A 72,089-nucleotide genomic window follows, 5' to 3' on the forward strand; every position below is an offset into this window, starting at 1 on the left:
CTTCCTAGAATTGACGACTTGTTCGATCAATTGCAAGGTGCTAAATGGTTCTCCAAGATAGATCTGAGATCGGGTTATCATCAGGTGAGAATTAGGGAAACGGATATTCGCAAGACTGCCTTCAGGACAAGATATGGTCACTACGAGTTTCGAGTAATGTCGTTCGGGTTGACGAATGCCCCGGCAGTGTTCATGAATATAATGAATAATGTGTTCAGGCTGTTTTTGGACCTTTTTGTGATAGTGTTCATCGACGATATTTTGGTGTACTCTCACACAGAGTCAGAACATGCAGATCATCTAAGAATTGTTCTTGGTGTTCTTCGAGATCGGGAATTGTATGCAAAGTTTTCTAAGTGCGAGTTTTGGCTTAATTCTGTAGCATTCCTGGGCCATATTATTTCAGATGATGGTATCCGAGTCGACACTCAGAAAATAGAAGCTGTGAAGACTTGGCCAAGACCTACGACGCCTACGGAAGTTCGTAGTTTCCTTGGGTTAGCAGGATATTATAGAAGATTTGTAGAGGGCTTCTCATCTATTTCAGCCCCATTGACAAAATTAACCTAGAAGTCGGCTAAATTCCAGTGGAGTGATGCCTGTGAGCGTAGCTTCCAAGAGTTGAAAAACAGGTTGACCTCAGCGCCAGTGCTAACACTTCCAGAAGGATCAGATGGCTATGTAGTATATTGTGACACCTCCGGTGTGGGATTAGGATGTGTATTGATGAAGAATGGGAAAGTTATTGCATATGCTTCAAGACAGTTGCGAAAACATGAACAGAATTATCCCACTCATGATCTTGAGCTAGCTGCAGTCATTAATGCATTGAAAATGTGGAGACACTACTTATATGGTGTGCACGTGGACATCTATACGGATCACAAAAGCCTTCAATATATTTTAAAACAGAAGGATTTGAACCTGCGGCAAAGGCGATGGTTAGAATTACTGAAGGATTACGATGTGAACATTTTATATCATCCAGGGAAGGCGAATGTAATAGCAGATGCACTTAGCCGCCGATCGATTGGTAGTTTATGTGGAGTTCCTTCGGAAAAGCGAGAAATGGTTCGTGAGGTCCATCAGTTAGCAAGTCTCGGCGTACGGCCAATTGATTCAGGAGATGCAAGTATTAGCATCAATGACCCCACAGTTTCATCATTGAATCTAGAAGTGAAGGAACGACAATATGAAGATCCTCAATTAAGCCACTACCGAGATCTATCCCATGAAAAGGAAAAGTCTCCATTCGATGTTTCCATAGAAGGGGTTCTTGGATATCGAGACAGGTTATGTGTACCGAATGTAGCGAACTTGCGCCAATGGATTTTAGAGGAAGCACATTATTCCCGGTATTCTATTCATCCAGGTGCAACCAAGATGTACCACGATCTCAAATTGATGTATTGGTGGGATGGCATGAAGCGAGACATAGCAGAATTTGTAGCACAGTGCCCAAATTGCCAGCAAGTGAAGGTTGAGCATCAAAAGCCAGGAGGCTTATTGCAAGCAATGGAAATTCTTACGTGGAAATGGGAAGAAATTAACATGGATTTTGTGGTAGGATTACCCCGTACGCGAGGGAAGTATGATTCTATATGGGTGATCGTGGATAGACTCACGAAAGCAACTCATTTTCTCTCCGTTAGAACCACATATTCAGCGGAATATTATGCTAAATTGTATCTCAAGGAGATTGTACGACTTCACGGTATTCCTTTGGCCATTATCACAGACAGAGGGGCACAGTTCACAGCCAAGTTCTGGAAGTCCTTTCAAGAAGGTCTAGGTACTCCAGTGAAGCTCAGCACGGCGTTCCATCCGCAGACCGACGGACAAGCCGAGCGTACTATTTAGACCTTGGAAGATATGTTACGAGCGTGTGTGCTGGACTTTGGTGGTAGTTGGGATGAGCATTTGCCTCTTATTGAATTTGCCTATAATAACAGCTATCATTCCAGTATTCAAATGGCCCCGAACGAAGCCTTATATGGAAGAAAATGCAGATCTCCAATTGGATGGTTTGAAACCGGAGAAGTACAATTGATAGGCCCCGAATTGATCCAACAAGCAGTTGAAAAGGTTAAAGTGATTCGAGACCGACTGTTAACAGCTCAAAGTCGCCAAAAGTCTTATGCAGATAATCGCCGACGAGACTTGGAATTTCAAGTGGGCGATTGGGTGTTCCTGAAGGTATCACCGATGAAGGGAGCAATGAGATTCGGCAAGAAGGGAAAGCTAAGTCCCAGATATATCGGACCCTACCAGATCATTCGCAAGGTGAGTCGAGTAGCCTATGAATTGGACATGCCTTCAGAGCTCGAATTCGTGCATCCAGTATTCCATGTTTCGATGCTCCACAAGTGTATTGGAGACCCAACAAAGATAGTTCCGGTTGATGATGTGCAAGTAACAGAGAAGCTAACATACGAGGAAATTCCCATTGCCATTTTGGATAGACAAGTGCGAAGGCTTCGGAAGAAAGAGGTTGCTTCAGTCAAAGTTCTATGGCGGAACAATAATCGGAAAGAAATGACTTGGGAAGCGGAGGAGAAGATGAAATCTATGTACCCCCATTTGTTCCAATCCCCAGAAGAGATTCAAGACTAGACGTCGATGGTGTAAGGTATGTATGTTTTAATTTTATGTTTTTGGTCGTGTGTGGCCATAAATGTGTTGATATTGTGATATAGCCCTGTGAGGCGAAGATATTGTGGGTTGTTGTAATGGAAAGGTAGTGTCCAAATTACAAAGGAAACTCTGGCAAAATTTTTCTAGAATTCCCAAGTGTCGAACTTTCTAGGACGAATGTTCCAAAAGGGGGGAAGAATGTTACACCTCGGAAATTTCTCCGTACTTGTATAATGAGTGGAATGATGAAGAGTTTGAGTGAATGATGTTTTATTAAGTCGGGAATAGCTAATTAAGAATTTTTGGAAATAAGAAAGTCGCGGAAAATTTTTCAGCTCAGTGGTCGTATATGGCACTATACGGCCCGTAAAGTGATTTATGGACCGTATAGTACAATCGTCCTCCAGCTTGTCAAAAATCTCAACTTTCTGTAAATTGTGAAATTGGTTAAATACGACTTGGAGGACGGCCCGTAAACTGGTTTACGGACCGTAAACCTCAGTCGTAAATTGCCATAATCCCCTGCCAAACATTCTTTTTCTGGGATGATTAAAAACGACCATGGAGGACGGACCGTAAACCACAATACGGTCCGTAAACTACAATTTACGACCATTGTTCATCCCGACAAATTTTCATTAAAGACCAGATTTTGAATTATTAAAAGGGAACTTAAGCCCATTTCACGTCATTTTTCATCCAAACACTTCAAGAAGGCTCTAGAGTGTTCTTCAACACTTCAACTCTAAGAATATCAAGAAAATTCAAGGAAACCTAAGATTTTCCACACCAAATTCATGAAATCAAGTGTAAGAACACAACAAAGGACCATCTAAGTGAAGAAATTTCAAAGAAGGTGGGACTAGGGTTTTGGCTAATTGAAGTATTTCAACTTAAGGATTGTTCAACCATCATCCAAGGTAAGTTTTATGATTATTCCATGTTGTTTGAAGTATTGGAAAGCTTAGATACTCGAAATGTAGAAGAACATAAAAATGGGTCATTATTGAATGAATAGTGACATAAATGAATGATAGTGGAATGGAACTATGAATATTGAAGTGTTGTGAGTACTAATACGTTATAAATGATGTTTATATCATGAAACAAGCATTAAATGCATGAAATCGCAAGGATGAGCTAGAAGTAGAAATAAGGGAAAATTGGAGGAAAATTGTGGACTTTTCCAAATGTACGTAAATGACGATTGTCTATTATGATATTGCGAATAATATTATGAATATTTGGAGTTGATATGAAACGTGAGAAAAGTGGTATGAGCGAAGGAAGCGTTTTCCGACTTTTCCTAGAATTAGCGACGCGTTCTTATAGTTAGTTTACTAATGATGATACGAATTCTCTTATGAAGGTAACGACGTGATATCGACGGAGAACAAGTGAGCGATATCTTAGCTAAACGACCAAGGTATGTGAGGCTAGTCCTTCTTTCTAATGGCATCAATCGTTTAGCTTGAATCCCTATTACTTCCATGAGTTCTTACATTCTAAGAAGTTAAAAGCTTATGCCTATGAATGTCCATATGAGATAAATTATACGATATGATGACACTAGAATTATGATGATGTTATTCCTTGCGTACACTCACCTTACGTACTAGTCCTTTCAAGGTGAGGCATAATGTCCATAATGGTTCCATAATGTAACCGGGGGATCACGACCTTACGTCACCCCGATAGAGTAAAGTTGATCATGAGTCTTATATACGCATTATGATAAGATAAGTATTTTATGATAAACATATTACTATGAGTATTTACATTAAGCATGTCATGATTGCATTCACACCGGGCCTAGTTGGCCGGGCAGACACCGCTTCGGCGGGCGGGGATACGGATACACCACGACCTACGGGCGTGGGCAGACACCACTAGTGGGCAGCATGAGATGGTACCCTGGACGCGGGCTAATATTATTTATTATCACACCGTTCCGACATGGACGGGCAGCTTACATATGATGCATACATGTCATGATGATGAGTATGAGTAAGATAGCATGCATTACTTCATTTATGACTATCAGTCAGATCCAGATGTCTCATGTTGATGTTATCCTCATATTATTGATGTTTCCTTTCATTATGTATGCCTCGCATACTCGGTACAATATTCGTACTGACGTCCTTTCTTCGGACGCTATGTTCATGCCCACAGGTAGACAGGGAGGAGATCTTGGCCCAGGTCCTCACTAGCTGTCGGCTGATAGATAGCACTCCATTTTTCGGAGGTTCTTATGGCTATTCTTTTGATGTACATTCATATATGCATATTTTAGGCATGACGGAGTCTTGTTCCGTCTATGTATTCATTATGTTAGTAGAGGCTCGTAGATACGCAGTGTGGGTTAGATGGTCTCACTAGATGTTTTCATATGTATGTATATTATTTTGATGGCCGAGAGGCAAATGTATATAAAGTATTTATGTTTTGATTAAATATGATTTTCCTACAATTGGTATGTAAAAATTGATAAAAGAGTATTAAATGAGCAAGATAGGTAGTAGAGTGAGCGGTGCTCGGTAACTAGCTCCGGGTACCCGTCGCGGCCCCTAGTCGGGTCGTGACAATAGCAACGTTGGATATTGAATCGAGGAAGAAGAAAATTACGAAATTGGAGCAATTAATAGTATAAATTCCTCCGAGAAAATTAAGGTAAGATTTTCTTGTTTTATGGTGTAATTGTGTTAATAGTATTGTAATGGAATTATTAAAATTGGATTGGACGAAATTGGAATTTAAAAAATGCCTGAAATCGATGTTATAGGAAATTGTCGGTTGATATGGATTAAAAAAAGTTGTTGGGTTGTTAGAATTGTTATGGGCTGAATTGTGAGAATTTCATATGTATATCACTGTTGTTGGTATTTCTGTGTTGACAGGAGAATAATTGGAAATTCTGGTTAGGCAAATACATAAGGGAAATGCTGCCCGATTTTCGTTAAGGCCTTAAATAGTGAAAAACCCTAAACGAGGAATATAAGTTAAAAGAATAAGTTCTATAAGCGATGGCCTATGGATTTACGAACTAGAAAATATAGTTACTAACGATAACGTTACTCTTATATTAAATAGGTTAAAAGAGCGTCGAGGCGAACGGATTTACGAATAGTCGCTAACAGGTATGTAAAGCTGTCCCTTCGTTCTTTTGGCATGTCTTAGACTTAAGTGATGAATGATATGAACTTTGGGGTAACTCTATTCATATGTTCCGAATGTGATTCATGATTCTTATTCACTTCTTGATGTTAGAACCCTTAAGTGATTGAGTTTTTCCCTCGAGCTTTCTATGCGTTGGACAATAGTTGATATATATAACACTCTATCCCTAGAGACTGTGGAGATACTTGTATTGTTAGCCTCTTATGTTTTATGTCCATAATTCCCAGACTTTTCATGTTAGCTTCTTATGTAGCCAGACGAGTTCAGAGTATCCTTTTTTGAGTTTTACATGCATGTATATGTATTATATTATATATGGATCGGGTCGTACGTTCCTCGGCACTAACATATTATATTTATGGATCGGGTCGTATGTTCCTCGGCACTAACATATTATATTTATGGATCGGGCCGTACGTTCCTCGGCACTAACATATTATATTTATGGATCAGGCCGTACGTTCCTTGGCACTAACATATTATATTTATGGATCGGGCCGTACGTTCCTCGGCACTAACATATTATATTTATGTATCGGGCCGTACGATCCTCGGCACTAACATATTATATTTATGGATCGGGTCGTACGTTCCTCGGCACTAACATATTATATTTATGGATCGGGCCATACATTCCTCGGCACTAACATATTATACTTATGGATCGGGCCGTACGTTCCTCGGCACTATTATATTATGTATGGATCGGGCCGTACATTCCTCGACATTATTATATCATATATGGATCGGGCCGTACGTTCCTCGGCACTATTATATTATATATGGATCGGGCCGTACGTTCCTCGGCACTATTATATTATATATGGATTGGGCTGTACGTTCCACAGCACTAATAGTTATACTATAATCTATGCCTGTCACACGCCGTAAAGTAAAATTCAGTTATATAGAGTTATGCAGATATTGTCACATGTTGGCCACAGATGCATTCAATCATTGAGACTGTTTTTCATGATTCATCTGTACTTGAGTTCTTATGCTTTATATACTCAGTACAAATTCCGTACTGACCCCCTTTCTTTGGGGGGGGGGGGGCTGCGTTTTATGCCCGCAGGTGCAGATACTCGCTTTGGTGATCCGCCAGCTTAGGATTCCCTTTCTGTTGTCTTGGAGAGCTCCGTTGTTCCGGAGTCTAGACTTTTGGTTTAAATCTTATGATATATATGTATATGATAACCAAGGGTACGACGGGGCCCTGTCCCGTCATATTTCGCTATTCGTACTCTTAGAGGTCTGTAGACATATGTGTGGGTTGTGTATGGGTTCTGTTCAGCTGTGTCTATACGATGTGCTGTGGTATGTTGTTCGTCTATAGTAGCAGCCTTGTCGGCTTTCATACGATATTGATATGTGATGGCAGCCTTGTCGGCTTGCGTATTATTTCATGATATGATTAATTGTGACTCCTCAGGCGACAGTTGATCTGGAAGTATATATTTATATGACGATGTTATGAACTTTGGATTTCCTTTATAAATTTCCATATTGTCGTAGTCTCAGTCTGATTATATGTAACAGGTTGGTATACGGGTGCCCAGTTCGGGCACCAGTCACGGCCTACGGGGTTGGGTCGTGACACATACTTCAATATTCTTACCTTATCCGACATGCATCTTTCGTACCGTTGCTTACCTGTGTACTTTGTAACTTCCAATATCATCAATCACTTTCTTCCGTTGATATTGTTCTTCTGCTGAAATCAAGGGTTAGTATAAGGAATTTCATTTCCTATGACTGGGCTCTATCACACGATCTTAGATATGAAAGGAAGGTAACATCCTAAATGTCCCGTAGCTTCCTGTTTATAGATGTGGTGCACAACACAACGATAAAAAACACTCTACTAGACACGGTCTGTAGACACTCCGAGGATGAACTGCTCTAACACCACTTTTGTCACGACCCAACCCCATGGGCCATGACTAGTGCCCGAAATAGACACTCGTATACGAACTAGCTAGATATAGTAAGACTGAAACTAAGGACAGTATGGAAACTTGTAAAAACAAATGAAAGATTCACAACGCAACATATCATAAACCTGTCTCCTGAGGAGTCACAGCTGACCAAAGCATAACACAATACGCAAGACGACAAGGCTGCCACTATATACGGGAAGATCCAAAACAAACCATATCGACACAGTCAGATACAACCCACATATGTCTACAGACCTCTAAGAGTGTACAAGTGAAATATGATGGGACAGGGCCCCACCGTACCCCTGGACATGCATAAGTCGACATCAAAAGATCTGTACCAAAATAATCTAGGCTCCGGAACAATGGAGCTCTCCAAAACAGATGAGCAGAAGTCATAAGCTGGAGGATCATCAAACCGAGTGTATGTACCTGCGGGCATGAAACACAGCCCCCCGAAGAAAGGGGGTCAGTACGAGATATGTACTGAGTATATAAAGCATGAAATACAATAAAGAAGATCAAGACTGAATAAAAGGTAACAAAAGGCAAGTATGATAATCAAGGATACCAATGCATCTGTGCCTTACGAGATGAAAATCATGCATCTCTATATCATATACTATATCCGGCCCATTATGGGACTCGGTGAATAAAGTCATCATATACCATAACGACCCATCATGGGACTCGGTGCCATCATCACATCATCATATCATAATATATATATATATATATATATATATATATATATATATATATATATATATATATATATATATATATATATATACGTACCCGGCCCTCTAATGAGGGCCTCGGTGAACAATGCAGTGAAACTGTGCACGAAAAGATACCCGGCTCGGGACTTGGTGAAAGATATATTAACGGCATGCACGAGCAGAATAATGAGCAACCATATGCAAACTAAATCATTATCTGAGACTCAATAGAATAATTAGAATGAACTAACACTTGAGAATAAAAAACAACAGTCATGTCAAATACCCCTCGAATATCATTATGGATTATATCAAATAGAACTTCAGGAATCATAGACACGTATCAGGACATAATAAAACAGCTTCTGGAAATCAAGAACATTAGCTATCCTAGTGTCTCTAAAAATAGGAGCTTCTTTGGAGTTTATACATTCATCGTCTGTTTGTCTCACATAGATCATGCCAAAAAGAAAGATGGGATAGCTTTACATACCTTACGTCGTCCAAGGAACTCAACTTAATCACGAACTTTTCACAATTAGTATGCCAAACCTATAATCGTAAGAATATGCACGTGACTTAAGAAGGCTTTCGTATATCATATATAGTAATTGATAACTTAATTCTAAAACGAAACGGGTAGCATTTCCCCTATATCATTAGTATCTCCCAATTCGGTATATCACCACAACAGCCTAACAACAAATAAATCTCAAAAACACAACAATATACTTAATTTACTGCAAAAATCAATCCCTTAAACTTATCTCTATTTCTAACGGAATTTCGACAGCATTTCCTTTATAAACTGGACAAACCCAAAAATCCAATTCAGCTAAATTATCAGCAACAACGTCAAACAACAATATTGACAATCAATATACATCATAACTCAGATATTTCCATCCATTTAACTGCACTGAAACAACCCCACATTCATAAACCTCCCAAAAATGCCAAACGAGCTTTTAACATTATTTCCTCCGTTCTAATCCGTTAAAACTCTAAATAAACACTTTAATAACATAAGAGGAACCTTAGACATACCTTAGCAGCAGATAAATCACGAAATATCATCTCCCAAGCTCAATAATTAGCTTAAAACGACGACAACAACTCGTACTACACTTTATCCTTCTCGAGCCTGGGGATTCGGGGCCTCGAACTTGCTCAATTCTCCACTTTCTCTTTCTAACTCTCCTCTCTCTCTCTCTCTCTCTCTCTAAAACATTGTGGATTTCTTGGTTTGTAAATGAATGAATTTGTATGCATTTAGCCCTTATATATGGGTCTTGGGTCGGTTCCCACCGACCTTGAGTCGGGTTGGGCCGAGCCCACTGCCCAGCTTGACCTTGCTGCATTAAAACGTCCATAACTTTTTATCCCTATGTCGTGTGAAGGCCCACGACCTATGGTTGGAAAGCTAATTCAATTATCTACAACTTTAATATTTGGTCAGCTATGTCCATATGATCCGTTTTGGATATTTCCATATGTAGTGGTAGCCTTGTTGGCTTGCATATTATGTTATGTGTTGGTTAGTTGTGACTCCTCAGGAGACAGGTTTATGATATGTGGCGTTATGAATCTTTCATTTTTTTTAAGTTTCCATATTTTTCTTAGTTTCAGTCTGACTATATCTAGCAGGTTCGTACACGAGTGTCCAGCTCGGGCACTAGTCATGGCCCATAGGGTTGGGTCGTGACAATGTCCAGGTAACGGAGGAGTTGTCTTATGAGAAGAGCCCCATAGCTATACTTGATAGCCAGGTTAGAAGGTTACTGATATGATCCTACTTAGCACACATCATTTCAAGACGTACATTCAAGGATAAGATATGAGACTTCAAGCTCTAGAAGCTACATGGAAGATGAGAATATCATTTAAGGCCTTTGGAGGCTCCTACAAGCCACACAGGCTTATGATGTGTGGAAGGTGGATTGGGAGTTGATTGAAGAAGAAGCTAGTAGAAAGGAGACCAAATGCGCAAAGTGGCCAAACGTGCAAACAGGGACATTTCTGCAAATTGGCTACACGTGCAAACCTGGACAAGAATGGGATTTGGCTATTTGTGCAAGGAAGGTTATGCTTGCAAGAAGGCCATGCATGCAAGGTTTATTAGAGGGCCATCTATGCAAGAAGGGGCTTTTGATGAATTATGAATATTTGAGTGTGTTAAGGTTATCTCTAGAGAGAGAAACTTTTGAGAGGCCTTTGGTATGCTCTTGTTGATTCTTGTGTTGTTGAGAGGTTGGTTGCTTGGGAATCCGATTCTCTTGAGGTCAACTAAAGAATATGGTGTTTCTTTTTTATGATAATTTAGAGGTCTTAGTTTTATATAACTTTGGTTGCTAAATTGAATCTTATGTTGTGTCAAATTATTTATCTTTTTTATTTCTTACATTTTATTATTGTTTTCATTTCCGTTCTTGATCAATTGGTATCAGAGCTTAGCTTAGGTTTGTTCCATCAAATCTAGTCTTGGGTTTTGATTCAACCAAAAAAAACATTGGGAAGTGATCACATGAGAGATCCATTTGTGGGGAAGGAGGTGATCATATCAGTGATCCCAACTTGGAAATGGGAAGTGATTAATATGGACTTCATTACAGGTTTACCTCGCACTTAGGGGAAGTATGACTCTATATGGGTTATTGTGGATAGGCTGACAAAATCAGCCTATTTTCTTCCAGACAGAGCTACTTATTCAGCTGAAGACTATGCGAGCTTATACATCAGGGAGGTAGTGAGACTTCATGGGGTTCCCACATCTATTATATCGGACAGAGGAGCTCAATTTACAGCTAACTTCTGGAGATCGTTCTAGAAGGGATTGGGGACACAGGTGAGTCTTAGCACAACATTTGACCCTCAGACTGATGGACAAGCTGAGCGTACTATTCATATGCTAGAAGATATGTTGCGAGCCTGTATTATTGACTTCAGAGGTAACCGGGATGACCATTTGTCACTTATTGAGTTTGCTTATAATAATAGCTACCATTCTAGTATTTAGATGGCATCGTACGGGACTTTATATAAGAAGAAGTGCAGGTCACTTATCAGTTGGTTCAATGTTGGTGAGACTAAGTTGATAGGCCCAAACATGATTCATCAAGCTGCTGATAAGGTGAAACTTATTCAGGAGAGACTATTGGCAGCCTAAAGTCAACAGAAGTCATATGCAGATAATCGACGTCGAGACTTAGAGTTTCAGATTGGTGATTGGGTATTCCTGAAGGTATCACCTATAAAGGGTGTGATGAGATTCGGCTAGAAGGGAAAGCTCAGCTCGAGGTATATTGGGCCTTATCAGACTGTTCGTAGAGAAGGTAAGGTTGCCAGTGAGTTAGACCTATCATCTGATTTGGAAGCGGTACATCCAATTTTTCATGTATCAATGCTTCATAAATTTATTGGTGACCCTTCTAGAGTATTTCTTGTAGATGATGTCCAGGTAACGGAGGAGTTGTCTTATGAGAAGAGCCCCATAGCTATACTTGATAGCCAGGTTAGAAGGTTACTGATATGATCCTACTTAGCACACATCATTTCAAGACGTACATTCAAGGATAAGATATGAGACTTCAAGCTCTAGAAGCTACATGGAAGATGAGAATATCATTTAAGGCCTTTGGAGGCTCCTACAAGCCACACAAGCTTATGATGTGTGGAAGGTGGATTGGGAGTTGATTGAAGAAGAAGCTAGTAGAAAGGAGACCAAATGCGCAAAGTGGCCAAACGTGCAAACAGGGACATTTCTGCAAATTGGCTACACGTGCAAACCTGGACAAGATTGGGAGTTGGCTATTTGTGCAAGGAAGGTTATGCTTGCAAGTAGGCCATGCATGCAAGGTTGATTAGAGGGCCATCTATGCAAGAAGGGGATTTTGATGAATTATGAATATTTGAGTGTGTTAGGGTTATCTCTAGGGAGAGAAACTTTTGAGAGGCCTTTGGTAGGCTCTTGTTGATTCTTGTATTGTTGAGAGATTGGTTGCTTGGAATCCGATTCCCTTGAGGTCAACTTAAGAATTTGGTATTTCTTTTGATGATAATTTAGAGGTCTTAGTTTTATATAACTTTGGCTGATAAATTGAATCTTAAGTTGTGTCAAATTATCTGTCTCTTTTATTTCTTGCATATTATTATTGTTTTCATTTCCGTTCTTGTATCAATTGGTATCAGAGCTTAGCTTAGGTTTGTTCCATCAAATCTAGTCTTGGGTTTTGATTCAACCAAAAAAAAAATGAAATTAACAAAAAATCAATTTTTTGTTGATTGTATTGAATCTAGTGTTAGATTAGAGTTTCTTAGTGTTTCTAGAGTCTAAATCTTCCATTTCTAGCTAATTAGAGTTAGGGTTTTGAAATCACCATTGTTGAGCTTTGAAGCTTTGAAAAAAATAATCAAAAAGTGGGTTTGGTGATTGAGTTGAAATTGGAGATTGAAAGTTATTGGGCTTTGTTCTTCTAGTGAAGGAGGGTAGGAATCCGAAATTTAGAGGTATTTGACTAATGATTTAAGGATGGACCATTTTTGGTATTTGAAGTTTTGAAGAACTCAAAACTTGAAAAGTGGGTTTTGTGATTTGTTTGAAATTGAAGGCTAATTTCTAGTGGGCTTTGTTCTCCATATCAAAGAGAGCCTACATCTGAAATTTGAGCGAATTTGGAGTTGAATTGAAGGTAGGTAAATTTTTGAATTGTTCTTGTGTTCTTGAGGTTGTTCATATCTTCAATGGAAGAAGATGACCTAAGAAGGGGGTTTGATCTTCAAAATTTTAGTTAAAGGGTCAAAACGTGTTTGTAGGCCCAAGTAATTATTCAAAAGAAAAGAAACAAAAATCAGAAATACTTAAGTCTTATTTTCTGATTTTTTTTTGTAAAAATAAATTAAAACAATCACTGCATGTGCGACACATGGCTATCGTACAGGCCCCAAATTGTTTTTCGAAAATTTCAATTCTCTTTAGAACGTGTGTTGCACAGATTCAGAGAGGGGTATTTTGTGCGATCCTTGTGTGACGCATGGCCATCGCATGACTCTGAAACCTTCAAAAAAAAATTAAGTGTCAGATTCAGAGAAGGGTGTTTTGTGCGACGGGTGTGCGACGCATAGCTAACGCACACCTGCAGAAGATTGTCTAAGTGCTCGAAAACGGTTTGATTCCTTCTTAACTTCCCTTCTTTGATTCTTACAACTAGTTAACAACTAGTAATCGATCTTATTAGTTGCTGACTAGTTCTTGAGTCCTATTTTCATTCGTCCCAATTCTTTCAAGCTTTTCTTTGTTTTGACCTCGTTGTTAATTTCTTGGCTCAAGTGCGTTTGTTTTAATTGAGTCGTCCTCTTTCTTCGAGTCTAACAAGAATCCATTCTGACCTTAAGTAGCAATTGTCCACCTTGCAAGCAACTGAATCCAATCGAGAATCAACATCGGCCAATCTATTTGAGTGGTAAAAGGCAAGAGTGTGTGAGTTCATTTGAGTGGTGCTAGTTGAGCACGAACGAGTGTAAACACGAGTGTGGTGAGGTTTCTTTACTACTAACGTGTTTGCTAAGTGTTCTTTGTAGGTTCCATGGATTCTGATTCATGTGGTGGCGATTATGATTGTTATAATGATGATGGTTGTAGTTATAAATGGGAGTACTATGGGAGCTATCAAGAGTGTGTCTATGGGGAATATGAGAGCTATATGGGAAATGGTGATCCGGAGGAAGTTCGAGGAGAGAATTACCATTTTGAAGGAGAATATGAAAAAAGTGGTACTCATGTGTCTCATGAGGAAGATGGGGATGAAGAAGAACCTTGTTATGCTTCGTATGATGAAGATAATGAAGGTGAAGGGTCTTGTGCTATACATCATGATGATGAAGATGACTCGAGATATGACTCTCCTTCACACGTGTCTTATGGGGAAAATTCTTATACAAATAAGACTTGTGGAGGGTATGTCTATGGAGGTAGTGGAAGTGCTAATGTTGATTATGGAAGGACTTCTAGTGGGCATGCATATGCTTCTTCTTATAGTAATTCCTATCCGAAGCAAAGTGGCATGAGTGGGAATGTGAGTACGAGTTGGGGTCATCCTATACAAAAGAAGGTGGTCCCAAAGAGGCGATTCATGGAGACCAAGGTGAACATTGGTAGTAGTGAGGTATTTGTCATGCTTGATGACGATTGTTACAAAAATTTCATCACCCCTCGTGCGGTTGAAGTGTTAACGTTACCTTGTGTGATCCGGCGAAATCCTTATTATGATGAGGGAGGATATTGGGTTGATAGAAGGGTGATGGTATCCAATTCACTTGACGAGTACCAAGAGGACGTTTGGTGTGATGTGCTTCCAATGGATAATTGTCACGTATGTTTAGGAGTCCCTTGGTTCCAAAAGCATGGAATCCCATATGAACAAGATTGGCATCAATATGTAGTGGACAAGAAAGGCAAATTTCTCTTTCCATGCATACTTTCTAGGAGGAGTCCAAGTGCAAAAGTGCGAGATACCCATGTGAAGTGGCCTACCTTGGCTAGGGAAGCTAGTGGAGAAGAATATGAGAAATGGGAGTTCACAATAGATGAAATCTTCGCTAGCTGCATCTATTCACAAGAAAAGAAGGTGGACTTAGCCATTTGAACTTTTGAATGAAGGCTTGTCAAATATTGGGAGTATATGGAATATTGTGGGAGACTAGTGAGAAGTCCAATCGAGACTTGGGAGGACATGAAAAGGATATTGGGAGGCCAATATCCCAAGCCACATATGAGAAGAAATGAATCTTTGAGGGGTACCTGTTATATCCCCTGTTTTGTGAAATGGGATAATTCAAGATAATCGCGGGGAGACAACAATCAAGGCAACATTTTTTGTTGTTTGATGCACGGGTTGTTTATGAAAAGTCTAGAAGTGGAGACAATGAAAATGGTTCAGAGCATAAAGGGGAATTCACAAAATGATTTGTGGTAATAATGAGAAGAGTCGAGGGGCAAAATGGGAACTTCATAAAAGTTTTGAAAGTTTATAAAAATTTCCATGTTGGTTGTGTGGCATAAGTATGTGCCCACATTTCTTTGGGGGGCTAAAGTGTATCAAGAAGACATTTGGTCTTCTTTGACCAAATAAAGTAATCCAAAAGAAAAAAAGAAAATTGGGGAGTCTTCTAGAGAGGGGCATGTGCCCCTCACATGCATAGGATATATATGGATATATATTGGTATTATCTTCCAATTCAAGACAAGAAAAGATAAGAACAAAAACAAAAGCATAGAAGAAAGAACAAGAAGGAGGATTTCGGCCCTACAAAAATTTCCAAGAAAAAGTGACAAAAATTCCTTCAAAAATTATTTCTAACCAAGTAGGGGGTGCTTAACAAGATGGAGTGTTTATTGGAGCAAGAACAATACAAATACTTATAAGTTGGAAGTGTAGTCAAGTGAAGAAGTGGAGAAGAAGCAAGGTGAGAACTTATGCCTTTTTTTTTTTCATGTTATGAATAATTATGCATGTTGTTGTGTGCAAAGTGAGTGAAATTTGTGAAGAATAGGGAAGTGGGGGTGGAGGCCGTGAGGTGTGGTGCATGATTGTGTGTGTAGAAATTATGTGTTAATCATTTTATCTAATGTTTAGTTATTATTGTTATGAATGCCATGTTGATGATGAAAGTTGAATGACTCTACTAAGGTTGAAGCCGTGTAGGTGTGCTTGATGTTAGGCCGTGTATAAGGCATGTATAATCGTGTGAATGTGTTGAATTGTGAAGGAATAAGGGGCAAGTTGAATTTAAAATTTTAGTTGTTGTGTTGTAGATCTTATATTGCAAATAAAGACTCAATAAGTTTGGTGAAGTATTGGTGATTGGAAGTTTGTGTAAGTTGGAAATAATGCTCTTGCATGGATAGTATGTAATGGTATTGGTATAATGTTGTTGGAATATATATATATGTATATTTATGAAGTTGTTATTGTGCTCGTTGGAGTCGGAAGGTGTTGACGATAGTAGGAAATCGATATAATGTACTTTGAATGGAATATGTGAATTACTAGTGTGGTTGTTGAATTATGTTAACCGTTTGGCCGGGTTTGAATTCCCGGGTTGTGTTTGATGAGAATTTGACGAAATTGAATGTTGAGGATGGTATATTTACAGAGGAAATGCTGCCGAAATTTCGGTAGCAAAGTGCTTCCTTAAGATTCTAACTCAAAATGTACTAATGAAAGTTTTGGTAAAAATGACCAATTCGCAGATTTCGACGAGATTGTGATGTGAATTTGGAGTAGCCAAAGGAGCGGAAAGAGGTATGTAAGGCTTCACCCTTCTTTCTATGGCATGTCTTAACTAAAAGAAGTCGGGTACGAGCCTCGGGGACACCCCTAATCCCCGGAATCCGCACTTAAAGTTTTCAACTTTTCGTTCAATTGAATTGAAGTAGAAAGTGTGCAAAATGATGAAATGACCTTCTAGACCCCTATAACTTGCCTAAGTGGGACCCGATCACCCCAAGACTCATACAAGTAATGCTATGACACGTAATATGGGTAAATGGTATACGCTACCTCGTCCGGCCCGAGGTGGGCCCGTTGCTCTCGGATTTTCCTAGAGTCTTGGTTAACGTGCTTGAAGTGTATCCAAAGGGGGCCTTCGATCCCGATTCCGTCACCAAGCAATAAGTGCTATGACCACTCCAACGGGAGTGCCCCTATGATGATAATGATAATGACAATGTCGGGTAAGGGAATGTAGCTATGATAAGTACGACCAAAACGACCCTATGACTAAGCCAAGTACCTTATGTAAACATGAAAGCGATAAACTAATTTTTAAATCGTATTTATATTTTCTAGTTATAGCTTTATTTTCTAAGATTCCAAAACCCATGACTGTCATCTAAAATGCCTACGATGTCAATTTTGGTTACCGTAACCCTACTCTCCGTTGATAGTCTCACTTTAGAATACTTGTTCCTTCAAGGTGAGACAAAGCTATCACTAACATTCCGTAAAGTAATCGGAGATCATCGACCTTATGTCACTCCGATGGATACATGAGTTTCCTTGGCTCTCTTGTGTGCCCATATGATATATGTATATAAAGCGGGTATACGTGTGTGGATGTGTATATATATATACGATGAAGTAATTGTATATGAGACATGTATATGCGTAAAAGATAAGTAAATGTATATGTATGTGTATATGGGGAAAAAGGGAAGGGCCACTGTTATACCACCACCTGATTCAGCTGGATTCCATCCTGGACGCGGGATGCCCGGACGCGGGATATGGGATGAGCCGTACGCGGCGTCTGTATATATATATATATATATAATGTGTGATACATATGTGATGTAATATGTTGGGTCATCGTTGGGGAGGGGGTTGGGGGAGCCGATTGTATTCGGCATCTGTAAATGTAAATGAAAGATACCGTTACTGAAATGTACTGTTTTCTGTACACGAGAATAAGTAATATAAAAATGTTGATTCCTATGCCTATGAAAAGAAACGTTTCAAAGATGAAAAGAAAAGCCTACATGACAGCCGGCCTAAAGAGGGGCCTCCCTATGTACAGGTTAAGTTCTTGCCTCGTTATACGCGCTATGACTCTGTGATATTATTATTGATCGTACTTTATGTTACTGCTTGAACTGTTTTCCATGCCTTACATACTCGGTACATTATTCGTACTGACGTCCCTTCTTGTGGACGCTGCGTTCATGCCGCGCAGGTCAGCAGGTACACGGACCGGGTTTCTAGGGCTCCATCTGTAGCATTGTACAGCGCTCCAGTCGTTCCGGAGCCTCATATCATTGGTACTATTTTGTGTATGTATTTTCGGGCGCGGCCGTACTCGGCCCTTTCTATGTATAAGTGTACTATGTCTAGAGGCTCGTAGACAGATATACACAGTCAGCTATGTACAGTTTAATGTATTTTATTCCGAATGGTCCGCGTTCTGGTGTAACGCGATATTAGAAAGTTTACTGCAAATGTTAATGTTTAGAAAAAAAATATGGCACTGCTTATACAGGATAGCTAAGGGGTGTTCGGTACAAGTATCGGGTACTCGTCACGGCCCCTGGTCGGGTCGTGACAGAAGTGGTATCAGAGCAGTTCGGTCCTAGGGTTTGTCTACGAGCCGTGTCCAGTAGAGTCTTGTCTATGGGTGTGTAGCGCGCCACACTTATAGACGGGAGGCTACAGGGCATTTAGGAAATGTGACCTTCTTTGTATTCTGAAATCGTGCGATAGAGCTATGTTACCAGGCTTCCATGCTCCTTTTCTAAAACCGATGTTATGGTTTCAGTAATGCCGCCGAAGAGAAAGGCTACGACGGCCGAGAAAGCCAAGGGGGTGGCGGCCCGCAGAGTTGAACAGGAGCTAGACGAAGAAGAATCTCACAATGAAGCTCCCCCTCAGACTGTTCCTGCACCCCCTGCACCGGCAGAGCAGGGAAGAGCTCCAGCTCCAGCCCCCGCACCTCCAGTTCCACCGGCAGCAGCTCCGGGCCAGCAGATGGCAGAGGCCATCCAGTTATTGACCCAGCTAGTCGCCGCACAAGATCAGCGGCAAGATGTGGACACAGGCGGCAGGGCGGTAAGCGCAAGGGCCCGAGACTTTATTACCCTGAAGCCGCCAGAGTTCTATGGATCGAAGCCAGAGGAGGACCCGCAGGGTTTTATAGACGAGATGCTGAGGACTCTGAGGATCATACATGCTTCGGATACGGAGTCCGTAGAGTTGGCTTCGTACAGGCTGCGGGATGTGGCAGTTCTGTGGTACGGTAACTGGATATCATCGAGGGGAGCAAATGCACCCCCTCCGGTTTGGCAGGAGTTCACTGAGGCTTTCCTACGACATTTCCTACCGCCAGAGGTTCGACGGGCTCGAGCCGATATGTTCTTGAACCTGAGACAGGGAAATATGAGCGTTCGAGAATACAGTCTTCGTTTCAACTCGCTAGCCAGGTATGCCCCCGCCCTGATAGCTGATAGGGGAGACCATGTGCACCGGTTTGTAAGTGGGCTAGGGCCACATTTGGTTAAGGAGTGTTTGACGGCCTCACTCCAGGACGGGATGACTATTACCCGCATCCAAGCCCACGCCCAAAATCTGGAAGAACAATATCAGCCACGGAGAGAGGAGAGTTTTCCAGATAGGGGCTCCAGAAAAAGAGGCAGATTTTCCAGGGCTAGGAGTGAGTATAGAGGGGGGCAGGCACAAGAGCAATCTAGGTATTCGGGCCAATCAGCGGCCAGTGCCCAACCTCGATTTGCGGATAGGGGGTTTGATCGCCCTACTTATTCGGTACCAGGTCAGGGTGCCAGAGCTTTGGAGTCCCAGTACAGAGTTGATTCCAGCAGGATGGGGCTTCCCCCACCACGATGTGCCCGGTGTGGCAAGCCGCACTCTGGGCAGTGCTACTTAGACACCGGTGGTTGTTTTGCCTGTGGTCGGACTGACCATTTTGTACGTGATTGCCCGCTAAAGGATGGAGGAGGCCAAACTCAGCTAGCCGGATCAGCGATCGGTTCGACGTCGACCGTGCGCCCTCGTGGGCAGACTTCTCAGGCGCCAGCAGGCCGCGGCCGAGGTAGAGGAGGAGCACCCAGTTCAGCCGGTCCTCCGCACCGCCTATATGCACTGACAGGACGACAGGATCCTGAGCCTTCTGCAGACGCGGCCACAGGTACCTTTTCAGTATTTTCTGTGATAAACGTGTGCTAATTAATTCGAATTTTATTTTTTCCTATACCGTCCTCTGCATTACTGGGCACATTAAAAATTTGGAAATTTGGGCGAAAAGTGGCCATACACATAGGTAAAAGGTGAATACTGGAAATTGCGAAGGTCAGAACTGTAAATAAAAGAAAAGACGTGTTACACGGACGTTTCGAAAACTGCCGAGACCCCAACTCGTACCATATTATATGATATAGGTATTACGGGGAAGCGGAAGTAAAAATATTGACGCCGAGACATCGGAATGCATTAAAGTTCTAAGGTTAAGCGTGCTCAGGTGGGAGTAATTCTATGATGGGTGACCCCCTGGGAAATATGCTGAAAAATTCATAAATGAGGAAACAAGAGACGAGTGTAAAATTAGGCAGCCCAGAGTAAGTTGGGGTGTGAAAAGTGGTTAGAAACCCCATACGAGCCATATAGGCTAAGACGGATTAAACTAACAGAAAAAGAAAAGCCATGACAACAGAAAGCCTTGGGAATGAAGGAGAAAAGTACAGGTGTCGCAGGGTGGGACCAATATTGAGTCCACACTGTCTAAGGCAAGGAATTCCTAATATGGCGATATACAGGAACATGTATAGTGAAGGGATAGACGCAGCAGACTACACGGAGAAAGGAGCACAACTGTAAAAAAAACGCAAAGAGGGCAACCTAAGCTTCTAAGATGGATATGCGAAGTGACATGAGGTATCTATGATGGAGACCTCCCCGAAATAATGCGCTACGCTATGAGGCCAGTTCAACATTCGAGGACGAATGTTCTAAAGGGGGGGAGGATGTTATATCCCCTGTTTTGTGAAATGGGATAATTCAAGATAATCGCGGGGAGACAACAATCAAGGCAACATTTTTTGTTGTTTGATGCACGGGTTGTTTATGAAAAGTCTAGAAGTGGAGACAATGAAAATGGTTCAGAGCATAAAGGGGAATTCACAAAATGATTTGTGGTAATAATGAGAAGAGTCGAGGGGCAAAATGGGAACTTCATAAAAGTTTTGAAAGTTTATAAAAATTTCCATGTTGGTTGTGTGGCATAAGTATGTGCCCACATTTCTTTGGGGGGCTAAAGTGTATCAAGAAGACATTTGGTCTTCTTTGACCAAATAAAGTAATCCAAAAGAAAAAAAGAAAATTGGGGAGTCTTCTAGAGAGGGGCATGTGCCCCTCACATGCATAGGATATATATGGATATATATTGGTATTATCTTCCAATTCAAGACAAGAAAAGATAAGAACAAAAACAAAAGCATAGAAGAAAGAACAAGAAGGAGGATTTCGGCCCTACAAAAATTTCCAAGAAAAAGTGACAAAAATTCCTTCAAAAATTATTTCTAACCAAGTAGGGGGTGCTTAACAAGATGGAGTGTTTATTGGAGCAAGAACAATACAAATACTTATAAGTTGGAAGTGTAGTCAAGTGAAGAAGTGGAGAAGAAGCAAGGTGAGAACTTATGCCTTTTTTTTTTTCATGTTATGAATAATTATGCATGTTGTTGTGTGCAAAGTGAGTGAAATTTGTGAAGAATAGGGAAGTGGGGGTGGAGGCCGTGAGGTGTGGTGCATGATTGTGTGTGTAGAAATTATGTGTTAATCATTTTATCTAATGTTTAGTTATTATTGTTATGAATGCCATGTTGATGATGAAAGTTGAATGACTCTACTAAGGTTGAAGCCGTGTAGGTGTGCTTGATGTTAGGCCGTGTATAAGGCATGTATAATCGTGTGAATGTGTTGAATTGTGAAGGAATAAGGGGCAAGTTGAATTTAAAATTTTAGTTGTTGTGTTGTAGATCTTATATTGCAAATAAAGACTCAATAAGTTTGGTGAAGTATTGGTGATTGGAAGTTTGTGTAAGTTGGAAATAATGCTCTTGCATGGATAGTATGTAATGGTATTGGTATAATGTTGTTGGAATATATATATATGTATATTTATGAAGTTGTTATTGTGCTCGTTGGAGTCGGAAGGTGTTGACGATAGTAGGAAATCGATATAATGTACTTTGAATGGAATATGTGAATTACTAGTGTGGTTGTTGAATTATGTTAACCGTTTGGCCGGGTTTGAATTCCCGGGTTGTGTTTGATGAGAATTTGACGAAATTGAATGTTGAGGATGGTATATTTACAGAGGAAATGCTGCCGAAATTTCGGTAGCAAAGTGCTTCCTTAAGATTCTAACTCAAAATGTACTAATGAAAGTTTTGGTAAAAATGACCAATTCGCAGATTTCGACGAGATTGTGATGTGAATTTGGAGTAGCCAAAGGAGCGGAAAGAGGTATGTAAGGCTTCACCCTTCTTTCTATGGCATGTCTTAACTAAAAGAAGTCGGGTACGAGCCTCGGGGACACCCCTAATCCCCGGAATCCGCACTTAAAGTTTTCAACTTTTCGTTCAATTGAATTGAAGTAGAAAGTGTGCAAAATGATGAAATGACCTTCTAGACCCCTATAACTTGCCTAAGTGGGACCCGATCACCCCAAGACTCATACAAGTAATGCTATGACACGTAATATGGGTAAATGGTATACGCTACCTCGTCCGGCCCGAGGTGGGCCCGTTGCTCTCGGATTTTCCTAGAGTCTTGGTTAACGTGCTTGAAGTGTATCCAAAGGGGGCCTTCGATCCCGATTCCGTCACCAAGCAATAAGTGCTATGACCACTCCAACGGGAGTGCCCCTATGATGATAATGATAATGACAATGTCGGGTAAGGGAATGTAGCTATGATAAGTACGACCAAAACGACCCTATGACTAAGCCAAGTACCTTATGTAAACATGAAAGCGATAAACTAATTTTTAAATCGTATTTATATTTTCTAGTTATAGCTTTATTTTCTAAGATTCCAAAACCCATGACTGTCATCTAAAATGCCTACGATGTCAATTTTGGTTACCGTAACCCTACTCTCCGTTGATAGTCTCACTTTAGAATACTTGTTCCTTCAAGGTGAGACAAAGCTATCACTAACATTCCGTAAAGTAATCGGAGATCATCGACCTTATGTCACTCCGATGGATACATGAGTTTCCTTGGCTCTCTTGTGTGCCCATATGATATATGTATATAAAGCGGGTATACGTGTGTGGATGTGTATATATATATACGATGAAGTAATTGTATATGAGACATGTATATGCGTAAAAGATAAGTAAATGTATATGTATGTGTATATGGGGAAAAAGGGAAGGGCCACTGTTATACCACCACCTGATTCAGCTGGATTCCATCCTGGACGCGGGATGCCCGGACGCGGGATATGGGATGAGCCGTACGCGGCGTCTGTATATATATATATATATATAATGTGTGATACATATGTGATGTAATATGTTGGGTCATCGTTGGGGAGGGGGTTGGGGGAGCCGATTGTATTCGGCATCTGTAAATGTAAATGAAAGATACCGTTACTGAAATGTACTGTTTTCTGTACACGAGAATAAGTAATATAAAAATGTTGATTCCTATGCCTATGAAAAGAAACGTTTCAAAGATGAAAAGAAAAGCCTACATGACAGCCGGCCTAAAGAGGGGCCTCCCTATGTACAGGTTAAGTTCTTGCCTCGTTATACGCGCTATGACTCTGTGATATTATTATTGATCGTACTTTATGTTACTGCTTGAACTGTTTTCCATGCCTTACATACTCGGTACATTATTCGTACTGACGTCCCTTCTTGTGGACGCTGCGTTCATGCCGCGCAGGTCAGCAGGTACACGGACAGGGTTTCTAGGGCTCCATCTGTAGCATTGTACAGCGCTCCAGTCGTTCCGGAGCCTCATATCATTGGTACTATTTTGTGTATGTATTTTCGGGCGCGGCCGTACTCGGCCCTTTCTATGTATAAGTGTACTATGTCTAGAGGCTCGTAGACAGATATACACAGTCAGCTATGTACAGTTTAATGTATTTTATTCCGAATGGTCCGCGTTCTGGTGTAACGCGATATTAGAAAGTTTACTGCAAATGTTAATGTTTAGAAAAAAAATATGGCACTGCTTATACAGGATAGCTAAGGGGTGCTCGGTACAAGTATCGGGTACTCGTCACGGCCCCTGGTCGGGTCGTGACAGTACCTCATTTGAGAGAACCCCATGCTTGAAGGCAAGGACGGCAGTCACAACCATTCCTTTCATTGGTCAAAGGTACTCAAGGAAATGAATTGCTAAAAGAGTCTTCACATGAAGAACTCCCGTACTTGAAAGGAGGAAAGGAGGATAAGACCCCATCTCTACAATTGGTCAAGTGAGCTTGCCATGGATAGCTCAAGGTAAAGAAAATTCTTCGTGTGAACTTCAAGGTAAGATAGCTAATCTTAACACCACAAATGATGTGATTTATCATGTTGTCGAAGTGAGTGTCAATGATAGTTTGTCCTTAATTGAGCTTAATGGATCTTTGCCTTGTGATGAGCTTAGTGCAATTGTGACAATTGACAATGTGTTTGATATGGATGATCCAACACTAGTTGATCCTATTGATCATCTTGACTCTTCTTTTGAGCTCAAGTTGTGTCCACCTAGTGTTGATTCCAATGATTTGCATGTTAGTACATTGTCGTGTGAAATGATAGCTCACCCACTAGTTGATCCTAGCGATGACCGAGTTAATTCTTGTTGGAAGATCGATTTGCATCCAACTACTGTGGATACTTGTATTTGTTATATCCCGTATTTTTGTACGTTGGATTATTGTAAGCTAATCGACATAAGTTCAAGGACAAGATTATTTTTGGAGATATGAGACAAGGACTTTTAAATCCCGATTTTAATATCGCACGGGTTGCTAATTAATTACTATTAGTGTGGAAATATTAGTGGGGATTAATGATTAATTAAGCTAATTAGACTACTAAGTGGGCCTCACTACAATATGGTTGATTAGGATTGGTGCTTAGTTGAGCGGGGCACGTGTCAATGTGGTAGGCTGCATATATAGTCATAAGTGATGACTAACTTGTTAGCTATACACTTCATTTCCATCTTCATAATTCATTTGGAGAAAGAATCCTAAACAGCCATGGCTGCCACCAGCTCACAGCCAAGTCCAAGATCTTGAGAGGAAGAAAATTTTAATTATCTAAGGTGTTCTAAACGTCCCAAAGGAGGCAGCTACATTAGAATTTAATTGAGGGAGACGAAATGGTGCAATTGGCGCAAGTGATTATAGGATCTGATCTAACTAATTTAAGGTAAGATTTCTTGTTCTAATAGTATGATTGGAATTAAATGATGTTATATTTGAGAGGATTAATTCGTATTAAGCGGAATTGGATGCAAAGAATTGTATATGCTAATGTTAAGGTTTTGTTTGGCCGTATTGGAGTTGTCTTAATTTAATAACGGTGGATTAGGTTTGATTGTTGTTGTTGTTATTGTTGTTATGGATTATGTGTTAAAAATGAAGGAATTTTGATAATTAAAGCTGTAGTTGTTTATACGAAATTGTTGGGACATGAAATGGATTAGATGTTCATGAGGTTGCTGGCATTGTTATATTGTAATTAGGAGTTGTTCTTGTTGAGTTGAAGGACTATGTGTCGTTATGATTAGGTATTGTGTTGTTGTAGTGATGGGCTATTTGGAGCTTGATATTGTAAGGTCATTTTGATGATGTGTTGTGGCTGTAGATCATTAGGAATAACTTGAGTATGTTGTGGTCGTTATGTTGATTATTGTTGAATGTGCAACGTGTGGACTGATTTGGAGTGTTGGGCGTGCGGTGCGGGCAGTTTCGAGGTGTTCTTGGACTTTGTTTTGGCTAGTTCTTGATATGGTAACTTGGACGTGTTGTTGTTAATGTTATTCTGGTCGTTTTTATAGTTGGCTTGAATGTGAGAGAAGTGAACAATATAGGGGAAATGCCGCCCAATTCTCTAGAAATGAGCTACTAACGTTGAATTACGTTTTAAGCCTTTCCGTAGCTTAACCATAGTTCTTACCGTCTTATTATTGGTTGAGGTACATCGGGTAGCGTATACATATCGAATCACGGATTAAGCGTCAAAGGTAAGTAAAGCTATCCCTTCTTTCTTTTTGGGCATGATCTATATGAAACAAACAGACGACGAGCATATAAACTCCAAAGAAGCTCCTATTCTTAGAGACACTAGGATGGATAATGTTCTTGATTTCCAGAAGTTATTTCATTATGTCCTGATACGTGTCTAAGGTTCCTGAAGTCCTATTTGATATAATCCAGAGTTACATTTGAGGGCTACGTGTCTAAGGTTCCTGAAGTGTTAGTTCATTCTAATTATTCTATTGAGTCTCAGAAGATGATTTAGTTTGCATATGGTTGCTCATTATTCTGCTCGTGCATGCCGTTAATATATCATTCACTGAGTCCCGGGCCGGGTATGTATTCGTGCATAGTTTCACTACATTGTTCACCGAGTCCCTTACTAGAGGGCCGGGTACGGTATATATATATATATATATGATATGATTATGGCACCGAGTCCCATGATGGGCCGGGTATGGTATATGATGACTTTGTTCATCGAGTCCCATAATGGGCCGGGTATGGTATATGATGTAGATATGCATGATTCTCATCTCGTAAGGCACATGTGCATTGGTATCTTTGTTTATCATACTTGCCTCCTGTAATCTTTTATTCAGCCATAATCTTCTTTATTGTATTTCATGCTTTATATACTCAGTACATTCCTCGTACTGACCCCCTTTCTTCGGCGGGCTGCGTTTCATGCCCGCAGGTATAGACACTCGGTTTGGTGACCCTCCAGCTTAGGACTTCTGCTTAGCGGTCTAGAGAGCTCCATTGTTCCGGAGCCTAGATTATTTTGGTACAGATCTTTTGATGTAGCCTTATGCATATCCAGGGGTAAGACGGGGCCATGTCCTGTCATATTTCACTTTTATACTCTTGGAGGTCTGTAGACATGTGTGGGTTGCGTGTCAGTTTTGGTCAGCTATGTCGATATGATTCGTTTTGGATATTTCCATATATAGTGGCAGCCTTGTCGGCTTGCATATTATGTTATGTGTTGGTTAGGTGTGACTCCTCAGGAGACAGGTTTATGATGATATGTGGCGTTATGAATCTTTAGTTGCATTTACAAGTTTCCATACTGTCCTTAGTTTCAGGCTGACTATATCTAACAGGTTCGTATGCGATTGTCCAGCTCGGGCACCAGTCATGGCTCATGGAGTTGGGTCGTGACAAAAGTGGTATCAGAGCGGTTCATCCACGGAATGTCTACAGACCGTGTCTAGTAGAGTCTTGTTTATCGGTGTGTTGTGCACCACATCTATAAAAAGGAAGCTACAAGACATTTAGGATGTCACTTTTCCTTCTTACTCTAGATCGTGTGATAGAGCTATATTATCAGGATAATCCCTCTCTAACAAATTATTGTGTTTACAGCTATGCCTCGAAAGAAAGCGACAGCTGCACAGAAGGGCAAATCGGTAGCAGGAGATACTAGTCAGACCCGAAGAGTTACTAAGGCCCGTGCCCAGTCTATGCCTGAGATTGTACTCCAATTAGCGAGCTCTGTTGCACCGCCACCTCTAGAGGAGCTTAGAGCAGCAGCAGCTCTAGTTCAGGGGGCAGCCCTACCGCCAGCTCCCAAGGCCCCAGCACCTGAGCCTCCAGCTTCTCAGCCAGGGGCGGAGGGTAGGGCCATGAGAGATGCAGTTCAGCTGCTGGCCAGATTAGTGGTAGGGCAGGCTCGCAGGCATGGACTAGGTGTTGACCATGCGGATAGATCTGATAGTTTGAGGGTTCGTGATTTCTTAAGTTTTAATTCTCTAGGGTTTTACAGGTCAAAGCCCGAAGATGATCCGCAGGAGTTGATTCGGCAAATGCAGCGTACATTAAGGATAATCAAGGCTTCTGAGACTGAGTCTGTTGAGTTGGCTTCGTATCGGTTGCGGGATGTAGCTGTTAATTGGTATGAGTCTTGGGAGTTATCCAGGGGCGAGGGTGCTCCTCCCGCAGTATGGAATGAGTTTGTGGAGGCCTTCCTTGGCCACTTCCTACCTCCAGAGATGAGGCGAGCTAGAGTTGATAGTATGGCATTAACTCTTTAGCCAGGTATGAATATTGCTCGGATACATGCATATGCATAGGGGGTAGAGGATCGACACAGAGGACGTCAGCCATATAGAGATTATGACAGAGGCCAGCATAAGAAGGCTAGATCGGCTGGTTATCCTGGTAGTTTCGAGGCAGACAGCCTCAGCAACATATTAGATATTCTTCCCAGCTAGCACAGAGTGCACCCCCACATTTCACAGGTAGGAGATTTGACAGCACAGGGTATTCAGGAGCTGGTCAGAGCTCTAAGGCTTCAGGTTCACAGATGAACAAGGGTTCGAGTCAGTCGAGGCCACCTTTGCCTCGGTGTTCTCGGTGTGGTAGGCTCCATTTTGGGGAATGTCGTCTTACTACAGGTGCTTGTTTTTCTTACGGCCGTCAGGTCCATATGAAGAGAGAGTGTCCTTATGGAGATGGTACAGGTGGTGTGGCTCAGCCTACTGGGTCGGTTGCTGGTTCATCTTCTTCTGTACCTATGCGCCCTGTGGGGCAGGGTATTCAGACATCAGTAGGCAGTGGTAGAGGTCGTGGTGGAGCTTCCAGTTCTAGCGGTCCTTCGAATCGCATATATGCCTTGGCTAGTAGGTAGGATCAGGAGGCGTCACCGAAAGTGGTTACAGGTATATTATCGATTTTCTCCCGGGACGTATATGCATTGATAGACCCAGGTTCCACCTTATCATATATATCTCCCTTTGTTGCTAGTAGAATCGGAATAGAACCTGAGTTGATAGAACCATTTGAGGTAGCTACACCGGTAGGAGATTCTGTCATAGCAATGCAAGTATATAGAAATTGTTCGGTGGTTATATATAGTCGTCATACCATGGCAGATCTGATAGAATTAGACATGACTGAGTTTTATGTTATTATGGGCATGGATTGGTTGGCTTCTTGTTATGCTAACGTTGATTGTAGAGAAAAGATAGTTCGATTTTAGTTCCTAGGAGAGCCGATTATAGAATGGATAGGGAATACAGCATCGTCGAGGGGTAAGTGTTATATCTCGTATTTTGTACGTTCGGATATTTCAAGATAGTCGTGATAAGTTAAGGGAATGACCATCTTCCAAAATTATTTTAATGTACAAGTTGGTTATGAATATTATTTATGAACATTATTAGTATGGAAATATTGAGAGAGGCTAAGGGCAAAAAGGGAAATTCACAAAATGGACCATGGTAATATTGTGAAAGGCTAGGGGCAAAATGGGAATTTCACAAAATATTCAAGAGGGTTCTTGAAGGGGCCATGTTGGCCGTGTGACATATAAGCATATGTCCACAATTTTTATTTAATGGGGCAAATTATAAAGATATATGGACCAAAGCTTTCTTAAGAGACAATTAGTTTTCTTTGGTTATTTTTAAGAAACTTCAAGAAAAGTAGAGAAGGGGCATGTGTCCACATGCTATTTGATGAGGCTAAATATATATATATGGACAATTGCTCATAAAGTAAGACAATTATTCATGAAAAAACTCCAAGAAGAAAACTTGGAGAAAGAAAACAAAGGCCATTCGACCATGGCTAGAAGAAATGAGGTCTTAGAAATTTATCAAGAAAAATTATTTTCTCCTAGTATTTCAACCAAATGGAAGGCCCTCATCAACATGAAGGAGTTGTTGGAGCAAGCAAAGCCTTTATTGGTGTAATTCACAAGCCCTAGCCGAGTGGAGAAGTCAAGGATGAAGGTAAGATTTAATCCCCTTTTCTATGTGTTGGAGATGGTTGTGAATATTGTAGAATGTAGAAATGGATGAAATTCATGAAATAGGTGTGTATAGGGATGTGGCCGAATAGAGGTTGGATTGGTGAGATGTGGTGAATTGATTTTACTTAGTATTTTAATTGTTGTTGTGGTAGATTCTATGATGTAAAAATGAAGATTTAATGGTTTGAAATGAAGTGGAAGTCGTTTGTGGATTGTTGAAAAAGTTAATGTGATAATTAGTATGGGTTCTTATATTGCATGAATGATATTGTTAATGTGTAGGTTGTAAATATAATTCATGACCTTGGAAGTAAGAAATTTGTTTGGAAGATTGTAAGTTGGGTCGTGGTGATTGAATTTGAAAGAAGGAAATAGGTTGTTATTGTTCTTGTTGAATTTGGAAGGTGTCGGGTGAAGTAGCATGTTGATTGAGTCGTTTTGAATGTTATGTGAATTGAGTTGAATATAAATGAAATGTCGTTAAATTGTATGACAAAGGTTGTTAATGTTAGAATGCGTCTTGAATTGATTGTTGGTGTTGTTGGTATGATTGATGGTATTGTTGTTGATAGTTTGGCCGAGTTGAATTCTCGGATTGTTGATTGATGATTTGGGCCGAGTTAGATTCTCGGGGATGGTGTATTTACAGGGGAGGTGCTGCCGAAATTTCGACAGATCAGAAGTGAATTTACTTGAAAGATTAAGACAAGTATATGGTGATGAATCTAATGATTTCGTCAATCTTCTTGAATGTAGACTAGCGATAGCGAGCTTGGACAATTAAGCCTAGCTAATAGGACGTGGAGCAGGTATGTTAAGGCTCGTCCCTTTCCTTCAAAGGCATGATCCCGATGTTATGATTTCATAATTGTTTCCATATTCTCCTTGTTTTCAAAAGATAAATGTTTATGATTTCAAGACATGATTCTTTTCCGATAACCAGTCAATGTTTTCCAAAAATGTTCGTATTTTTCCAAAACAAAGGTCTATGGTATTGTAAGCTTTTATGACAAAAACGATGGATATGTTTTCCATCGATATTGATGATGTCGAGGATGAGAATAATTCTATGATAACTATGATAAGAATGATTTCATGTTTAAAGGTACTTGGTACGATTACTGCTTGATTTTTCCAAAAATAGCTTCTGAAACGTTCGTAAAAGGTTCTGTACTTCAAACGCTCATAACTTTCTTATACTAAGTCAGATTGACCTGAAACTCGTTTCTGAGTCTTCAGGTGTCGGTTTATGTACGCTGTTATTCGTTGCCAGTCTCATCTTATAATAATTGTTCCTTCAAGGTGAGACAAAGCGACCACGGTTATTCCATAATGTAATCGGAGGTTACCGACCTTACGCCACTCCGATAGATACATGACTTTCTTTGGGCTCTCCTGTATGCTGCTTATATGATATATGTATATGTATATGTATATGTATATGGGGAAGATGAGGAAAAGGGAGATATGTTGCGCTATAGACGCATTGCCACCTGGTCAGTTGGTGTAACTTTCATCCCGGACGCGGGATATATGTGGGGGAGCCGACGTTGTATGGCGCTATGACATGTTCTATTTTCTATGTATATGAAAAAGAAATGTTTTCAAAGGAAAGCTAAGCATGCATGGAATCCGCCCTAAGAGGCACTCAGATGTACAGGTTACCCTTCTACCTCATGATATGCTCTATATCTCTATTCTGTTGTTGTTCATAATTACATCTCTTACTATGTTACTATTCATGCCTTACATACTTGGTACATTGCTCGTACTGACCCCCTTTTCTTCGGGGGGGGGGGGGGGGGGGGGGCTGCGTTTCATGTTGCGCAGGTACACCCAGATGAGCTGAAGCTATTATAGAAGACGCTCTAGCGGAGTTGGCAAGCTCCACTTGTTCCTGGAGTGCTGCTGAGTCAGAGTATGTGTGCTATGATGTCTGATTAATGTTAGAGACTTTGCAGACAGAGTCGTGGGTATAGAGTGTCGGTATTGTAAACGGCTCTACCAGCCGATATGTCATCTTATGTTATGTTGTAAAGTCCATGTGATTACAGATTCCATTTGATTTGAGTGCGAGGGAAAAGAAAGATTCTGAAAGCTTACTATGTATTTCATTCTTATTCAATATAAGAGTCCAAAGATATTATGCACATAATAAGAGTCAGCGGGTTCGCTCGGCTCTGAATATGGAGTCGGGTGCCCATCCCACCCTAGTAAAGTCGGGGTGTGACAGTAAGTTTATTTCATACCTCGAGGCAAGGAAGATATTTATCATCTGGTTCGTGTGCATGATATGAAAGCAGAAGTACCGACTCTTCAGTCAGTCCCGATAGTTAATGAATTTCCAGATGTATTCCCAGATGAACTTCCAGGTCTTCCTCCTGAACGGGAGATAGAGTTTACTATAGATGTATTGCCAGATACTCAACCCATATCTATTCTTCCTTATAGAATGGCACCTGCGGAGCTGAAGGAGTTAAACGAGCAACTGAGGGACTTGTTAGAAAAGGGCTTCATTAGGCCTAGCACATCACCTTGGGGAGCACCAGCATTATTTGTGAGAAACAAAGATGGGTCGCTGCGGATATATATTGATTATAGGCAGCTGAATAAAGTAACAATAAAGAATAGGTATCCCCTCCCCAGGATTGACGATCTATTAGACCAGTTGCAGGGTACTAAGTGTTTTTCGAAGATAGACTTACGGTCAGGCTATCATCAGGTACGGGTAAAGGAGGCAGATATTCCAAAGACTGCATTGAGGACCAGATACGGGCATTATGAGTTTAGAGTGATGTCTTTTGGGCTAACTAATGCTTCAGCAGTATTTATGGATTTGATGAACCGAGTATTCAAACAATTCTTAGATATGTTCGTTATTGTATTTATTGATGATATTCTAGTCAATTCACGTTCAGAAGAGGAGCATGCAGACCATTTGAAAACAGTACTTAGGGTGCTCCAGCACCAGAAGTTGTATGCTAAGTTTTCTAATGTGAATTCTAGTTGACTTCAGTAGCATTCTTGGGGCATATTATTGGAATTGATTGTATTCGGGTAGATACATAGAAGATTGAGGCGGTAAAGACTTATCCTAGACCTACGATACCTACTGAGGTGTTCTTGGACTTTGTTTTGGCTAGTTCTTGATATGGTAACTTGGACGTGTTGTTGTTGATGTTATGCTGGTCTTTTTTATAGTTGGCTTGAATGTGAGGGAAGTGAACAATATAGGAGAAATGCCGCCCAATTCTCTAGAAATGAGCTACTAACGTTGAATTATGTTTTAAGCCTTTCCGTAGCTTAACCATAGTTCTTAACGTCTTAATATAGGTTGAGGTACTTCGGGCAGTGCATACATATCAAATCACGGATTAAGCGTCAAAGGTATGTAAAGCTATCCCTTCTTTCTTTTTGGGCATGATCTATATGAAACAAACAGACGACGAGCATATAAACTCCAAAAAAGCTCCTATTTTTAGAGACACTAGGATGGCCAATGTTCTTGATTTCCAGATGCTATTCTATTATGGCCTGATACGTGTCTAAGGTTTCTGAAGTCCTATTTGATATAATCCATAGTTACATTTGAGGGGTACTTGACATGACTGCTGTCTTTGATTCTCAAGTGTTAGTTCATTAGAGTCTCAGAAGATGATTTAGTTTGCATATGGTTGCTCATTATTTTGCTCGTGCATGCCGTTAATATATCATTGACCGAGTCCCGGGCCGGGTATATATTCGTGCACAGTTTCACTGCATTGTTCACCGAGTCCCTCACTAGAGGGCCGGGTACGGTATATATATATATATATATATGATGTGATTATGGCACTGAGTCCCATGATGGGCCGGGTATGGTATATGATGTAGGTATGCATGATTCTCATCTCGTATGGCACAGGTGCATTGGTATCTTTGATTATCATACTTGCCTCTTGTAACCTTTTATTCAGTCATAATCTTCTTTATTGTATTTCATGCTTTATATACTCAGCACATTTCTCATACTGACCCCCTTTCTTTGGGGGGCTGCGTTTCATGCCCGCAGGTACAGACACTCGGTTTGGTGACCCTCCAGCTTAGGACTTCTGCTTAGCGGTCTGGAGAGCTCCATTGTTCCAGAGCCTAGATTATTTTGGTACAGATCTTTTGATATAGACTTATGCATATCGAGGGGTAAGGAGGGGCCCTGTCCCGTCATATTTCACTTTTATACTCTTAGAGGTCTGTAGACATGTGTGGGTTACGTGTTGGTTTTTGTCAGCTATGTCGATATGATTCGTTTTGGATTTTTCCTTATATAGTGGCATCCTTGTCGGCTTGCATATTATGTTATGTGTTGGTTAGCTGTGACTCCTCAGGAGACAGGTTTATGATGATATGTGGCATTATCAATCTTTAGTTGCTTTTACAAGTTTCCATACTATCCTTAGTTTCAGTCTGACTATATCCAATAGGTTCGTGTGCGAGTGTCTAGCTCGGGCACCAGTCACGGCTCATGGAGTTTGGTCGTGTCAGTATTGATCAATTTGTTTGCTATGAAAATCCACTATTTGAGGAACCTTATGATGTGCTTAATGACCCTCAATTTAGTGATGATATTGATGAAATTGATCATGTGAATAGTCATGTACCTAGTGGGAAGCTTGGTAATGTTGCAAATGTAGTGTCCTTTGGAGACTACAAGGTATTTAGTAACCCGTTATGGAATGATGACACTCTTTCCCATGACGGAGATATTCCTTTGAGGAATTGTGATCCATTTGTGGGGAAGAAAAGTGTTACAAAGGAAGGTGATTCTTGTCTAGAAATTCTTCCTTTCATGTTCAACTTCCTAATGGCCTATTGAAAGATCTTATTCTTGAACCTAATAGTGAGGCTACATTGGGGGATGACATAGATAAGGAAGTTGTCTTAAGTGCTACCTTTCATTATTACTTATTTGCATATGATGACATTCTTGAGCCTATGGAGAGTGCATCTTATGTGGGAGAAGGCTCTTGTGATCTAGCCGATTGTGTTCTTGACCATACTAGGTGGATGTTCTTCCCATTTGATCCGGGTGATACCTTGTGTGATTTTGGGACACTATCTTGGAAGAGTCCTTGCTTAAAAATTGAATTTTCATGGTGCTTCATGTCAAATAGAACCAATATAGTATTACATGCTTCATATTTTGCATTCATTGGTTTTATTACTTTACCCTTGATACAATAATCAAAACGAAAATTGAAGAAAAAAGGACAAGAAAGTAAAGGATAGATAATTTGACACAACTAAAGACCCAAATTAGCAACCAAAGTTCTTAGATTAACTTGACCTCTAATTTAGGAACTAAAGAGCACCAAACTCTTAAGATGACCAATAGGGATTTGACACCCTAATAACCAATCCTCTCACAATGTTCGCAATCTCAAGCTTAGCAAGCTCTCGACACTCAAAAGAGTTTTACAATCTCAAAATATCAATAATCAAAATAGTCTAAGTCTTCCATGAAGAAGAAGAGAACTATTTATACTATGATAGAAATAAAAGATAGCAAAATGACATAAACATCCTTAATGAGATAAGGGCCTTGTTTGGCTATTCTTCTTTCTTCAAAATCTTGAAATCTCCTTTGCAAGAATAGCCAACTCTTCATCTTTTAGCCATTGTGATAACTTCCTATTTCCTCTTCTTCTCCCTAAGCAATCTTTATCAACAAATGGACTTGGGATCCAAGGTGTTCATCAAAAGTGTACTCAAGAGCCTCCCGCTTCATGAATAGGCTTTGAAAGTGTTATAGTTCCCGGGCTTGGCCCCTTGTAAATGGCCTTGACGCAAGTGGGCTTGCATCATTCTCCCCATCTTGAAGAGAATTTTTCCTCAAATTTGATGGCTCATCACTTTCCATTACCATGGGAGATAGGTCACAAATGTTAAAGGTGTTATGAACTTGATATTCCGGAGGGAGATAAATTTTGTAGGCATTATCATTAAGCCTCTCAAGGACTTCAAAGGGACCATCCCCACGTGGCATCAACTTTGTCTTCTTCGTGTTTGGGAATCTTTCTTTTCGGAAGTGCACCCACACCCAATCTCCCGGTTCAAGGACCACCCTTTTTCTCCCTTGGTTTGCCCGTTTCGCCACATTTTGATTCTTCTTTTCAAGTTGGAGCCTTGCCTTTTCATGGATCTTCTTCATAGCTGCGACTCTCTTGTTACTATCTAAACTCAATACCACATCTTGAGACAAAGGCGTTAGATCCAAGGGGGTTAGGGTGTTAAAACCATACAACACCTCAAAGGGTGACATGCCAATAGTGCTATGAATAACTCTATTATATGCAAATTCTACTAAAGGCAATTGGTCTTCCCAAGAGGCTAGCTGTCACGACCCAACCCCGTAGGCCGTGACTAGTGCCCGAATTGGACACTCATGTCACTTGTTAACTATAATCATTTATAACTAGTATGTCATGAACTTATTCGTATAAAAAGGTATGGTGTTGTTTTAAAGCTGTCAAAATATTTTTTTTGTATGTCGTAGGCACCTGTCTCCTGAGGAGTTACAATTTTTAAGCAACAACATATATTTTTCTACGCAAGCCTACAAGGCTGCCACGATATGCAACATACCAAACATACATATATATGCAAGCCGACAAGGCTGCCATTACGAATGGGTATGCCCCAAACCTATGTCATAATCATAAAACGCGTCAACAACCATAAACAGACCCACACAAATGTCCACAGACCTCTAAGAGTAATGACCGTATCATATGGAGGGACAGGGCCCCGCCGTACCCAAATAAACTCATATGAATTCAACATAAGGGAGTTATACCACAAGCTAGGCTCCGGAACAAGGAGCAGTCAAAATAGCTGAATAAGTGTCCTAAGCTGGCGGATCTCCGATATGAACGTCTGTACTTGCGGGCATGAACGCAGCCCCCCGAAGAAAGGGGGTCAGTACGGAATATGTACTGAGCATGTAAAGCATGAAACATAGTGATAGACTCATACTGAGATAAGATGTATAGGACTCAATGCAACTAGCAGAATTTCATAAAGACTTGCCTTTGAACATATTTCATCTGTATCATTCTCATATCAATGTCCATATAGTGTTTTGTAATCAAAGCTGCATAATCATTCTGTATATAACATATATACGTGTCCCGGCCCTCTAGTGAGGGGCTCGGTAATTAAAATCATAGTATCATAAACATGCACATAGACGTGTCTCGGCCCTTTCGTAAGGTACTCGGTAATAAGGAATATATATGCCCTCCTGGCCACCATCTCCATATCATCATATCATCACATTATCATATCATCATATATATATAACGTGTCCCGGCCCTCTAGTGAGGGACTCGGTGAATATAGTCATAGCATCATAAACATAAACATATACGTGTCCCGGCCCTTTAATGACGGACTCGGTAATAATATAGTAGATGTGCGCACGAGAACGTGTCCTGGCCCGGGACTCAGTGAAGGATATAGCGATAAGCACGAGCAGAATAATAAGCAACCACATATATGCAATGCATCTTTTGAGACTCAATAGATAAGCAACTAACCAGCTCTAAAGTATTGGGATAATAATCATATTCAATTCTTTTCAACTCTCATTATAAGCCATAGCAAGGAACGTTTCAGCTTTCATGTACATGTATCAATTTTCATGATGTAGCTTTTGAAAATCAAGTATACTTCTATTCATGCCATTCTTTTAAGAGTAGGAACTTCTATACATCATTCATTAGTCAATCATGTAGTAGGCTCGTGACAATAGCATTAAGAAAATATATAATCATAAGTCATGCATGGAACTAGAGAATAGAATTTACCCCAAGGTTCATATCGTTTCATACTTACGTCTAGGACATGCCAAGAAAAGAAGGAATAAGCTTTACATACCTTTAGCGTTTAGTCGTATTATAACTTGTACTTGCTGCCCAAAAACACTTATCCTATATCAAGATATCAAGAGCTACAATTAGTCGACGAGGGAATTCAATACGTACTTTAACGTCAACAATCCCTTTCAAACATTTAGACGACGTTTCGTTCGCATTCAAATCAACTACATACAACCACCCCAACATCAATAATCATATGTTCAATACCAATCCGGACAGCCCACATAACATTCCAAATATCCCACATTCACAACATTCCATAACGATTCACATACGGCTACTACATTCTCAAGTTACTCTTAATAATCCGTAGCCTTAACGTTTTCGTGTAACAACTTTACAACAACCCAAACAACGTAAATACAATATATATTCTTAACTATCATTAGTATTTCCAATTTAAAGAGTACAACATGTCCAAAACAGTTCCTAACCACAACCCGTCCAAAACAGTCCCTAATCAACAACACGCCCAAAACAGTCCCTAACCAACAACATAAAGGTGCCCGGAATTCTTGCAAACGTTTACGAACATACCAAGCAAACCACATATGATTCTTACACATTATTTCATGTCATCATTTCATATAATTTCAGTAAAATACGACCAGCAGTCACACGATAAATATATCACCAAATTCGCACGCAAATAGCTACATTGTCGACACTATAACCTTACAACGACAACAACATATTTAACAACATTACCTTTACGATTTTTGGAACTGTTTTAGCATCATTTTCATTCTTACAACAGCCCACAATTCATTCCAATTTCGACCTAAATCATTGCTCTTCACTTTCACTAAACGTTCACAACAAGAATCAACACTCAACACATACAAATTCATTTCTAGCACTAAAACAGTCCACTGTTTTGGACGGCTTATATGCTTCAACATAATTCATTTCTTTAACACCTTAATTCACATATTCAACATGCACACAATACACCACAATGTCCATAACAACAACAATCAAAATGTGACACAAAACAGTCCAAAAATTCCTCTAAAACAGCCCCCTCACACGGCTTCAACACAACTACAACAACTTCATGATTTTCATTCATTTATCCATACTACAACACATTCAATCCATTTCCAATACATGTACAAGAATATTAAGCATCATTTCACCTAAGTTTATAGCACACAGCCCACTTCAACTTCAACAACAACAGTCCCTAACTTACGATAACATCTAAGTCCATATATCGCTTGTATATCAACGTTTCCTCCATGTATACACCATATTAAACCTTTAATACAAATTAATAACATGAGTAGGAGGTTGAAATTACCTTTAACAATCAGAATCTTCAAGAATCTTGTTCCTCTTTCCAGCTTCTTGCTTACAACACAAGGAAAACTTAGGCTACAACTTCTCTTTAACTAATATCATGTCAAGGGTCTAGGATTTAGCTTATATGATGGCTCAATTAGAAAGGGGGTTTGGGAGAGAAAATAAGGGTTCTTGGATCTGTTTAAGTCGTGTGAAGTGATATAGGGAAAAGTGGTGGCTTATATATTAAGTTTAATGGGCCTCATGGGCCGAAATATGAGTGTTTGGGTCGGGTCCAAACTTGCTGCCCTGCCAGCCCAAATTGCATCGTCCATATCTCCTTATCCCGATATCATTTTGACGAGCCGTTTGTTGCGTTGGAAACTAGACTCGATGAACTTAATTTTAGGCTTTTGAAACACCTTAAAACTCCTCATATTCTAGGAGATATGCCTCCTACAATATAGGCTAAAATCGGGTCCGAAATTTTTACTGAAGTTGTTCCGATTCATTTCGTTTAACTTCTAATCCTCTTCCAACCTCATGTAACCTCTTATACATACATATACACACTCATATACATACTCATAACATGATTTCAAATCCTTTAGGTTACCATGTCACCTCGGGATACTTAAGGCAACCATATATATAACGATATTCTTACTAACTCGACTAACTTTCCTTGAACCTTCATAACTCATTTTTTTCTTGTTTTACTTCAAGTAGCACGGATTATTATGGAGTGTAACACTAGCTTCCCTTTTACCATGGCCTGAAGCCTAGAACCTAAATTCCTATTGACAACTTTGGTTTGGCCATCGGTTTGTGGGTGGCAAGAGGTGGAAAACAACAACTTCGTTCCAAGCCTACCCCATAATTCTTTCCAAAAGTGGCTAAGGAACTTGGGATCCTATCGCTCACAATTGTCTTGGGAATGCCATGCAATTTAACCACATTTTCAACAAACAAGGAAGCAATATGGGGAGCATCATCAACCTTATGGCAAGCAATGAAATGGGCCATTTTCGAAAAACGATCAACAACAACAAAGATGCTATCTTTCCCCCTTTTTGTCCTAGGCAATCCCATCACAAAGTCCATGGAAATGTCAAACCAAGGTTGTTGAGGGATGGGCAGAGGAGTGTACAAACCATGGGGTTGAAGCCTAGATTTAGCTTTTCGGCATTCAAGGCATTGGCCATAAATTCGGGCCACATCCCGCCGCATGTGGGGCTAATAGAACTGCTCCTCAAGAATCCCCATTGTCTTGTCAATCCCAAAGTGTCCCATCAATCCCCCATTGTATGCCTCCCTCACAAATAACTCTCTCTAAGAGCTCATGGGCACACATAGTCGCTTGTTCTTGAACAAGAAACCATCAAAGTTAGAATAGGGAGTAGAAGATCTATCCCTGAGCCACTTTTCCATTTCCCATTCTTCGCATTCTTGAAAGATTTGTGCAAAGACGGGGTCCTCGGGATACAATGTCTTCAAGCTCTCAAAACCCATTAATTTGGAAGACAAAGTATTGATCAAAACATGTTTCCTTGATAAGGCATCCGCCACTACGTTATCCTTTCCCTTTTTGTATTGGATTACATAAGGGAAGGATTCAAGGAATTCAACCCATTTGGAATGCCTTTTGTTCAACTTACCTTGGGCCTTAAGATGCTTTAAGGACTCATGGTCGGTTCGAATCACAAACTCTTTAGGCCACAAGAAGTGTTGCGAATTTCCCGTAGCACGAATTAAGGCATACAACTCAAGATCATAGGTAGTATAATTCAAAGCCGCTCCCTTGAGTTTTTCACTAAAATAGGCTATGGGCTTTTGGTCTTTCATTAAAACAGCACCAATACCTACTTTGCTAGCATCACATTCAATTTCAAAGATTTTTGTCAAAATCGGGTAATTGCAACAACGGGGCGAAGCTAAGCATTTGTTTTAGAGTTTCAAACGCCTTTGCTTGCTCCACACCCCAAGAAAAAGCTTTATCCTCTCGGATTACATCGGTCAAAGGAGCGTCTATGGTACTAAACCCCTTAACAAACCGGCTAAAGAGTTTGTGATTCGAACCGACCATGATTTAGGAGTTGGCAAATTCTTAATAGCGTCTATTTTGGATTCATCAAACTCAACGCCCCTTGAACTCACAACAAAACTGTCACACCCCGATCTTACTAGGGTGTGATGGGCACCCGACCTCATATTCGGAGCCGAGCGAACCCGCTGACTCATATTACATACATACTCTTTTGGACTTCAAATCAAATAAGCATAAAACTCATAGTAAGGATTTTAGAAACTTTCTTTTCATCTTTCTAAAATCATAAAAATTATAATCATATGGGGTTTATCACATAACACAAAATGACATATCGGCTGATGGAGCCACTTACAGAACTGACAACCAATACCCACGACTCTGTCTGCAAAGTCTCTAACATTAATCAGACATCATCGCACACATACTCTGACTCGGCAACACTCCAGGAACAAGTGGAGCTTGCCAACTTCGCTAGAGCATCTTCTATAATGGCTTCTACTCATCTGGGTGTACCTGCGCGGCATGAAACGCAGCCCCCGAAGAAAGGGGGTCAGTACGTGCAATGTACTGAGTATGTAAGGCATGAAAAGTAACATAGTAAGAGATGTAATTATGAATAATAACAGAATGGAGATATAGAGCATATCATGGGAAAAAAGAGTAACCTGTACATCTGAGTGCCTTTTAGGCGAGTACCATGCATGCTTAGTGTTGCGGATAGTGCAGCCCGATCCATATATATATACATATCATATTTTACTTTCTTTGAAAACATTTCTTTTGCATATATATGTAAAATAGGACATATCATATTGCCGAGGCGTCGGCTCCGATCCATTTAGCCACATATATCCCGCGACCGGGACGATATTAACCGATGTGGGATTTGCCTAAATCAATGTGGGATTTGCCTATACCAATGTGGGATTCGCCTAAACCAATGTGGGATTTGCCTATACCAATGTGGGATTCGCCTAAACCAATGTGGGATTCGCCTAAGGCAAGCCTTACACTTACCACCCTTAGGGACTCAGCGTTCTTGTTGAGGTTTGCCCCACCACTGGGTTTGCCCCACCATTGGGTTTACCCCACCACCGGCTCTAATACCAACTGATCAGGTGGATATGCGTCTATAGCGCCTCACCTTTTCCCTTACCCCATATACATATACATATATCATGTTCACGTATCATATACATATATCATATGCATGCATCATGTAAGCGGCATGCAGGAGAGCCCAAAGAATGTTATGTCTCTATCGGAGTGACGTAAGGTCGGTAACCTCCACATATATTATGGAAGACTCGATAGACAAGTATACTTACCGACACCTGAAGGCTCAGAAACAAGTTTCGGGTCAATCCGATTTAGTATGAAAAGGTTATGAGCGTTTGAAGTACAGAACCTTTTACGAACGTTTCAGAAGCCATTTTTGGAAAATCAACGCAATAATCATCTTAGGACCTTTCGAATGTCGTTATGGATCAAATCAGATAGAGCTTTTGGAACCATGTATACGTATCAAAAATATATCAAAGACTCAATGGAATAATCAAACGTATTATCATTTGAAAATCAAAACTTTAGTCATATCAATTATCTTTTGAATGCCATTCGGAAACATATCAAATAGATCTTTGGACATCATAGATACGTATCAAAACCATATGAAACTGCTTATGGAAATCAAGAACGTTAGCCATCCTAGTGGCTCTAAGAATGGGAGTTTCTTTTAAATCATACATATACTTTGTCACGTTGGTTTCACAAAGATCATGCCAAAAGAAAGAAAAGGTAAGCCTTACATACCTGCTCCGCGTCCTATTAGCTACGCTTAATTGTCCAAGCTTGCTAGTCTACATTCAAAAGAATCGACAAAATCGTTAGACTCATTGTCATACACTTGCCTTAGCTTCTCAAATGAATTCATTTATATTCTACCGAAATTTCGGCAGCATTTCCCCTGTAAATACACCATCCCTAAGAATCTGACTCGGCCAATTTTATCAACAACAATCCGAGAATTCAACTCGGCCAAAATATCAACAATGATACCAACAATTATTCTAACAATATTCACAATCGGCTCAAAACGCATATTAACATTAGCAACTTCTTTCTACACAATCCGACGACATTCCATGTATATTCAATGCAATCACATGAAATCAAACCAATACCAATGATCTCACATTTAAGTACTTGCCCAAGACCTTACTAGCAAAATTCAAGAATACTTCAAACAATTCATATAATATTCCTAAAAACCCAATCAACATATTTCCTTCTTTCAAATTCAAAAACAACAACCCACTTACAATCTTCCAACCACATGTCTCATATCCAAATTCATGAATTACACCAACAAATCATATACTAACAACATTGTCTTCCATAATTATAAGAAGACTATATTCAAATCACATTAACTTCTAAAGCAACCCTCCAATTATTACAACTTCACTAGAGTCATTAAACTTTCGCTTTCATCATAGAATTCCTTACAACAACAACCAAAATACTAGATAAAATTAGTTCATCATCTCCCCACAACACAACACACACACACGGCCAAACATGGCATATACACGGCCAAACACCAATACACTAGATTCATGTTTTTCATTCATTTTACATCATGGAATTCACAACGCAACAATCAAATTACTAAATAAAATCAATTCATCACATCTACACCATACCACTTCCATTCGGCCACAATACTACATCCATATTTTCATGATCTTTACCCATTTCTACATACTACAACACTTCACAAATCATCTATAACATATGAAAAGAAGATTAATCACATACCTTCCTCCACGTATCTCTTTACTCGGCTAGGGTGTATATTGAACCAATGAATGGTTTACTTGCTTCAACAGCCACTCCATGTTGTTAAGGACGTTCCAATTGGTAGAAAAGCTAGAAGAAAACAATTTTTCTTGGTCAATTTTCCATGGCTCAATTTTTGGAGCCATGGCCGAATACTACTATGTCTCCTCTCTTCTTGAAACTTCCTCATGTTTCTTGAAATAAAGAGAAGATGAATAATAATCAATGGGCCATATTTCATTTATACACACTTAGCATCCATTTGGGCTTTGGCCCAATTAGTTTGGACGGCCACATGGCCCTTTAGTTAAGCCCAACTTTTTTTTTTGTTTGTTTGTTTTGTAATTCATGGAAAATTATTCTCCAAATTCCAAATTTTCCCTTAGCCTCCCTCCATATTTCTATGAGTCGTCTTGCGAATTTTCCTTTTTACCCCTAGCCTTTCTTAATATTTCCACATCATAAATTTTCATAACCAACATATATGTTAAACAAGATAAAAAATATTGCCTTGCTCTTAGCTTCCCACGATTATCTTGAATTATCCGAATGTACAAAATGCGGGATATAACATCCTCCCCCCCTTTAGAACATTCATCCTCGAAAGTTCAACTGATCTTATGGGGTCTTGTAACACTTCGGGAGGGTCCTTCTTATGGTTGTCCTTCTCTTCATGCTCATTCTTTATCTTTTCACCCTATTTTCTTTATAATCGACTTCTCGGTCTTTATACGAGTCCTCATTCTGTGTCATAGGTTTTCTATTCCACTGCGCCAACTCATTATCCTTGTCTTTCCCAGATCATCTCTTTTCTGTTATTGTTTTGTCACCACTCCTTGATAGAAGCCATGTCTTTAGTACGAAATCTTCACTTGACAATCCAATATGGTCACGGTTTGTTCTTTGCTCTTATTTTTCTACTTTCATCCTTAACCTTTCTTGGGTTTCTTCCTCCTCGAACACTTTGCTTCTTTTGGAATTTGTGGCATCGACTCTGAAATTCGTGAAATTTTAACTTTAAGCGCGCAAATCCGTTCTATTCTTAAGTCATCCTTTCAGAAAAGCATTTCCATATCCGAGGCAACCACATTAATATAGCTGCACATTTTATTCCTTTACACGTGCATATCTTTAAATTTTTACCCAAGTAATCTCGTACTTTGCCGGTAATTTCTCTCGGGGCTTTATTCACTAAGGTTTCTTACCTTTCTCCTTTTTCCGACATTTTAATCTCATTGTCTTCTACTTACTCACACTTTTTCTTTTCCAAATATCGTTGTATTAGAACATTTCCAATCTTAACCTGTAGTGAGCATAGCATTATTTTAGCTCGCAACGCTTGTTCCGTTTATTTTTGTTGTCACTTGAACTCCGGTACCCTTACTCGTTTGATGCCTTCCATACCGTAGCTTCGGTTGCTGAGACTCACATGTCCAACGATACAATCACATATGAGATATCATACGCATTCATATATATATAATTACTATCAACTAGTCCACAAAATACCTCCAAACGCTATTCAAGCCTATCCTAATTCCAGAGTTGTGATGCACTCTCTTTCTATTCACCGATCTAGTTCGTCTCGTCCTACGCGACCTCTCATGGTCTCCAACCATCCCGCACACTCTAGTTCCCCTTAGGCTACTCTAGCTTCTCATTTTCCTCTTATGTCTCAATTGATAGAACTTTTAGTTCACTTCCCAGGAGGGTCACCCATCCTAAGATTTCTCCCACCTTAGCACGCTTAACCTCGAAACTTTGATGAAATCCGGTGCATTAATGCTAATATAATCGCGTCCACTTCCTCGCACGAACTTTATTACATGATCTGGAGCAAGTCGAAGTCTTACGGATTCCGAGACATTTTCATAACACGTCCTTACCTTTAAAATTACCATTTTACCCCTCTTAACCCTCAATATTCGCCTTTTACTTATGTGCATAACTACCTTTCGTCCTAGATTCCCAGATTCCCGATGGTAGCAAATATACCTTCTTTGCCGTTACTTATGAATACCTCGGTTATCAGCCTGTTCGGATTTCCACTCACCATCCTTACATAATAATTTACAGCAAAACTTATTGCCAACTTTGTCTTAATCCTTCAGCAGACCTTGTTCTTACTAAACCTCGAATATTATCCAATTTAATCCTCCAAACTGTTAATCGTCTTTCCCGCAATTTTTCTTCATGCCATGCCAAATCCATAACTCCTCTAAACAGCACATCTCACTTATCGTCTGATTACGATATTCCCTTTCCACGCCTCCTCCTATTAGACGTATTTAACTAGACGACCTGGTTATGAACAATTCTGGCAGAATCTCCTTTACCATTCCTACTATTCAAAATCTGCACGCAGCAAGTACCAATAATGCCTCACAGGGGATACAGTCATACGACATATTCCAGCCACCCAGAGCTTCCAATTTCAGGTAACAGAACAAAATATCAAGGCTCACTTCTATAACTTTCCATATCATCACTTACCTCCTTCCGTCGTATGTAAGACTTATATAAAGAATTTCATTCTCCTATGACTTGGCTCTATCACACGATCTAAGACAGAAAGAAGGTCAACAATCCCTATATGCCCCGCAGCCTTCTGTTTATAAATGTGGCCGCCTTCCCACCCATAAACAGGACTCTATTGGACACAACTTTGCAGACAACCCCTAGGACGACCTGCTCTGATACCACTTTGTCACACCCCGATCTTATTGGGGTGTGATGGGCACCCGACCCCATATTCGGAGCCGAGCGAACCCGCTGACTCATATTACATACATACTATTTTGGACTTTCAAATCAAATAAGCATAAAACTCATAGTAAGGCTTTCAGAAACTTTCTTTTGATCTTTCTCAAATCAGAAAAATCTGGAATCATATGGGATTTATCACATAACACGAAATGACATATCGACTGATGGAGCCGCTTACAGAACTGACATCCAATACCCACGACTCTGTCTACAAAGTCTCTAACATTAATCAGACATCATAGCATATATACTCTGACTCGGCAGCACTCCAGGAACAAGTGGAGCTTGCCAACTTCGCTGGAGCATCTTCTATAATGGCTTCTACTCATCTGGGTGTACCTGCGCGGCATGAAACGCAGCCCCCGAAGAAAGGGGGTCAGTACGTGCAATGTACTGAGTATGTAAGGCATGAAAAGTAACATAGTAAGAGATGTAATTATGAATAATAACAGAATGGAGATATAGAGCATATCATGGGAAAAAAGAGTAACCTGTACATCTGAGTGCCTTTTAGGCGAGTACCATGCATGCTTAGTGTTGCGGATAGTGCAGCCCGATCCATATATATATACATATCATATTTTACTTTCTTTGAAAACATTTCTTTTGCATATATATGTAAAATAGGACATATCATATTGCCGAGGCGTCGGCTCCGATCCATTTAGCCACATATATCCCGCGACCGGGACGATATTAACCGATGTGGGATTTGCCTAAATCAATGTGGGATTTGCCTATACCAATGTGGGATTCGCCTAAACCAATGTGGGATTTGCCTATACCAATGTGGGATTCGCCTAAACCAATGTGGGATTCGCCTAAGGCAAGCCTTACACTTACCACCCTTAGGGACTCAGCGTTCTTGTTGAGGTTTGCCCCACCACTGGGTTTGCCCCACCATTGGGTTTACCCCACCACCGGCTCTGATACCAACTGATCAGGTGGATATGCGTCTATAGCGCCTCACCTTTTCCCTTACCCCATATACATATACATATATCATGTTCACGTATCATATACATATATCATATGCATGCATCATGTAAGCGGCATGCAGGAGAGCCCAAAGAATGTTATGTCTCTATCGGAGTGACGTAAGGTCGGTAACCTCCACATATATTATGGAAGACTCGATAGACAAGTATACTTACCGACACCTGAAGGCTCAGAAACAAGTTTCGGGTCAATCCGATTTAGTATGAAAAGGTTATGAGCGTTTGAAGTACAGAACCTTTTACGAACGTTTCAGAAGCCATTTTTGGAAAATCAACGCAATAATCATCTTAGGACCTTTCGAATGTCGTTATGGATCAAATCAGATAGAGCTTTTGGAACCATGTATACGTATCAAAAATATATCAAAGACTCAATGGAATAATCAAACGTATTATCATTTGAAAATCAAAACTTTAGTCATATCAATTATCTTTTGAATGCCATTCGGAAACATATCAAATAGATCTTTGGACATCATAGATACGTATCAAAACCATATGAAACTGCTTATGGAAATCAAGAACGTTAGCCATCCTAGTGGCTCTAAGAATGGGAGTTTCTTTTAAATCATACATATACTTTGTCACGTTGGTTTCACAAAGATCATGCCAAAAGAAAGAAAAGGTAAGCCTTACATACCTGCTCCGCGTCCTATTAGCTACGCTTAATTGTCCAAGCTTGCTAGTCTACATTCAAAAGAATCGACAAAATCGTTAGACTCATTGTCATACACTTGCCTTAGCTTCTCAAATGAATTCATTTATATTCTACCGAAATTTCGGCAGCATTTCCCCTGTAAATACACCATCCCTAAGAATCTGACTCGGCCAATTTTATCAACAACAATCCGAGAATTCAACTCGGCCAAAATATCAACAATGATACCAACAATTATTCTAACAATATTCACAATCGGCTCAAAACGCATATTAACATTAGCAACTTCTTTCTACACAATCCGACGACATTCCATGTATATTCAATGCAATCACATGAAATCAAACCAATACCAATGATCTCACATTTAAGTACTTGCCCAAGACCTTACTAGCAAAATTCAAGAATACTTCAAACAATTCATATAATATTCCTAACAACCCAATCAACATATTTCCTTCTTTCAAATTCAAAAACAACAACCCACTTACAATCTTCCAACCACATGTCTCATATCCAAATTCATGAATTACACCAACAAATCATATACTAACAACATTGTCTTCCATAATTATAAGAAGACTATATTCAAATCACATTAACTTCTAAAGCAACCCTCCAATTATTACAACTTCACTAGAGTCATTAAACTTTCGCTTTCATCATAGAATTCCTTACAACAACAACCAAAATACTAGATAAAATTAATTCATCATCTCCCCACAACACAACACACACACACGGCCAAACATGGCATATACACGGCCAAACACCAATACACTAGATTCATGTTTTTCATTCATTTTACATTATGGAATTCACAACGCAACAATCAAATTACTAAATAAAATCAATTCATCACATCTACACCATACCACTTCCATTCGGCCACAATACTACATCCATATTTTCATGATCTTTACCCATTTCTACATACTACAACACTTCACAAATCATCTATAACATATGAAAAGAAGATTAAACACATACCTTCCTCCACGTATCTCTTTACTCGGCTAGGGTGTATATTGAACCAATGAATGGTTTGCTTGCTTCAACAGCCACTCCATGTTGTTAAGGACGTTCCAATTGGTAGAAAAGCTAGAAGAAAACAATTTTTCTTGGTCAATTTTCCATGGCTCAATTTTTGGAGCCATGGCCGAATACTACTATGTCTCCTCTCTTCTTGAAACTTCCTCATGTTTCTTGAAATAAAGAGAAGATGAATAATAATCAATGGGCCATATTTCATTTATACACACTTAGCATCCATTTGGGCTTTGGCCCAATTAGTTTGGACGGCCACATGGCCCTTTAGTTAAGCCCAACTTTTTTTTTTGTTTGTTTGTTTTGTAATTCATGGAAAATTATTCTCCAAATTCCAAATTTTCCCTTAGCCTCCCTCCATATTTCTATGAGTCGTCTTGCGAATTTTCCTTTTTACCCCTAGCCTTTCTTAATATTTCCACATCATAAATTTTCATAACCAACATATATGTTAAACAAGATAAAAAATATTGCCTTGCTCTTAGCTTCCCACGATTATCTTGAATTATCCGAATGTACAAAATGCGGGATATAACATCCTCCCCCCCTTTAGAACATTCATCCTCGAAAGTTCAACTGATCTTATGGGGTCTTGTAACACTTCGGGAGGGTCCTTCTTATGGTTGTCCTTCTCTTCATGCTCATTCTTTATCTTTTCACCCTATTTTCTTTATAATCGACTTCTCGGTCTTTATACGAGTCCTCATTCTGTGTCATAGGTTTTCTATTCCACTGCGCCAACTCATTATCCTTGTCTTTCCCAGATCATCTCTTTTCTGTTATTGTTTTGTCACCACTCCTTGATAGAAGCCATGTCTTTAGTACGAAATCTTCACTTGACAATCCAATATGGTCACGGTTTGTTCTTTGCTCTTATTTTTCTACTTTCATCCTTAACCTTTCTTGGGTTTCTTCCTCCTCGAACACTTTGCTTCTTTTGGAATTTGTGGCATCGACTCTGAAATTCGTGAAATTTTAACTTTAAGCGCGCAAATCCGTTCTATTCTTAAGTCATCCTTTCAGAAAAGCATTTCCATATCCGAGGCAACCACATTAATATAGCTGCACATTTTATTCCTTTACACGTGCATATCTTTAAATTTTTACCCAAGTAATCTCGTACTTTGCCGGTAATTTCTCTCGGGGCTTTATTCACTAAGGTTTCTTACCTTTCTCCTTTTTCCGACATTTTAATCTCATTGTCTTCTACTTACTCACACTTTTTCTTTTCCAAATATCGTTGTATTAGAACATTTCCAATCTTAACCTGTAGTGAGCATAGCATTATTTTAGCTCGCAACGCTTGTTCCGTTTATTTTTGTTGTCACTTGAACTCCGGTACCCTTACTCGTTTGATGCCTTCCATACCGTAGCTTCGGTTGCTGAGACTCACATGTCCAACGATACAATCACATATGAGATATCATACGCATTCATATATATATAATTACTATCAACTAGTCCACAAAATACCTCCAAACGCTATTCAAGCCTATCCTAATTCCAGAGTTGTGATGCACTCTCTTTCTATTCACCGATCTAGTTCGTCTCGTCCTACGCGACCTCTCATGGTCTCCAACCATCCCGCACACTCTAGTTCCCCATAGGCTACTCTAGCTTCTCATTTTCCTCTTATGTCTCAATTGATAGAACTTTTAGTTCACTTCCCAGGAGGGTCACCCATCCTAAGATTTCTCCTACCTTAGCACGCTTAACCTCGAAACTTTGATGAAATCCGGTGCATTAATGCTAATATAATCGCGTCCACTTCCTCGCACGAACTTTATTACATGATCTGGAGCAAGTCGAAGTCTTACGGATTCCGAGACATTTTCATAACACGTCCTTACCTTTAAAATTACCATTTTACCCCTCTTAACCCTCAATATTCGCCTTTTACTTATGTGCATAACTACCTTTCGTCCTAGATTCCCAGATTCCCGATGGTAGCAAATATACCTTCTTTGCCGTTACTTATGAATACCTCGGTTATCAGCCTGTTCGGATTTCCACTCACCATCCTTACATAATAATTTACAGCAAAACTTATTGCCAACTTTGTCTTAATCCTTCAGCAGACCTTGTTCTTACTAAACCTCGAATATTATCCAATTTAATCCTCCAAACTGTTAATCGTCTTTCCCGCAATTTTTCTTCATGCCATGCCAAATCCATAACTCCTCTAAACAGCACATCTCACTTATCGTCTGATTACGATATTCCCTTTCCACGCCTCCTCCTATTAGACGTATTTAACTAGACGACCTGGTTATGAACAATTCTGGCAGAATCTCCTTTACCATTCCTACTATTCAAAATCTGCACGCAGCAAGTACCAATAATGCCTCACAGGGGATACAGTCATACGACATATTCCAGCCACCCAGAGCTTCCAATTTCAGGTAACAGAACAAAATATCAAGGCTCACTTCTATAACTTTCCATATCATCACTTACCTCCTTCCGTCGTATGTAAGACTTATATAAAGAATTTCATTCTCCTATGACTTGGCTCTATCACACGATCTAAGACAGAAAGAAGGTCAACAATCCCTATATGCCCCGCAGCCTTCTGTTTATAAATGTGGCCGCCTTCCCACCCATAAACAGGACTCTATTGGACACAACTTTGCAGACAACCCCTAGGACGACCTGCTCTGATACCACTTTGTCACACCCCGATCTTATTGGGGTGTGATGGGCACCCGACCCCATATTCGGAGCCGAGCGAACCCGCTGACTCATATTACATACATACTATTTTGGACTTTCAAATCAAATAAGCATAAAACTCATAGTAAGGCTTTCAGAAACTTTCTTTTGATCTTTCTCAAATCAGAAAAATCTGGAATCATATGGGATTTATCACATAACACGAAATGACATATCGACTGATGGAGCCGCTTACAGAACTGACATCCAATACCCACGACTCTGTCTACAAAGTCTCTAACATTAATCAGACATCATAGCATATATACTCTGACTCGGCAGCACTCCAGGAACAAGTGGAGCTTGCCAACTTCGCTGGAGCATCTTCTATAATGGCTTCTACTCATCTGGGTGTACCTGCGCGGCATGAAACGCAGCCCCTGAAGAAAGGGGGTCAGTACGAGCAATGTACTGAGTATGTAAGGCATGAAAAGTAACATAGTAAGAGATGTGATTATGAATAATAACAGAATGGAGATATAGAGCATATCATGGGATAAAAGAGTAACTTGTACATCTGATTGCCTTTTAAGTGAGTACCATGCATGCTTAGTGCTGCGGAACGTGTAGCCCGATCCATATATATATATATATATATCATATTTTACTTTCTTTGAAAACATTTCTTTTGCATATATATGTAAAATATAACATATCATATTGTCGAGGCGTCGGCTCCGATCCATTTAGCCACATATATTCCGTGTCCAGGACGATATTAACCGACGTGTGAATTGCCTAGACCAATGTGGGATTTGCCTATACCAATGTGGGATTCGCCTAAACTAATGTGGGATTCGCCTAAGGCAAGCCTTACACTCACCCCCCTTTGGGACTCAGCGTTCTTGCTGAGGTTTGCCCCACCACCGGCTCTGATACCAACTAATCAGGTGGATATGCGTCTATAGCGCCTCACCTTTTCCCTTACCCCATATACATATACATATATTATATGCATACATCATGTAAGCGGCATGCAGGAGAGCGCAAAGAATGTTATGTCTCTATCGGAGTGACGTAAGGTCGGTAACCTCCGCATATGTTATGGAAGACTCGATAGACAAGTATACTTACCGACACCTGAAGGCTCAGAAACAAGTTTCGGGTCAATCCGATTTAGTAGGAAAAAGTTATGAGCGTTTGAAGTACAGAACCTTTTACGAACGTTTCAGAAGCCATTTTTGGAAAATCAACGCAATAATCATCTTAGGACCTTTCGAATATCGTTATGGATCAAATCAGATAGAGCTTTTGGAACCATATATACGTATCAAAAATATATCAAAGACTCAATGGAATAATCAAACGTACTATCATTTGAAAATCAAAACTTTAGTCATATCAATTATCTTTTGAATGCCATTCGGAAACATATCAAATAGATCTTTGGACAACATAGATACGTATCAAAACCAGATGAAACAGCTTATGGAAATCAAGAACGTTAGCCATCCTAGTGGCTCTAACTATGGGAGTTTCTTTGAAATCATACATATACTTTGTCACGTTGGTTTCACAAAGATCATGCCAAAAGCAAGAAAGGGTAAGCCTTACATACCTGCTCCGCGTCCTATTAGCTATGCGTAATTGTCCAAGCTTGCTAGTCTACATTCAAAAGAATCGACAAAATCATTAGACTCATTGTCATACACTTGCCTTAGCTTCTCAAATGAATTCATTTATATTCTATCGAAATTTCGGCAGCATTTCCCCTGTAAATACACCATCCCCGAGAATCTAACTCGGCCAATTTTATCAACAACAATCCGAGAATTCAACTCGGCCAAAATACCAACAACGATACCAACAATTATTCTAACAATATTCACAATCGGTTCAAAACGCATATTAACATTAGCAACTTCTTTCAACACAATCCGACGGCATTCCATGTATATTCAATTCAACCACATGAAATCAAACCAATACCAATGATCTCACATTTAAGTACTTGCCCAAGACCTTACTAGTAAAATTCAAGAATACTTCAAACAATTCACATAATATTCCTAACAACCCAATCAACATATTTCCTTCTTTCAAATTCAAACACAACAACCCACTTACAATCTTCCAACCACATGTCTCATATCCAAATTCATGAATTACACCAACAATTCATATACTAACAACATTGTCTTCCATAATTATAAGAAGACTATATTCAAATCACATTAACTTCTACAGCAACCCTCCAATTATTACGACTTCACTAGAGTCATTAAACTTTCGCTTTCATCATAGAATTCCTTACAACAACAACCAAAATACTAGATAAAATTAGTTCATCATCTCCCTACAACACAACATACACACACAGCCAAACATGGCATATACACGGCCAAACACCAACACACTAGATCATGGTTTTCATTCATTTTACATCATGTAATTCACAACGCAACAATCAAATTACGAAATAAATCAATTCATCATATCTACACCATACCACTTCCATTCGGCCACAATACTACATCCATATTTTCATGAACTTTACCCATTTCTACATACTACAACATTTCACAAATCATCTATAACACATGAAAAGAAGATTAAACACATACCTTCCTCCTGGTATGGTACAAATATACAACCCTTGATAAGAAAGGGACCCAGTTGAGATCTCACCTGATGGGGTATTATTATACAGAGGCAGATTATGTGTGCCTGACGTTGCAGGGCTGCGACGGCCAATTATGGGCGAAACACATAATGTTCGGTATTCTGTTATCCTGAATCCACTAAAATGTACCATGAACTTATATGCTTATACTGTGGAATGGCATGAAACGGGACATCGCAGAGTTCGTTGCCCAGTGCCCGAATTGCCAGCAGGTTAAAATTGAACATCAGAAGCCAAGTGGACTTCATTACAGGGTTGCCTCGCACTCCGCGGAAGTATGACTCTATTTGGATTATTGTGGATAGGCCGACAAAAAATCAGCCCACTTTCTTCCCGTCAGAACCACTTACTCAGCGGAGGATTATGCCAGACTATATATTAAAGAAATAGTGCAACTCCACGGAGTTCCTACATCTATTACCACTGACGGAGGTGCCCATTTTATGGCAAATTTCTGGAGATCTTTTCAGGAAAGATTAGGGACTAAGGTGAGTCTGAGCATAGCATTCCATCCCCAGAGCGACGGACAGGCCGAGTGCACTATATAAACGCTAGAAGATATGTTGCGAGCCTATGTTATTGATTTCAGAGGCAGCTGGGATAGTCATCTGCCGTTGATTGAGTTTTCTTATAATAACAGCTACCAGTCTAGCATATAGATGGCTCTGTACGAGGCTTTGTTTGGCAGAGAATGCAGGTCACCGATCGGCTGGTTTGATATTGGCGAAACAGAACTAATAGGCCCAGGTATGATCCAACAGGCGGTTGATAAGATGAAACTTATCCGAGAGGGACTATTAGCAACTCAGAGTCGACAGAAGTCATACGCTGATAAATGACGTCGACCCTTGGAGTTCCAGGTCAGTGATTGTGTATTTTTTAGAGTATCGTCTATAAAAGGCGTGGTGCGATGCGACAAAAAGGGTAAGCTCCGTCTGCAATATATCGGACCTTATCAGATTATTCGAAAGATTGGGAATGTCGCCTATGAGCCAGATCTGCCAGCTGATTTGAAAGCGATACATCCGGTATTTCATGTGTCCATGCTCCACAAATGTGTTGGTGATCCCTCCAGAACATTTCCAGTGAATGATATTCAGGTGATGGAGAAATTTTCTTAAGAAGAGCAACCTGTAGCTATTCTGGATCGTCAGGTGAGGAGCCCGCGTACCGAAGATATACCCTCTGTTAAAGTCTTATGGCGAAACAATAATAAAGAAGGAACGACCTGGGGAGCAGAGGATGAAATGAAGAAAAAGTACCCTCACTTGTTCTCTACACCTACAGGTGATCTAAATCTCTAAACTTGTTATATTAATTGGTAAATAATTCATGTGTGCTACTCATAAGAAGAAACTCCCCCGGAGTGTTTGTAAGACCTATAAGGCTAATTTAACATTCGAGGACGAATGTTCTAAAGGGGGGAGGATGTTATATCCCGTATTTTTGAACTTCGGAGAATCCGCTGGGGTGGGGCCCACACACCGAGATTTTTTTTTATTTTTTTTTTGAACATATGAAAAGTCATATGAATCACATATTTAAAGTTAAACACAACTCATGAAGTACCCTTGGGCCAAATCAAAGTGGAAGCCCTCCAAACGAATATTTTTAAGAAAACGTTTTCGGGTGACCTGACTTTGAGGGGAAAAAACGGTATTATAAGTTTAGAATTTGGAAAAATACCAAGAAATAGAAGTTGTAGATAATTGAATTAGCTTTCCATCCATAGGTCGTGGGTTCCCATGTGACGTCGGTACAAGGAGATATGGACGTTTTAAGGTCGAAAGGTCAGCGGACTAGGCCAACTCGGGGCCAACCGAATTAGGCCCATGGAAAAATAAAGGGAGAAGAAGAGGCCCAATAGGAGCCATTCGGCCATGGTCCATAAAACGGATCCAAGCCCATGGAATTAATTCATGTGGTCAATGAATAAAAGACCACTTAATCATCTAAATTCCATAGAACTTTCAAGAGAAAGAATAGGAGGAAAAACAAGAGAAAAACAAGAACAAAAAAAAGAAGGCATTTCGGCTTGGCCATGGGAAAATTCACCCCTCAAAATCTTGTCCCAAAAATTATTTTCTTGTTATATTCCTACTAAATCAAGGTCCCTCTACAACTTGGTGTAGTTGTTTTGGAAGATTAAGCATTAGTTTCTTCAATCTCACACTTTGGACAGGTGAAGAATCAAGGAGAAAAAGGTAAGAATTAATCCCTTGTTATTATGTTATGAAGGTTTGTTTGTGTGGTAGTATATGGAAATGAGTAGAATTTATGAAAAGATGGAAGTTTGCAAAGTGGGAGTGCATGTGTGTAAGTGGCCGTATATGTATATTGTTGTATGGATAATATGAGTTGAATTTTAAGTTGTATACTAGTTGTGGTTATTGTGGAATTTGTATTGGAAATGGAAGTTGAATAAAAATTGGATGAAATTGGAAAGAAGCCATGTTGACCGTGTGGTATATGTTGTTGAGATAATGTTGGATTTATTTTGTTTAACATGTTAGTTGTGTTATTGTGATCTTCACAATGCAAAGGAAGATTATATGAGTGAAGTTGACATGAAAATGGAATGTAGAGAATTATGACACATTAATGTGATTTTATGATATTAAGATAATGAAGTTGTTAAAGTGTAGATTGTTGTTGGAGATGAATTAGTAAGTAGAAAATGTGTTGAGATGATTTTTTTTGCACATGTAGGAATTTTGGGTGAAGTATGCAAATTGATGGAATTGTTGAATATCGAATATATGGCTTGGAATGTTCTTGGTTTATGTTTGAGTGATCCTAAATTAGTATGTAAACATGAAAATATTGATATTGATTTATAAGTGCAAAGTTGGATTGGGAGTTGTTGCATTATTTGGAAAATAAGACTATTTATGCTAGAATGTGTTTCTAGTCGATTATTGTTGGTATGGTTGTTGTTATTTTGGCCGAGTTTAAATCTCGGGGATGTTGTATGTATAGGGGAGATGCTGCCCAAATTTTTGTAGGCAAGTATTGGTTAAGATTGAAATTTTAAGCTTTATAAATAATATTTGGTAAACATGACCATTTGTAGGTTTTGGTCGAAACGGGATTTGAGTTTTGGCAAACGTAAAAGGCGAAAAAGGTATGTAAAGCTATCCCGATTCTTCTCTTGGCATGTCCTAGATGTACTAGGATTTGAATTACGCTTCGGGGAATATTCTGTCCATCGGAATCCGCGATTGAAATTGTCGCATTTTTGTTCAATAGGATTGAACTCCTTAAGTATCCTTTGTTGGAAAATTATGCAAATTTCCCCAAATTGCCTAGAAGTTATGGAATGCCCTAGGATCTTTGTAGGTGACCTCATAAGCCTAAAAAAATACGTAATTTGAGCCCACCGCTTCATTTGTTCCGAGGTGGGCCCACTATTTCCGATTTTACCCTTTTTGTATTTTGGATTGGTCTTCGAGCGGCTTTTAAAGAAAACGTTTTAACTACTCCTCTATCTATTGTTTAAAGATTGTTTGAAATATCCCGTTAAATTTTATAAATTGTTTTGGACTGTGGAAACGATCTCAGAAAGAAACATTCCTCCGTAACTCCTTATGACATCCGAAATTCACTTACTATGACTCCGTCCGATTTCATTGATTTGATTTGTCATTCGATATGCCTCGCTGAGTCTCTGGAAATATATGTGTTATTTTTATTGCATTTAGTTTCTCACTACTCCACTCGTGGATGCCCCAATGTTTCCCACACTGAGCCCGGGCCAGGATATGTTCTCAAGCGTCTTCCACTGCATTGTTCGCCGTGCCTCGATGTGAGGGGGCAGGTATATATGTACATGGGTTGTGGAGTATGTAGTGCCATGTACACTATTCTGACATGATATGATATGATCTGATATGGCCATTTGATATGTTATGCTATGTTATGGGGTTATTCCCCTTTTCTGATCCTTATGTGTTGTGGCACCAACGTCGGGGGGTGGCCACGTTCTGTCTGCCGAGTCCCTTGGCAGGGGCCGGATATGATATGGCATATGTTTCTGTACACACTCATCATGTTTTGAAAATATGCATTTGATACTCTGGATATCACACTCACTTTTCTGTACGTTCTGTTTCGGTTATGATTTTGTCCCGTAGTGGGACCAGGTATGACATACGTTTTCTGCAAATACTATTTATGCTTTATGATCAGCATCTTTGCTAATCTGGATATTCCGTTCATTTTCTGTTTCTTCTGCTTCGATTATGACTTTGTTTACTACGTTCCATGCTTTACATACTCAGTACATATTTCGTACTGACCCCCCTTTCTTCGGGGGCTGCGTTTTCATGCCGCGCAGCTACAGACTACAGATTTGCTGATCCGCATGTTTAGGACTATATTCTGCCATCTTGGAGTGCTCTATTGTTCGGAGCCTATGTTTGGTACAGTCCTTGCTATGGTACATTTGTATGTTGTTCAGGGGTATGACAGGGCCCTGTCCCGTCTTATGATTCTGATGTGTTTTGTAGAGGTCCGTAGACATACATGTGGGTTCTGCATATGATTTGGGTTGGTATGATCTGTGACAGCCTGATCGGCTTCCTTGTGCTTTATTCGTTAATCTGTGATAATTAATAACGCCAATTGACTTTTACATTTAAATATTTTGCTTATATGCTGGTTTGGGTTATTGGGTACGTTCAGGTGTCCAGCACGGACACTAGTCGCGGCCTACGGGGTTTGGTCGTGACAATCCTTTCAGAAAAGCATTTCTATGTCCGAGGCAACCACATTAATATAGCTGCACATTTTATTCCTTTTCACGTGCCAATCTTTGAATTTTTACCCAAGTAATCTTGTACTTTTCCGGTAATTTCTCTCGGGGCTTTACTCACTAAGGTTTCTTACCTTTCACCTTTTTCGACATTTTAATCTCATTGTCTTCTACTTACTCACACTCTTTCTTTTCCAAATACCGTTGTATTAGAACATTTCCAATCTTGACCTGTAGTGAGCATAGCATTATTTTAGCTCGCAACGCTTGTTCCGTTTATTTTTGTTGTCACTTGAACTCCGGTACCCTTACTCGTTTGATGCCTTCAATACCGTAGCTTCGGTTGCTGAGACTCACATGTCCACCGATACAATCACATATGAGATATCATACGCATTCATATATATATATAATTACTATCAATTAGTCCACAAAATACTTCCAAACGCTATTCAAGCCTATCCTAATTCCAGAGTTGTGATGCACTCTCTTTCTCTTCCCCGATCTAGTCCGTCTCGTCCTACGCGACCTCTCATGGTCTCTAACCATCCCGCACACTCTAGTTCCCCTTAGGCTACTCTAGCTTCTCATTTTCCTCTGATGTCTCAATTTATTGAACTTTTAGTTCACTTCCCAGGGGGGTCACCCATCCTAAGATTTCTCCCACCTTAGCACGCTTAACCTCGAAACTTTGATGAAATCCGGTGCATTAATGCTAACATAATCGCGTCCACTTCCTCGCACGATCTTTATTACATGATCTGGAGCAAGTCGAAGTCTTACGGATTCCGAGGCATTTTCATAACACGTCCTTCCCTTTACAATTACCATTTACCCCTTTTAACCCTCAATATTCGCCTTTTACTTATGTGCATAACTACATTTCGTCCTAGATTCCTAGATTCCCGATGGTAGCAAATATACCTTCTTTGCAGTTACTTATGAATACTTCGGGTATCAGCCTGTTCGGATTTCCACTCACCATCCTTACATAATAATTTACAGCAAAACTGATTGCCGACTTTCTCTGAATCCTTCAGCAGGCCTTGTTCTTACTAAACCTTGAATATTATCCAATTTAATGCTCCAGACTGTTAATCGTCTTTCTCGCAATTTTTCTTCATGCCATGCCAAATCCATAACTCCTCTAAACAGTACATCTCACTTATCGTCTGATTACGATATTCCCTTTCCACGCCTCCTCCTATTAGACGTATTTAACTAGACGACCTGGTTGTGAAAAATTCTGGCAGAATCTCCTTTACAATTCCTACTGTTCAAAATCTGCATGCAGCAAGTACCAATAATGCCTCACAGGGGATACAGTCATACGACATATTCCAGCCACTCAGAGCTTCCAAATTCGGGTAACTGAACAAAATATCAAGGCTCACTTCTATAACTTTCCATATCATCACTTACCTCCTTCCGTCGTATGTAAGGCTTATATAAAGAATTTCATTCTCCTATGACTTGGCTCTATCTCACGATCTAAGACAGAAAGAAGGTCAACAATCCCTAGATGCCCCGCAGCCTCCTGTATATAAATGTGGCTGGCTTCACACCCATAAACAGGACTCTTCTGGACACGACTTTGCAGACAACCCCTAGGACGACCTGCTCTGATACCGCTTTGTCACACCCCGATCTTACTAGGGTGTGATGGGCACCCGACCCCATATTCGGAGCCGAGCGAACCTGCTGACTCATATTACATACATACTCTTTTGGACTTTCAAATCAAATAAGCATAACACTCATAGTAAGGCTTTCAGAAACTTTCTTTTCATCTTTCTCAAATCAGACAAATCTGTAATCATATGGGGTTTATCACATAACACAAAATGACATATCGGCTGATGGAGCCGCTTACAGAACTGACAACCAATACCCATGACTCTGTCTGCAAAGTCTCTAACATTAATCAGACATCATAGCTGTTACACTCCATAATAATCCGTGCTACTGTATTAAAACAAGAAAGAATGAGTTAAGAAGGTTCAAGGAAAGTTAATCGAGTTAGGAATAATATCGTTATATATATGGTTCTCTTAAGTATCTCGAGGTGACATGGTAACCTAAAGGATTTGAAATCGTGTTATGAGTATGTATATGAGGTGATGTGAGTGACCTTTTAAAGTATTTGAGATTATTAGTAATGATATAGAAGATGGACAAAAGATAGGAATATACTTTTGCGATTGGAGTTTCGTTGAAGCTTTGTGAGTTCTCTAGTTATGTTTAAGGTTATTGTGATTCTCCGGACCCGTTGAGACGTGTATATGGATTTTTCTTGATGTATATAAGTGTGTATATATATGTGTATAAGAGGTTATCTGAGGTTGGAAGAGGATTAGAAGTTAAACGAAATGGATCGGAACAATTTCAGTAAAATCTCGGACCCGAATTTTAGCCTATATTGTAGGAGGCATATCTCCTAGTATATGAGGAGTTTTAAGTTGTTTCAAAAGCCTAAAATGAAGTTCATCGAGTCTAGTTTTCAATTCAACAAACCTCTCGTCAAAATGATATCGGGGTAAGGAGCTATGGACAATGCAAGTCGGGCTGAGTACTAAGACTTAAATGTTCACAAATTTTTCACTAGTGGCCGTGTGGGCCCCACAAACACATGACAAAATCAGATTTTTTTCCCATGCTTAGTTGGGGGAACGTGTAAGGCCTTCTTGGGCAGCAAAATGGGATTAAATTAACAATGGTTAAATTATTAAGTGGTATTGGGAACAAAAATCAGCCCACTATTATAAGCCATGTTTGGCCGTGTATTATAGTGAAATGGTCAATGGTTTTTGACCCAACAATTTGAGTGGGACACATGTCCAAATCATGGGGTAAATACATATAGTAAAAATCTGATTCATACCTCATTACACAACTCATTTCAACATTACAAAGTCAAGAAACTATAGAGCTAGAGAGAGTGAGGGGTCAAAATTGCTCAAACATTCCAGTTTTCTCCACCAATTTTACTCCTCATCTAGTGTATAAGAAGGTGTAGTAGTTGTTGAAAAGAAAAAATAAAGTGTAGCACCTAAATAGAGTTGAAGTTTCGGCCAAGGTGAAGAACAAGATTGAAAGGTAAGAATGCTTATTGTTCTTGTGTTGTATGATGATTTGAATGTATAGTTCATGCATGTTGTTGTGGGATTGTTGTTTTAGTTGAAGTAGAGAGTGAGCCGTGAGTGAGGTGAATTCATGATTGATTTCATTTTGTATGTATTGTTGATGAATTGAATATGTATCAACATAGGTAAATGAACAAAGATTGTAGAAGTTTGGTTGTGATGTTGCATGTTGGATATTGGACTGTTTTTCTTGAAATGAAAATGAGCCGTGTGTTGAAGGTTCTAATGAAGTCATGCTTTATCTTCTTGAACATGTATTGGAAATGGATTGAATGTGTTGTAGTTGGATAAACGGATAAAAATCATGAAATTGTGGGAAGGGTGTTGTAGCAGTGAAAAAGGGGCTGTTTTAGGGGAGATTTAGGGACTGTTTTGTGTCACATTTGGATTGTTATTGTTATGGACATTATGGTGTATTGTATGCTTGTTGAATATGTGAATTGAGGTGTTAAAGAAATGAATTATGATGAAGTGTATAGGCAGTCCAAAACCGTGGACAGTTTTGATGTTAGAAGTGAATTTGTGTGTGTTGAATGTTGATTCTTGTTGCAAACGTTTAGTGAAAGTAAAGTGCATTGATTCAAGTTGAAATTGAGATGAATTGTGGGCTGTTGTAAGAATGGAAATGATGCTAAAACAGTTCGAAAAATCATGATATTAATGTCATTAAACATGTTGTTGTCGTTGTGAGGTTTTAGTGTCGACAATGTAGCTATTTGCGTACGAATTTGGTGATATATTTATCGTGTGACTGCTGGTCGTATTTTACTGAAATTATATGAAATGAAGACATGAAATAAGGTGTAAGAATCATATGTGGTTTGCTTGGTATGTTCGTAATCGTTTGCAAGAATTCCGGGCACCTTTATGTTGTTGGTTAGGGACTGTTTTGGGCGTGTTGATTGGTTAGGGACTGTTTTGGGCGTGTTGTTGTTAGGAACTGTTTTGGACATGTTGTCTTCTTTAAATTGGAAAGACTAATGAGTTAAGAATATATATTGCATTTACGTTGTTTGGGTTGTTGTAAAGTTGTTACACGAAAACGTTAAGGCTACGGATTATTAGGAGTAACTTGAGAATGTAGTAGCCGTATGAGAATCGTTATGGAATGTTGTGAATGTGGGACATTTGGAATGTTATGTGGGATGTCCGGATTGGTATTGAACATATGATTATTGATGTTGGATTGGTTGTATGTAGTTGGTTTGAATGCGAACGAAACGTGGTCTAAATGTTTGAAAGGGATTGTGAGCGTCAAAATACGTATTGAATTCCCTTGTAGACTAATTGTAGCTCTTGATATCTTGATCTAGGATAAGTGTATTTGGGCAGCAAGTACAAGTTAGAATACAACTAAACGCTAAAGGTATGTAAAGCCTATTCTTTCTTTCTTTTGGCATGTCCTAGACGTAAGTATGGAACGATATGAACCTCGGGGTAAATTCTACTCTCTAGTTCCATGCATGACTTATGATTCTATATTTCCTTAATGCTATTGTCACAAGCCTACTATATGATTGACTAATGAATGATGTATAGAAGTTCCTACTCTTAAAGAATTGCACAAATAGAGGCATACTTGACTTTCAAAAGCTACACCATGTTAAGTTGGTACATGTACACGAAATCTGAAACGTTTCTTGTTATAGTTTGTTATGAGACTTAAAAAGAACTGAATATGAATATTATTTTGACACTTTAGAGCTGGTTAGTGCTTCTCCATTGAGTCTCAAAGAATTAATTGCATATATGTGGTTGCTATTTATTCTGCTCGTGCTTACCGCTATATCCTTCACTGAGTCCCGGGCCAGGACACGTTCTCGTGCGCATATTTACTATATTAATCACCGAGTCCCTCACTAGAGGGCCAGGACACGTTATATATATATATGTATATGATGATATGATGACATGATGATATGGATATGGTGGCCAGGAGGGCATATTCCCTATTACCGAGTCCCTTATTAAAGGGCCGGGACACGTCTATGTTTATGTTTATGATGCTATGATTTTAATTACCGAGTCCCTCATTAAAGGGCCGGGACACGTTATATATGTTATATACAGAATGATTTTGCAACTTTGATTACAAAACTCTATAACGATATTGATATGAGAATGATACAGATGAAATATGTCCAAAGGCAAGTTTTATGAATTTCTGATTGTTGCATTGGGTCCTACATACTTTGTCTCCTTATGAGTCTATTACTACATTTCATGCTTTACATGCTCAGTACATATTCCGTACTGACCCCCTTTCTTCGGGGGGCTGCGTTCATGCCCGCAGGTACAGACGCTCGTTTCGGAGATCCGCCAGCTTAGGACACTTATTCAGCTATTTTTGACTACTCCTTTGTTCCGGAGCCTAGCTTGTGGTATAACTCCCTTATGTTGAATTCATATGTGTTTATTTGGGTACGGCGGGGCCCTGTCTCGCCATATGATACGGTCATTACTCTTAGAGGTCTGTGGACATCTGTGTGGGTCTGTATATAGTTGTTGTTGCGTTGTATGAACATGACTTATGTTTGGAGCGTACCCATTCGTGATGGCAGCCTTGTCGGCTTGCATATGTATGTATGTTCGGAATGTTGCATGTAGTGGCAGCCTTGACGTCTTGCATATATATATATATAGGTGTTGTTGTTGAAAAGTTTTAACTCCTCAGAAGACATGTGCTTATGACATACAGAATTGTGACAGCTTTAGAATAACGTCCTGTCTTGTCTAAACAAATGAGTTCATGATAGGCTAGCTGTAAATGACTATAGTTAATAAGTGACATGAGTGTCCAATTCGGGCACTAGTCACGGCCTACGGGGTTGGGTCGTGACAATAGCACACATGCTCTGACTCGGCAGCACTCCAGGAACAAGTGGAGCTTGCCAACTTCGCTGGAGCATCTTCTATAATGGCTTCTACTCATCTGGGTGTACCTGCGCGGTATGAAACGCAGCCCCCGAAGAAAGGGGGTCAGTACGAGCAATGTACTGAGTATGTAAGGCATGAAAAGTAACATAGTAAGAGATGTAATTATGAATAATAACAGAATGGAGATATAGAGCATATCATGGGATAAAAGAGTAACCTATATATCTGAGTGCCTTTTAGGCGAGTACCATGCATGCTTAGTTTGCAGAACGTGCAGCCCGATCCATATATATATACATATCATATTTTACTTTCTTTGAAAACATTTCTTTTGCATATATATGTAAAATAGAAAATATCATATTGCCGAGGCGTCGGCTCCGATCCATTTAGCCACATATATCCAGCTTTCGGGACGATATTAACCGATGTGGGATTCGCCTAAACCAATGTGGGATCTGCCTAAGGCAATCCTTACACTTACCCCCCTTTGGGACTCAGCGTTCTTGCTGAGGTTTGCCCCAACCACTGTGTTTGCCCCACCATTGGGTTTGCCCCACCACCGGCTCTGATACCAACTGATCAGGTGGATATGCGTCTATAGCGCCTCACCTTTTCCCTTACCCCATATACATATACATATATCATGTTCACGTATCATATGCATACATCATGTAAGCGGCATGCAGGAGAGCCCAAAGAATGTTATATCTCTATCGGAGTGACGTAAGGTCGGTAACCTCCGCATATATTATGGAAGACTCAATAGACAAGTATACTTACCGACACCTGAAGGCTCAGAAACAAGTTTCGGGTCAAGCCGATTTAGTATGAAAAAGTTATGAGCGTTTGAAGTACAGAACCTTTTACGAACGTTTCAGAAGCCATTTTTGGAAAATCAACGTAATAATCATCTTAGGACCTTTCGAATGTCGTTATGGATCAAATCAGATAGAGCTTTTGGAACCATATATACGTATCAAAAATATATCAAAGACTCAATGGAATAATCAAACGTACTATCATTTGAAAATCAAAACTTTAGTCATATCAATTATATTTTGAATGCCATTCGGAAACATATCAAATAGATCTTTGGACATCATAGATAAGTATCAAAACCATATGAAACAGTTTACGGAAATCAAGAACGTTAGCCATCCTAGTGGCTCTAAGAATGAGAGTTTCTTTGAAATCATACATATACTTTGTCATGTTGGTTTCACAAAGATCATGCCAAAAGAAAGAAAGGGTAAGCCTTACTGTCACGACCCAACCGCGTAGGCCGTGACTAATGCCCGAACTGGGCACCCGAACATACTCATCCAATCCGAGTCACATACAGATAGCATATACGGGCACAATTATTACACGCCGCCTCAAATTATATTTAACTGTCTCAGACACATTTCAAACACAACCATATATATATATATATATATATATATATATATATATCACAATCCGACAAGGCTATCAAATGGCGCAACGGACCAAAACATATACAAATGCACGCCGACGAGGCTGCCATGGGAGTGGGATCATACAAACACACCTATACAAAAGTAGGCACAACCCACATATACGTCTACAGACCTCTAAACAGACCAACCAAATCATATGGCGGGATAGGGCCACGCCGTACCCCTGAACAAATATATACATATGCAAAGAACGAATATATGTACCAAAATGTAGGCTCCGAAATTATAGGAGCACTCCAAACAGCAGAAGAGGGTGTCCTAAACTGGTGGATCACCAAATTGTGCGTCCGTACCTGCGGGCATGAAACGCAGCCCCCGAAGAAAGGGGGTCAGTACGAAATATGTACTGAGTATGCAAAGCAGAAGATACAAGAACAAATCTGAGGCATAAACAAAATAGAAGTACAGAAAATAAGTTCAAGTCCAAAATATCAAAATATTTACTCTCAAAAATATAAGTCATGCATAGGGCACAGAAAATATGGTCGCCCGCCCGTCGATGGCGCCATAACACAGCATAACACCAGAAGGTTTCAAATCTCCGTATCCACATCGCATATCACAACACAGCATAACGCCATACACAGCATAACACCAATATAAGTGGAACCCGACCCTCCAACGAGTGGCTCGGTGAACCACAAACACAGCATAACACCGGAGTATATCAAAAGTGCGCACGACAACAGAACCGGCCCAGGACTCGGCAAAAGATATAACAGAACGCACGAGCAGAGTCGTGAGTAACCATATGGGTAAAATCATTACCATGGACTCTAATATAAGCAAAATGACCATACTTGAAAGTCGAAATAATAGTCATACTAAATTCTTTAAAACCAAACTTTTATGCAACATTTGGAAATCAATTATTCCGAAAACATAAGGGTTCATATTTCATCACATCAAACACACGAATGCCAAGGAATATATATATATATATATATACGAGTAATAACGTGCTCGGATTGCGAATTTAGAATTTCCTCGAGGCTCGTGACATAATCTATTTATAACTAAGGCATGCCAAAAAAAAAGAAGGTTTGAGCTTTACATACCTCGTACGCACTCCAAGCTAGCCCAACTCAAGCTAATCCCAACCTACGCCTCGGGCTCCCCAAGGTCTACAAATACGCCAACGAATATCACACATTAGCCATAGGCACTTAGGCAATTTATTCCAAACTAACACTTAATTCTACAGAAATTTGGGCAGCATTTCTCCTGTAAATAGGCCAACCCCGAGAATTTAACTCGTCCAGAATCAACAACAACAACAACAATAACCAACCTAGCAACCCCAATGACCAATCCGCAAGATAATATAACATTAACAACTCTCTTATACAACATTCAACAACATACATAATATTCAATTCGATGGCTTACATTCAAGCCATATCACCGCTCATACATTCAATTACCAACTCGAACCCATACCAACAATACTCAAAGACATTTCAAACAATTTACACAATATTTCCATCAATCCAACAATTTCTCCAATTTACCCGAAAACAATCCCAAACCCGAGAACACAATCCATAATCCATTCTAACAATGTTATTCTCATAAAAATAAAAATTGCATTAATTGCAAATAATTCTCCAAATCAGTCCGCAACACTTACCATATCAACTTGCGACATTAAACTCTCGTTTCCAACATAAAAGTCATCACAACAACCATTAAAACACTAAGCGACATTAATGCATTCTTTGGCATATAGTATGACCCACATTCGGCTATCACCACACATGCATATATTAGTGATCTTAGCCATCCTACACACTACAACAATCAAACATGCTACATAAGATCAATTCATCACCTCAACACCACACAACATACACATACCTCACACGGCTAACACACTATGCACACGACCCACTTCTAACATACCCTATCTCATAATTTTCATCCATTTTAGCATACTACAACATACATACAACGTTTATAACGCATAAAACATGATTAATTCTTACCTTTCATCTTCAACTCTACACTTTGCCTAGGGTTTGCGATCTACTAAACGGATGGCTTGATCGCTCCAACAACGCTTCCACACTACTTAGGACCTCTAATTAGTGGATTTACACCAAGGAAATATTTTTGGTATGGCTAGAATTGGATTTGGTTTTCCCTTGTTCTTGGTCGAGAGTTTGTTGTTGAAGTTCTTCAACTTCTTGTTTTATTTTGCTAAGTGTGGAATGATAAAAGATGACTTAGGAGTCATCTTTTAAGCCCCTAAGTGAACCCTCCAAGTGTCCATGGCCCGCACATGTGTTGGACCATTTAAAATTGGCCACAACATGTGTGGGACCAATTCAAAGTCACACGGCCAAAGGGCCTTGTTTTGCATGATTTCCAACTTCCAAGTTTGTGACTTTTGGTCCCAACTTTTCCTAAGTTTTTCATGCCAACAATTTCATGTACAACTTATGACTCAAAATAAGATCGAAGGTCAAAAGTCCCGACTTCATTTCCCGGAATGGTCTTGGCCCTAACTTATCATAGTTAATCCGGATTGTCCCAATGTATAAAATACGGGACATAACACTTACATACCTGCTCCGCGTCCTATTAGCTACGCTTAATTGTCCAAGCTTGCTAGTCTACATTCAAAAGAATCGACAAAATTATTAAACTCATTGTCATACACTTGCCTTAGCTTCTCAAATGAATTCATTTATATTCTACCGAAATTTCGGCAGCATTTCCCCTGTAAATACACCATCCCCGAGAATCTAACTCGGCCAATTTTATCAACAACAATCCGAGAATTCAACTCGGCCAAAATATCAACAACGATACCAACAATTATTCTAACAATATTCACAATCGGTTCAAAACGCATATTAACATTAGCAACTTCTTTCTACACAATCCGACGGCATTCCATGTATATTCAATTCAACCACATGAAATCAAACCAATACCAATGATCTCACATTTAAGTACTTGCCCAAGAACTTACTAGCAAAATTCAAGAATACTTCAAACAATTCACATAATATTCCTAACAACCCAATCAACATATTTCCTTCTTTCAAATTCAAACACAACAACCCACTTACAATCTTCCAACCACATGTCTCATATCCAAATTCAGGAATTACACCAACAATTCATATACTAACAACATTGTCTTCCATAATTATAAGAAGACTATATTCAAATCACATTAACTTCTAAAGCAACCCTCCAATTATTACAACTTCACTAGAGTCATTAAACTTTCGCTTTCATCATTGAATTCCTTACAACAACAACCAAAATACTAGATAAAATTAGTTCATCATGTCCTTACAACACAACACACACACCCGGCCGAACATGGCATATACACGGCCAAACACCAACACACTAGATTCATGGTTTTCATTCATTTTACATCATGGAATTCACAACGCAACAATCAAATTACTAAATAAAATCAATTCATCACATCTACACCATACCACTTCCATTCGCCCATAATACTACATCCATATTTTCATGAACTTTACCCATTTCTACATACTACAACCATTCACAAATCATCAATAACACATGAAAAGAAGATTAAACACATACCTTCCTCCACATATCTCTTTACTCGGCTATGGTGTGTATTGCAGCAATGAATGGTTTGCTTGCTTCAACAACCACTCCATGTTGTTAAGGACGTTCCAATTGGTAGAAAAGCTAGAAGAAAATAATTTTTCTTGGTCAATTTTCCATGGCTCAATTTTTGGAGCCATGGCCGAATACTACTATGTCTCCTCTCTTCTTGAAACATCCTCATGTTTCTTGAAATAAAGAGAAGATGAATAATAATCAATGGGCCATATTTCATTATACACACTTAGCATCCATTTGGGCTTTGGCCCAATTAGTTTGGACGGCCATATGGCCCTTTAGTTAAGCCCAACTTTTTTTTTGTATGTTTTGTAATTCATGGAAAATTATTCTCCAAATTCCAAATTTTCCCTTAGCCTCCCTCCATATTTCTATGAGTCGTCTTGCAAATTTCCCTTTTTACCCCTAGCCTTTCTTAATATTTCCACATCAAAAAATTTCCGAACCAACATATATGTTAAACAAGATAAAAAATATTGCCTTGCTCTTAGCTTCCCGCAATTATCTTGAATTATCCGAATGTACAAAATGCGGGATATAACATCCTCCCCCCCCCCCCCCTTTAGATCATTCGTCCTCGAATGTTCAACTGATCTTATGGGGTCTTGTAACACTTCGGGAGGGTCCTTCTTATGGTTGTCCTTCCCTTCATGCTCATTCTTTATCTTTTCACCCTATTTTCTTTATAATCGACTTCTCGGTCTTTATATCAGTCCTTATTCTGTGTCATAGGTTTTCTAATCAGCTGCGCCAACTCATTATCCTTGTCTTTCCCAGATCATCTCTTTTCTGTTATTGTTTTGTCACCACTCCTTGACAGAAGCCATGTCTTTAGTACGAAATCTTCACTTGACAATCCAATATGGTCACGGTTTGTTCTTTGCTCTTATTTTTCTACTTTCATCCTTAACCTTCCTTAGGTTTCTTCCTCCTCGAACACCTTGCTTCTTTTGCCATTTGTGGCATCGACTCTGAAATTCGTGAAATTTTTACTTTAAGCGCGCAAATCCGTTCTATTCTTAAGTCATCCTTTTAGAAAAACATTTCCATGTCTGAGGCAACCACATTAATATAGCTGCACATTTTATTCCTTTTCACGTGCCTATCTTTGAATTTTTACCCAAGTAATCTCGTAGTTTGCCGGTAATTTCTCTCGGGGCTTTACTCACTAAGGTTTCTTACCTTTCACCTTTTCCGACATTTTAATCTTATTGGCTTCTACTTACTCACACTCTTTCTTTTCCAAATATCGTTGTATTAGAACATTTCCAATCTTGACCTGTAGTGAGTATAGCATTATTTTAGCTCGC

The sequence above is a fragment of the Lycium barbarum genome, chromosome 9 (genome assembly GCF_019175385.1).
Source record: "Lycium barbarum isolate Lr01 chromosome 9, ASM1917538v2, whole genome shotgun sequence".
NCBI lineage: Eukaryota > Viridiplantae > Streptophyta > Magnoliopsida > Solanales > Solanaceae > Lycium > Lycium barbarum.